Raw genomic sequence first — 72089 nt, forward strand, 5'->3', positions numbered from 1 at the left:
TTCTATGCATAGAATAAAAGTAACACTTTTAGAATACATAAGCGGTGGGGATTACTCTTTTTGAATAATAAAAGATAAAACTTATTTCACAAAATTTTAAAAAAAATTACCATAACCTTCTTTGTATGGCTAACCATTTTTTAATTTTTTTCATTCTCAAGTTACTTAGAAATTATCCCAAATGGTTTAAAGCATTCTAAACTAATCAAATTCAACTTTTTAAAGAGAAACAATATGAAAAGTTTAAATCTAACAATTTGACTACACATCTAGGATAAAGAAAGACTGAATTCAAGAATGAAGAGAGGGAGAAATCCTTTCCAACAAGGCATAGCACCATTTTTCATTTTAAAGAAAACAAAAATTAGAAAACCATTAAATGGAATAAAGAAAAAGTAGGATTTCTAGCTTACATGAATTTTTGTGAGCTTTCCTTTGGCTTGATGGTTTGAGGAATCTACTCTTGTTTTTGCAACAAGAGTGGCCACCAATTCTTTTAAAGAGGAAATGGTCAAAAACTAATGAATCATCAATAAATTCACTGTTTTTGGCTCTGAGGAGGAGTAGAGTAACAATGGAATAAAGAAAAAGTAGGATTTCTAGCTTACATGATTTTTTGTGAGCTTTCCTTTGGCTTGATGGTTTGAGGGATCTACTCTTGTTTGCAACAAGAGTGGCCACCAATTCTTTTTAAGAGGAAATGGTCAAAAAGTAATGAACTATCAATAAAATCAGTGTTTTTGGCTCTGGGGAGGAGTAGAGTAATAGTGCATAAAACACTATTAACCATTTACAAAGGGGGAGGCTTCATTTATAGGAAAAAGTGAGTCTCTAACCAAGCAAACTGATTCTAAAATTTTTCAGATCAGTTTGGTCAATTTTTGACCATTTTTAGATCAGTTTAGCTTACTTTTTGGATCTAGTTGAAGCAGGAGAGAGGAGGGATCAAAATATCTCATTATTTGTGAGTTTAAAACTCAACCACACATGTGAAATAAATGCCTCCTTCATGAGGGAAATTCCCCCACATTGAGGTGTCAAAAATGCATCATTTCTTCTAAATATCTCTTCTTTTTTAACTAATAATCTTGTTCTTAGTCAACTCTTCATCTTATGTGAGTATTTACTCATTTTTGGGGGGATTTTCTTTTATTCTTCAATTTATCTCCTCCCTACATTTTGATTAATCTAATTGATCCATAGGAACCTTAATTCAAAAATTTTAAAAAATTTGGACCCTTAGGCTAAGGTCCTTCTTACCTAATTTCAATTTATTCCAATTGTACATTAGAAATTTCTTTTTGAATATCTGTTTCAGGGGAGACCATTTTAGACACTGGAAGGATTTTAATATCCAAAAATATCTCAATTTTAAATTCTCTCTCTAGATATTTTCTCTCTCTAGGCTAAAACAAGATCTTTCTTTTATTTCAGAGAGAAGCATAATTATAAGATCAGAATGGGAGGTTCTTACACTTGCACACCTCAAAAGTCGGAGGGAGGAATCTTACATCCTACCCCACTTAAAAAACGCAAGATGTCCTCATCTCGCATAATTAGAGGAGAACTCTTTTCCTTAAGATCCAAATAATCTCGAGTTTCTTATAGTCTGGTGAACCCAACAGAATCCTGGGATAAAGATCCCTTATATAAAACTCATCATCAGATTATAATTCACTCAGATCATAACATTCAAATCCTTATCATAATAATGGTCCATTATATAAAACTCATCATCATTAGATTATAATTCACTCAGATTATAATTCACTCAGATCATAACATTCACTCAGATTATAATTCACTCAGATCATTACATTCAAATCCTTATCACAATAATGGTCCATTAGACCGAATTTTCTATCTGAATAGTCCTTCATGGAAATTTTCAATTATACAGATTTTTAATTTGATATCCCTTAACTTGATCCACTGGGTCAAGTGTTAACAGCAGCAATTTGCCAGCACAATCTACTAATCTCATAGTGATTTGCTGAAGTCATTAACGTCATTCCAGCTACGAACATCATCACAGGGACTCGTCCCATTCATCCTCCTCATTACATTTCAACCAAAATTCAAGAATCTTCATTTTTCAATCAGAATTGAAATCAACTCATCAATTCTCAACCATAATTTAAAATCATATCAACCATATTCGAATTCATCATTTGGATAGTATTAATGCTTAGTTTATTACATTTCAACCAAAATTCAAGAATCTTCAGCCAAAAATGTCAAAAATTTATGAAAAAGCAGTAAAAGGTTGTAATTGTGTGAAAAAATTCATAGAAACTGATATTCAAATTGAAATTTGTAAATTGGTAATTGGGTCTTCAGATGGAAGTACCGCAATTGTATGGAATCCCTGACTTGCTTGAGGCCTAGACATGATGGTATTTACCTTATAGTTCCAAGGACCGTGACTACCCATATATACCGAGGGTATAACTTATAGCTCTTACTGACAGTATATACGAGTAAATCTAAGACTTGAAATTATAAGCATTAATACTATCGAGATGATGAATTCGAATATGGTTGATATGATTTTAAATTATGGTTGAGAATTGATGAGTTGATTTCAATTCTGATTGAAAAATGAAGATTCTTGAATTTTGGTTGAAATGTAATAAACCTTTTACTGCTTTTTCATAAATTTTTGACATTTTTGGCTTCTCGGTTGATCCTCATTAGCCAATTCGCTCTGATACCAGTTGTGAGGTCCCTCTCCCCACTGCGCAACAAATTCAGGGGTGCTAGCAGCAGAAGTAGCACTTCTTGCATGCGGGGCAGGGTCCCACACTCGGGGCCTCGCCCCCAACGGAGATCCAGACAAGAGACTAATCCATCAGTTCTTCCAAAATCGAACCCAAAAAAACTTCCCTTGCCCGGAAAGCATGGGCGACTCCTCTAGGATAACTTTTCTCTAAAGTAGTCAAAAGCCTTAACTAGCTGGAACTGATCTGACTGAACCGATAAGTCCCATAGTCAGATCAGGGAAAATATTGTACTTGGATCATAGAGACCAATGCTTTTTTCCTCATTGAGAGGCACAGCCGTTGATTCTTTTCCATAGAACAATTTTTGTCCAGGATTTACTTCATCTATCGAACCACCAGAACATAATTGAATCTCAATTTAGGGATCCATCAGTCTAGTCTAACCCCATCTAGTCCCGTGGGTTAGCCAACCGCCCAACCACTATAGTGATGGGATCCAATTAAGAATTTGGTTCGGTCAACCACCCAACCACTGTAATGATGGGATCCAATTAAGAATTTGGTTCGATTTTGTCTTGGGTACTAGGGAAAACAGTTCCCAGGCCCCCTAGCCGGATATTCATGCAAACTTAAAACTAGTCACACCACTTACACACCCAATATGAAATTGCCTTTTTCTAAACAGTATTAGCTATCTTTAAAACAATCATTTAATGAAACCATTGTGTTACTTATCACAATCCTCAAAATCTCCGGTTGAATCCTTATTTCCAATCATTCCTTCATCGATGTACCTGTGGCATCATTGGCAACCAGAACGCTCACCAGGTGTTCACTCAGGGACCTTTTCGATAGTTCCTAGCTCATAGTAGTAGTAATCGGCAATATATTCACATATCAAAATGGAATCTTGGTTGAAGATCAGCAAGATCAACCAACATATCCATATAAAAGAGCCATGGACTCATCCGTTGAGGACCAACAAGGTCAACCAACCACATCCATGCCTGAATTCAGAAAACAACTCTTACTCCTTGTTCCAATATCTTCCCCGACGTACGTGTGGGTATCTTCGGCGACCTAGAGTCCGAGCACCGTATGGTCAGCACCCTCTAGGATCCTTTGCAGGTCACTTAGCGCTTCACTCTCATAGGCCGCTTCCTTGGTTCCTCATCCACAGTACCGGAAGCTCACCATTTAAATCAAACCGAGGCTGGTCAAGACCTTTGCCGACCTTGCTACGCGGACGTCCTTTGTTGAGTCTCCATCCAGCAGTTGTAACTTTAACAGATAGGTCTCCACGACCTCATTCACAAGATGGTCAAAATGCTTCCCCAGCATTCTTGACATAAAACAGTCATTTAAAAACTGATTTCACATACAAATACAGTTCTAACAATATTTCCATCTTTTCTCATCACTCCACATCCTTTCACATCAGTCCCCATCTTTTCTCATCTTTTTCTAATTTTTTTTTTTTGCATCGATCCCTATCACATCACATCATTCCCACATCAAATCACATCCAATCACATCATCCACACATCAATCCACATCATCCATACATCCATCCACATCATCCATACATCCATCCACATCAATCCACATTATCCACACATCCATCCACATCTTCCATGTTGAGATTCAAGCTGGATGTCAGTGTGTGCCAGCTATGCTATGTGCTGGCATGTTAGGTAGCAGCATGTGTGAGACATAAATGACCGCGTCCAGTTGGTCATAGTGTGTGGACATTAGCTAGGGTTAGATGTGTGTGGACACAACTCATAGTGTGTCTAGTGTATTATGGATTATGGCTTTATGCATTGTGTGAGAAGAGAGATGGCTTCCCTCTATGGTTAGGGTTTGCAATATACATTAGGGTTTGCTCCTGTGTGTGTGTCTCCTCTCCCTCTACATGTTTTTCAACATGGTATATCAGAGCCTGGTGCTCTCTATTAGGGTTTATGAGTGAGTGAGAGAAGAGGGAGAAGAAGCTGTGAAGAAAAGCTATGAAGCTTGCCATTGATGTTGTGAAGCTTGGAGCACACCAATTTCTATCAGATCTGAGAGCTTGGCCTACCGGGTAAGGTATTCTAAACATCCTTGAGCGGATTATAGGTGATTCAAGCAAAAGCAAAGCAAATTAGGATTGCCCAAAGCAAAGAAAATTTCTAGTTTTTTGGAAGCTTTCCATTGAAGCTTGGGAGTGGTGATGTATGGTGAAAATAGGTACAAATTAGGCAAAGAAACATGTATGTGACAAGGAAGAATGTATTGGCAACTCATGTACAAGCCCTACACTGATTTTGGAGCAATTTTGATGCATTTGAATGGGTGAAATTTACTGGTTTTTGAGCTCTCACAAAACAGAGAAAAGGAAGTCAAATTTTGATGAATTTAGAGCAAGTTTTTGGCAAAAATCAGAGCATTGATGAATTACACACATGCCTAGGTGTGTTGGGTACTTAATTACATTATCAATTAGCACTTTAATCACTCCAATTTCTCCCTACAGCAGGCGGCGCAGTCCATACAGAGAAACAGGGCATAATTTTCATCTTTTTGATCCGAGGAGGTCGAATACCACTTGTGTGCTTGATTAATTCCACAATTGACTTAGCAATTGGTTACTACATACACTTGAGAAGGAGGCTACATGATTTGTTGAAGCAATTATCATCTATGGAGCTGGAAATGAGCTGATTAAACAGGCTGTCTCTACTGGTTGCAGAGAAACAGAGTGTGATTAATCGATCAATTACTCTTTGGTCTTAAACAATTGGACTAATTCCTTTTACATAGAGTTAGTGGACATCATTGCTAAGCTAATTGAACTAATTCCTTTTACATGGAGTTAGTGGACATTATTGCTAAGCTAATGAATGCCTGGTTGCTCAATTTGGACCTTGGAGCATCAAACCATATGACTTGTCATGGTGAATGGTTTGAGCATATGAAGCCTATGGATGTGAAAGGCTATGTGGAAACAGGAGATGATACCAGCATGCCATTACACATGTTGGAAGGGTACCATTGGTTATGCACAATGGTGAAACAAAATCTATGTCAGATGTATTGTATGTGCCATCTATCTCACAAAAAACTTGGCCTCAGTTGGTCAAATGGTGGAACAGGGATTATAGGTTCGTTTCAACGAGCATGGTTGCTTCGTTGAGGATTTCAAGAATGGATGTAGAGTCATTGCTAAAGGCAAGAAAGAAGGCAGGTTGTTTAAGCTGGATGCTGAAATTCCTGAGTTAAAATCAATCATGTTTTCTAAAAGCAGAAATGTGGTACAGGACATTGATATGTGGCATAAGAGGATTGGACATGTTAATATACAAAGGTTAACGAACATGCAGGCAAGAGGCATTGTTAGTGAGCTGCCTAGATTCAAGTATGATGGGAATATGCATGTTTGTGAAGCCTGTCAGTTTGGAAAGCAGGCGAGGTTGTGGTTTCCTAGAGAAGGCAACATGAGTAGTAGACCACTTGAGATAGTACATAGCGATGTATGGGTTCCTGCACAAAACCCATCCATCAAAGGCAGTTTATATTATGTGACATTCATTGATGACTTTAGCAGAATGACGTGGATATACTTTCTTAGAGAGAAAAGTGAAGTGTTGGGAAAGTTTATGGATTTCAAAGCCTTTGCAAAGAAGCAATATGGCTGTTGGATTAAATGTTTGAGGACAGATGGAGGTGGTGAATACACCTCAAATGCTTTTGAGCATTTCTTGAGAAAGCATGGCATAAGAAGGCAATTGACTTGCAGGTATACACCTCAACAAAATGGTGTGGCTGAGAGAAAGAATAGAGTCATATGTGAAATGGCCAGGGCGATGCTTAATGAAAAGAGCATGCTAGATTATTATTGGGCAGAAGCTTGTGCTACCGCGGTGTATATACTTAATAAGACACCCACAACAGCCATACATGGAAGGACGCCAGAGATGCGGCTTACAGGTTATAGGCCAAACATTGGACACCTCAAAGTTTTTGGTTGCATAGCTTATGTACATGTGCCTAACAAGAGGAGGAGGAAGATGGATCCTAAGGCAGAAAAGTGTGTATTTGTTGGATATGCACAGGATCGCAAGGCATACAAATGTTACAATAATCCACAAACTAGGCAAGTGGTTATCTCATGAGATGTGGTGTTTGATGAGCTTGCTAGTTGGTACAAAGCAAAGGATGAGGGTGTCATTGAGTCACTTGATGCTGATGTGCATGTGAACTTGCCACAAGCAAGTTCTAGTTCTACTTCTATGTCTGGGCCAGCAGCAGAGCAGAGGCTGAGAGTAGCACTGTACGTCCATGGTCAAGACGTTTGAGGCATGAGAGTGTGAGCACTGGGAGTAATGCTATGGATAAAGGAAAGAAGAAGGTTGAAGAAATTGGAATTACAGGTTATGAGTCGTCAAGTTCAGAGAGTTTGGATGAGGAGCTTGGCATACCAGTTTTACGCACACCTGGTGCAAGGCAGGATAGATATGTGCCACCACAGGCTAGAGTGACAGGTGTTCAGAGTGATCCGCATGCATTGCGGAGATCCCAAAGGGTCAGATATCCAATTGACAGGTTGACATACTGTGATTTTGCTATGAATTATGCATATATGATATCTTTGGTGAAGCATGTGGAACTTACATGCTATACAGAAGCTATTGGAAAGCATGTATGGGAGAAAGCAATGGATGTTGAGATGGACGCATTGGTTCATAATGACACATGGGATCTGGTTGCATTACCACATAGGACAAAAATGTTATTGGTTGTAAATGGGTTTATAAAGTGAAATGCAAGTCCGATGGTTCCATTGAGCGACATAAAGCAAGATTTGTAGCTAAGGGTTATGCACAAACCCAAGGCTTGGACTATGATGAAACGTTTAGTCCAATGGCAAAGATGGGAACAGTGAGAGCAGTCATTGCTATGGCTGCAGCAAATGGTTAGGAAATGCATTAAATGGATGTGAAAAATGCATTTCTAAATGGTGATCTACAAGAAGAAGTGTATATGGCACAGCCAGAAGGGAATGTACACCCAAAATATCCCACTCATGTATACAGATTGAAGAAGGCTTTATATGGTTTGAAGCACGCACCTCGTGCTTGGAGTGATAAGATGAGTAGATATCTTATCTCCCTTGGATTTCAGGTTTCTATTCTTCACTCTATGTGAAGAAAACAGATCATGGGATTGTTTTACTTGTCATCTATATGGATGATTTGATCGTCACAGGAGATCATGGTACAGACGTGATGCATGTCAAGAAAGCATTGAGTGGGCACTTTGACATGAAAGACTTGGGTGAGTTGAGATACTTTCTTGGAATTGAAGTGATCAAAGACCATGCGGGTACATGGTCAGTGCAACGCCAATATGCATTGGATATGTTGGCAAAATATGGCATGATAGGGTGTAAGCCTATGAGTACACCTTTGGAGCAGAATGTGAAGTTGCAGGCTGATTTTGGTGAGGAGTTGGATGATCCATCTATGCACAGAAAGATGGTTGGTAGTCTCATTTACATGACTATCACACGCCCGGATTTGAGTTATGCAGTGGGGCTAGTAAGCCAATTTATGCAGAGTCCCAGAAAACCTCATTTGGATGCAGTGAGAGGCATTATGCGATATGTAAAGGTCACTGCACATTATAGTCTTCTTTTATGAGAGTGGTAAAGGCTTGGATATACATGGCTACACAGATGCTGATTGGGCAGGTAGCTCATATGACAGGAGGTCTACTAGTGGTTATGCCTTTACATTTGGAAGTGCCGTGGTGAGTTGGAGTAGCAAGAAGCAACCTACTGTTGCTTTATCTAGTACATAGGCTGAATACAGAGGTGCAGCCATTGCTACTTGTGAAGGAATATGGTTGAAGAGTCTATTGGCAGATTTGGGTGAGCCTATTGATGGTGACAAGGTTGTCATTCATTGTGACAACATGAGCTGTTGTATATATAGGCAGTGATGTGTGTGAACACACTTAGGACCGCCGGGGCACTTTTTCCCTCTTTAGGAGGTTTTTTCCCCCGGCTTGTATATACGCCCATGCTTCTAGGGCTAACTTATCTTTTGTACATTGACACAATCTAATACACTTTGTGTTGTGTGCATTCTTGCTTCTTCTTCTCCAAGCTTTGTGTGCTTTCCTGCAACCCTAATTCCAACAATTGGTATCAGAGCAGGCATCGGCTCCCAGGGCTACGCCGCCAGCACCCTCTGACTCACGTTCTCCGATTGAGGTGAGCTTTCACGAGCGCTTCCAGGTCCCTATACTCTGCAAAAAAGCCCATAGGGCTTATGCGTTCTCAGAAATCGCATCTGAGGTCGTTTCGGGCTCCGTTTTTGCATTTCAAGTTCTGCACAAGTGTTTTCATCATTTTCTGCAGAAATTTCGACAGTGCAGTTTTCTGCAAAACAGGCATACGTACTGTATAGTGGACCGTGCTACATAGCACGAGTTGTTTTCTATTCAGTCTTTGCTTCATTACAGGTAGCTTTTGCATCAGTTTCAGTCAGTGGCCATGGCTGATAACAGCAATGATGTATTTCGCATGTTGTTTGCTGAAGACAAACTGGATGGAGACAGCAACTACCCACTTTGGGCATACATGATGCAGCATGTTTTGGTTGCAAAAGGAGTGTGGAACATTGTGCAGGGTACGGATGTACGTCCAGGTTTTGTGGATGTAGGATCTGTTGAGGATGTTGCAGGTTCTAGCAGCTCTACTGTTGCTGCTGTTTTACCCACTGCTGAACAAGCTCGTTGGGATGGTAAAGATGCGCAGGCTCATGCCTTGATTGCACTTTCTGTCAAACGTAACATCACCCCACATATTCGTTCAGCTAAAACAGCAAAACAGGCTTGGGATATTCTAGCTGGTTTGTATACAGGTCGTAACGAGGCAAAAATCGCCTACCTGCGTAAAGAGCTAGAATTGAAGATTATGCAGGAAGATGATGACATGAATGTTTTTCTTGCTGAGATTAAAGATCTCAAAGAACAGTTGATTTCTGCAGGTGAGATTATTCCTGATCATTCTCTTGTGCAGACTGTTCTTGATGCTTTACCTGAGACATATCAGACTTTTGCTTCCACGTGGAGACTTCTTAATGAGGACAGACCTGATGCTGTCAAGTATGATATTTTAGTCAACAAGCTCTTGCAAGAAGCGCAGTCCAGGTAAAACAGGGCCAGGCCGTGTGCAGTTGATCAAGCATTTGCTGCCCAGCAGCAGCAGAGAAGAAGTGGTAAGGCAGCCCCTTCCACTGTTTCTTCTCCTATTAGTAGGTCTGTAACTTCTTCTCCTTCCACAGGTAGCAACAATAAGTCTAAGAAGGCTCTTGATAAAGGCAAGAAAAAGACCAGGTGCAACTATTGTAAGGCAAATGATCATGTCATTAAGAATTGCCCTTAGCTAAAGGCTAAAGAGGCAAAGAAGAAAGAGTCAAATGCAGCCACAATAGCGGATGCTTCTACAAATGCAGATTCTGCAAATGTTGTGCAGGATACAGAATGGGCGTTTAGCGTGTATTGCCAATATGACCCATCTGTACATGATGCATGTTTGGCAGTTTCTGTTGACTCTCATGTATGGTATTTTGACAGTGGTGCTACAAAGCACATTACCTCGTATCGTGAGATGTTCACTTCTCTTGAGGCTGTCCCTAATGGGAATACTGTCACATGTGCCAATAATGCTTCTTACCCAGTGAAGGGCATTGGTAAAATTATGCTTACTGCTGCAAATGGCAGCGCTTTCACACTTTCATATGCTTTGTATGTGCCAGGGATAAAGAAGAATCTATTGTCTGTCTCTGCGCTTGCTAGACTTGGATTTGTAGTCAAATTTGTGGATGACAGATGTACTGTTTATGATTTGACTTCTGGTGATACGATTATTGCATCTGGCACCTTGTTTCGTGGGTTGTATAGGCTAAATTCTTATGACAAGTGTGTGGAAGATTCAGCAAATGTAGTTTCTGATGAAAAGGCAGTTTTAGATCCAAAACTATGGCATGCTCGTTTTGGTCATCTGAACTTTGCTAGTTTGCTGCGTTTGCAGAAATTTGATATGGTTGCTTCATTGCCCCCTCTTGAGGCACCATTGAAACATGTTTGTGAAGGCTGTATTTTGGGCAAAATGCAGCGTTCTGCGTTTCCAAAGGATGGTTCTGTGCGGGCCACTCGCAAATTGTAACTTGTACATAGTGATGTATGTGGGCCTATGCAAACTCCGTCATTTGGTAAACACTTGTACTTCGTGACTTTCATTGATGATTACTCAAGGCATGCATGGGTATATCCACTGAAGGCAAAGTCCGAAGTGTTTTTGTGCTTCAAACAGTTTTTTCTTATGGTTGAAAATGTATCCAATTGTACTGTGGGCACCCTCCGTTCTGATCGAGGGGGGGAGTACTTGTCTAAAGAGTTTGATGCATTTCTGGCTAGTCGTGGGATAAAACACCAATGTACAGTGCCGTATACCCCTCAGCAAAATGGTGTTGCTGAGAGAAAAAACAGGTCACTCATGGAGATGGCACGATGTATGGTTAAGAGCCAAGCTTTGCCACATGCGTTTTGGCTTGAGGCTGTCATGTGTGCTGCATATGTACTCAACAGGTGTCCCACTAAGGCCTTGCAGTCTATTACTCCATACGAAGCTTGGCATGGCAGGAAGCCTTCTATTGGTCACTTGCGTGTCTTTGGTTGCTTGGCCTATGCTTTAGTGCCTGTGCAACAACGCAGAAAATTGGATGATAAGGCTGTCAAATGCATTTTTGTTGGTTACAGTGCTGAGAGCAAGGGTTACAGATTGTATCATCCGCAGTCAAAGCGTATCTTGATTAGTCGAGATGTTGTTTTTGTGGAAGATGCTGTGCAGCCTTTGTTATCATGTACCAAAGAGACAGGTGTGAGCTCACGGGATGTATTTGATACGCTGTTGCCTCTATTTACAGGTGGGAATTCAAATGTAAGTCCTACTGAGGAAAATATTCAGCCTATGCAGATTTCAAACGACATCATAGATCAGCCTATTTCTGATGCAGATTTACAGGATGTAATTCATGAGGATAGGGCTGAAAATGAGCAGGCTAGAGGTATGCCTAAATGGCTGGTGCAAACCTTGCGTGATAGTAAGATTGATGCACCTATGACTAGTCGTACTCGTTCAGGTTTTCAGCATGCCTCTTATACATCAGATTGTTATGCTTTGGCTGTGTCTAGTATGTGTGAAGAGGAAGAACCTCTTTCATTTGATGAGGCACAAAATTCAAAAAATTGGTTGGCTGCAATGCAAAGTGAATATGATGCTATAATAAAGAATGGTACATGGTCTTTGTGTGATTTGCCTATTGGTAAAAAGGCCATTGGATGTAAGTGGGTTTTTAAGTTGAAACAAAAGCCAGATGGCAGTGTTGATCGCTATAAAGCTAGACTTGTTGCAAAGGGTTATGCTCAAGAAAAGGGCATTGATTTTGATGAGACCTTTGCTCCCACTTGTCGTATGACTACCATTTGTAGCATTTGTGCATTGGCAGCTCATAATGGTTGGAATGTACATCAGTTGTGGACATAAAGACTGCATTCTTGAATGGAGATTTGCATGAGGAGGTGTATGTATCGCAGCCTCGTGGTTTTCTTCAAAAAGGGTAGGAAAACAAAGTGTGCAGGTTGAAAAAGGCTTTATATGGTTTAAAGCAAGCTCCACGAGCTTGGTATGAAAAGATACATGCATATTTGATTGCACAAGGTTTTCAGAATAGTCCAACAGTTTGCACTTTGTATGCTAAACGTGTGGATGGTGTACATCTAATCATTGCTCTCTATGTCGATAACATGCTGCTCACAGGACCAAATGAGAGTCATATTGCTGATTTTAAGGCTGATTTGAATGCCTCTTTTGAGATGTTAGATTTGGGACATTTGCATCATTATTTGGGGATACAATTTAAGCAGTGTGATGGAGGTATTGCTTTGTGTCAGACAAAGTACATTGAGACATTGTTGCGGAGATTTGGCCTTGAAGACTGTAAGCCTATTGCTACTCCAATGGAGACAGGTTTGAAGTTGAGTCTTCATGATGCTGGAGATCACTTTGATGTCACACTCTATCAGACAGCTGTTGGTTGCCTCATTTATGTATGCATTACGAGGCCGAACATTCAGTTTGCAGTCTCACAGGTGAGCAGGTTTATGCATAGCCCAAGGTCTCAGCATTGGAAGGCAATTAAACGCATCTTTCGCTACTTGAGTGGCACCATACATCTTGGGTTGTTTTATCCCAAGGGGGGATCGTTGCCGCCAGATTTACATGCTTTTTCGGACTCAGATTGGGCTGGTTGCTATGACACAAGAGTGTCCACAAGTGGTTTTTGTTTCATGCTCGTCGGTAGCTCATGCATATCTTGGTTAAGCAAGAAGCAACCTACTGTGGCCACTTCTAGTTGTGAAGCTGAGTGCAGGGCAGCTTTCACAGCTACGGTTGAGTGTGTGTGGCTCAGATGGCTTATGGCTGACTTGGGTGTTGGACAGGAGTCTGCCACCTCTATCTTCACTGACAGCCAGAGTGCATTGGCAGTTGCGAGAAACCCAGTTTTTCATGCTCGCACAAAGCACATTGAGGTGCATTATCACTATGTCAGGGAGAGACTCTCAGCAGGAGAGATCAGCTTGGCCTATGTGCCAACACAGGACAATCTCGCCGATCTTTTCACAAAGGCGCTTCCTCGTGAAGTTCGAAGCTTTCCGCAAAGCTTTGGGCTTGCTCCCCTTTGTGGACTGATCTACTTCGGGCATGGCACTCCCCTATACATGAGTGCCAGCTCTCGTTCACACCATCACTCCCAGGGGGGATTTATTGTATATATAGGCAGTGATGTGTGTGAACACACTTAGGACCGCCGGGGCACTTTTTCCCTCTTTAGGAGGTTTTTTCCCCGGCTTGTATATACGCCCATCCTTCTAGGGCTAACTTATCTTTTGTACATTGACACAATCTAATACACTTTGTGTTGTGTGCATTCTTGCTTCTTCTTCTCCAAGCTTTGTGTGCTTTCCTGCAACCCTAATTCCAACATGAGCAGCATACAATTGGTCAAGAATCCAGTATTTCATGCGAGGACCAAACACATAGAGGTCCATTATCACTTTGTCAGAGAGAAAGTGCTGGATGGTACAGTTGATCTACAGTATGTGAAGAGTGATGAGCAGGTGGCTGACATCTTTACAAAGCCACTTAGTAGAAAAAAGTTTGAGTACTTTCGTACTATGTTGGGAGTACGTGGGATGAGCTTGAGGGGGAGTGTTGAGAGCTTTGATAGCCCAAGCTCATCTATATCTTCATCTATGGCAGTACATCATGATCTTGAGAGGGGCTGTTGAGATTCAAGCTCGATGATGTCAGTGTGTGCCAGCTATGCTATGTGCTGGCATGTTAGGTAACAGCATGTGTGAGACATAATTGACCGCGTCTAGCTGGTCATAGTGTGTGGACATTAGCTAGGGGTAGATGCGTGTGGACACAACTCATAGTGTGTCTAGTGTATTATGGATTATGGCTTTATGCATTGTGTGAGAAGGGAGATGGCTTCCCTCTATGGTTAGGGTTTGCAATATACATTAGGGTTTGCTCCTGTGTGTGTGTCTCCTCTCCCTCTACCTGTTTTTTAACATTCCATACATCCATCCACATCAATCCACACCTCAATCCACATCGTCCATACATCCATCCACATCAATCCACATTATCCACACATCAATCCACATCATCCATTCACATCAAATCACATTACCTACACGTCAATGCACATCATCTATACATCCATCCACATCATCCACATCAATCCACATTATCCACTCATCCATCAACATCAATCCACATTACCCATGCATCAATCCACATTATCCACTCATCCATCCACATCAATCCACATTATCCACACATCAATCCACGTCATCCATACATCCATTCACGTCAATCCACATTACTCACACATCAATCACTACAAGACAATGCTGCCATACACGCGTTTCATACACGCGATAAATTACGAACGCGTGTATGGTCGCGCTTGTATTTGAATAGAATCGGGCGCGTGTATTTTAGCATTTAAGTTCGCGTGTATATTTGCATTTATCAACGCGTGTATAAACGCGTTTATATACACGCAATAATACACGCATAAATACACGATAATATTCACGGGGTAATACTCGCTATTATACACGGATAAATACACGCTACTATACACGGATTAATACACGCATGGCAGAGAAAAACTGAAAAAAAACTGAATTCCTTTACAAAATCAAAAACTATTTTCCTTAAACCATCTCATAGTACATTACAGTATACATCATTACACAATCCCACTACATGCATTTACAACAATGAAATATATTCAAAAATAAATCATGCATATGAGATGATAGAAATGTCATCAATTTAGAACATACAGTGACGGATTGGTTAGGGTTCGATCTCATCTTCAATAAGATCCATCCTTGCCAAACGATCAACATCAATATCCATTTGATCAATTGGTAAGGCTACGATTAAATTTATTCCACTATCGATATTCTGTACTTCATTGATAATGGTATCGATGTCCTGATCATCCTCATCAACATCACCATCATCCTCAATGGTAGGGTCATTCTCATGATCATGAGAAATGGCATGCTCATCCTCATTATCATGATCATCTCTTATTTCTTGATCATCGATCACAACATCTTCAATGGCATGTTCGACGTCATCTTCATTGCGGCTTGTTACATCCTCCATATGCTCCATATCAGCGAATGTATTATACATCACTTTGGAACGTGGTGCAATAGGAATGACGTACCACCATTTGATGTCATGCACCATTGGTAGATAGATAACCTACTCAAATACACACTGTACAGTAATTAATTAGCATATCAAAAGTCAAGGGGTACGCGAGCTTAGATATATATGTACATGAAACACATTAGTAAAAAAATGCATACCTGCTCACATTGTTGTGGCAATACGAGCCTATCTTTCTTTGTTTGCTAGAACTTTGTAGAGTCAATAGTTACATATCCACTTGCATGGCGTTTTATCGTTGCATCAGGCCCTTTTTCCACCACGTTCATTTGCCATTTGACATCCAAAACATACACAAAGAAGCGACGAAAGTCAAGCCTAAATATGTCTTGGATTATGCCACAATAATCATCCATTTTTCCATTAGCTCCCTCAAAGCTACTAATGACACCGCAATCTTGTGTATTTCTCTTTTCATCAATTCTTTGTGTTCGAAAATGCTTGCCTTCACACCATATAGCATTGAACATAGTGCACTGGACCAAAATAGAAGCAATATTTGTGTAAGCAATGTGAATAAATATTAAAAGCAAATCACTTACAACTAATGCAAAACATTAGTTCTATGTACCTTTGACATGCATCCTCGTGCATACTCTCATTCTTCCGCCGTGATATGCAGCCCCTCGTCGCTCTCTGCTCTCTCCATTTCCTCATGCAACCAATCAACATGGATATCATTCAGAAGTGTTGCTAGATGCTTAGGGTACGCCTTCCGAGAGCCATGTTGCCTCCGAAAGAGAGCTCTTTCTGCTTGCCTTTTTGTCTTTGCATCCTCATATCTTGTAACCCATCTGCTCATCACATCACTATTAAGGATACAAGTGAAATTGAGATCATCAATCAATGTTCTGTCAATTACTTTACTCTGTCCTTTTCCTTGAGGCACAATAGAGGTCATCCTCAAGTCCTCTTCATTGCTCCATAGTCGTGGCAAAGAGCTGTCCACCTGACCAAGAAATTCTGAAATATATACAAGAGACTCTTGTATCAACCAACCCTCGGCCATGCTTCCTTCAGGCCTTGCACTTTGCCTCACAAAGTCTTTTAAGGTCTTCATGAAGCGCTCTAGGAAGAACATCCAACGTGCATGCACAGTACCACATAAAGCAATTTCGTCCACTAAATGCACAATGAGATGTAGTTGACTTGTGAGAATGGTTCGCGGAAAAGTCTCCTCTACCAAACAAACCACCTCCACTGCCATAACACGCGCATCATCCAACGTGGCTGGATCAATTGCTTTGGAACTAACATATCTGAAAAATAAATAAATAGTACGTTATACCTCATGCACGTTCATTTTGCAAGGTATAATGAAGGGTGATCTGAGCATGGGTTTTACATACCTCACAAGCTCGCCCATCTTATAAATACATTTTTTCAAACTCTTATTCGCACAATGGTCGATGCTAGTAGGTAGTATGAACTGCGCACATAAGAGCACATTTATGGTTTATGGCATTACAAAATTTAATTTCAACGTACGTACAAGACTTGGAAAACACTTACTTGAAGCATCTTGTGCCAATCGTGGGACTTCAACCCATATAGTTGCTCAACGCCTCTTTTCTTAGTGGTTGTAAAGGCTCCCTTCAATGATCTCATGCATCCAGTGGGAGTACGCAAAGTGGTGATGGCCTACTTTACCTGCTTCTCCTCTTTCTTTGATATAATCCATGGTGCAGGCGGAAGACGAACGTGCCCACCCACCTCTCGTGGCCAAGCTTGACGCATACGTCCTGCGACCCGCAAGTCCTCACGTACGCTAACATTGTCTCGTTTACCAGTAATATGTTCCCAAATACCAGATCCCACATTCTTGAAGATGTGCATGGGATCAAGAAGATGGTTGATCTTAAGATGGGTCCAATATGGCAGCCGGAAAAAAATGGAGTACCTGCACAAGGGATTGCTCTATGTGACCTTTAATCCAATTAGAGACTACACAAAACAAGATTGAAAAAACATCACTATACCTGTTCATGCCATCTGGAGGAAGAATAGTTGTAGACTCCCAAATACGCTTCCAATCTTTTGCACGAAGTGTTTGTGGAGGAATGTTACTCTTACTAGCAACATATTTAGGATGATCTGAGGGGAGAAATCGATGATGATTATCGAATATAGTCTTACACAAACCATCAGCATACTCATGTACTAACGAAGGGCCACAAACAGGACATGCATGTTTACCCGATGTTTTCAAACCTGTTAAAATATAAATAAAAGTTAGAATAATAAAGTCAAACCGTCTAATTAATATATATAGCCAATAGTAATAGAGTAGGGAGGTAATTAGAATTCTTACCAGAACAATCGCTGTATCCTGGAAAGTCATGCATTGTCCACATCAACACTGCTTTTAAGTCGAAGTGTCGAGAGGAGGGAGGCCTACTAATGTCCACCACCGCAACACCTCTCCATAATTCCTCCAACTCATCAATCAGTGGTTCAAGATAAACATCCATATGCTTGACTTTATGTTTCCCTGGAATTAGAAGGGATAACATAAGATGTCCCTTCTTGATCGCCATTGATGGTGGAAGGTTGTAATTCACCAACACAACTGGCCACACGCTGTATGCGGTGCTTTTGAAACCAAATGGATTCACTCCATCCATACCCAGGCCAAGTCTCAAGTTTCTGGGCTCTGTTTTAAAGCTGGGCCACTCATCTTCAATATGCTTCCAAGCAGGAGTGTCTGCGGGAATTCTCCACATGCCATCATCCGATCGATGTGAGGAATGCCATGACATGAGCTTTGCTATGGATTTGCACTTGAACATGTGTTTGATGCGAGGAATTATAGGAAAGTGTCGCAAGACTTTACGAGGTACATCAAAACTCTTCATATCTGTTCTGTACCTTGCTTCACCACAAGTGGGACAATGTAGAGCCTCCTTATGCGTCCCACGAAAGAGAATGCAATCATTGACGCATGCATGTATTTTATCATAATCCAGTCCTCCAAGAGATGTCACATAGCACCTCGCTATGTCTCTTGAGATGGGTAGTCTATTTTCCTTTGGAAGCATGTTTGATAATAGCCTGCATCCAATATCATCAATTATAATTAGTCTTAAATCCTAAACCTTAAACCACTAATTCAAATTTGTAAGTTAGAATGCTTACTTCAACAATGCGTCAAGACTTGCATTGCTCCATCCATAAACTGTTTGTATATTAAGTAGTTCAAGTGAAGCACGTAAAACTGAGAATGTGCACCCTTCAAACACCGGTGTCGATGAAGCCTTATAAAGATGCTCTTGTTCCATATCATCGTCGTCCATACCTTTGGGATCATCCTTAAAAAGATTCCGCACCATATCATCAAGCACCTCCTCTTCCACAACTTCGTGGGGTGCAGGGCTATTGTCGTCCCTTTCCCACTCATCTCTGACAATAGATCCCGAAGCTGCAGCATCATCTCGTCGACGCTTTACGTGCTCTCGTCGCGCGTAGGGTACCATGTTAGGGTGTGGTACTGCATCCTGCTTCAATTTATCAAATTATATGTTACAACTCTATTAATTTAATTTGGATACCATGAGTCATTTGAATACCATCAATTTACATCTACTCACCTCTAAACCTGTTTGATTCCATTCTCCATACATGGAGATGTGATTCAAGGTAATTCGACGTGCTCGTACAATGCATCCTTGACATCGATTACACATACATTTGATCCGTTGTCCCAACCACACATCGCGATTACGATGACGCATTGTCTCATCTTCCCCAGAACTGCTTGAAGAGGTTGATGACATCCTGTGTACAAATCAGAAAACACAAAATCATTATATGTTTTTAATGAAAGCACAAAATCGCGTGTATTGACGCGGCTATCTCCTAAAAATTGCGTGTATTAACGCGGCTACTTCCTAAAAATCGCGTGTATTCACGCGGCTAATTTCTGCAAAACGCGTGTATAAACGCAGCTAAAATCACATACACGCGAATATACCCGCGTTTATAAATGCGAATATAAATGCGGCGGTATGTTTAAACTTAAAATAGCCCGCCTTCCCCAAATATAGATTTTGAACTAAGAAATCAACTGTGCATGCGTTTTCGCCTGTTTTCGCCTCTTCCAACAGCAAGGAGGGAGCACAGAAAGGAGCACACACACGGGAGAAGGAGGGAGCAGAGAAGGAGCAGAGAAGACTCACTTTTTCAGAGGTGAGTCACTTTGTCCTGTGCCTTGTCTCTTTTGTCAGATTTGTTTACTTTGCTCTTTGCTCTTTGGGTTTGTCTTTTTGCACACGATTGGGTTACTGCATCCTGACAGGGGCGACAATGGCTGGTCCTTTTATAAGGACATTCTGTCTTTGTCGGGGGGTCGGTCTTTTCGAGAAATTTTTTTCGCAGGTCGCGTGTACGAACGCGTGTAGAAGCGCGTGTAACTTGTCTGCAGAGTATTTTCACGCATATATACACGCATTTCTGGACGGGTGTATACACGCGTTTTTTGACGGGTGTATACACGCGTTTCTGCAGACAAAAAACTGCGGCGTTTCAGATTTCATGATTTGCAGGCAACTGACTTGAATGATGATATTTGTGTGAGTCAAGAGACAGCCCATGATGTACATGAAGATGTTTGTTGCAGGTTCTTTATGGATATTCCAGGTTCTTCATCCGATCCATTTGCGTACAACAATTGGTTGATGGAGATGATGAATCACTTTGGGTCCCAACCTGGTCCGGTTGAGCTTACAGAGTATATGTATGCCCATCCTCCTCCTTCCCTGCCTGGTGTCTATACCCCTACCGCGAGTATCCAGGGCACTCCAGTTCCGTCTATTCCTCCGAGTCCGACGAGACGGCATGCAGCTTCTCCTCTTCCACGTCCACCGAGGAGACATACCTCGTCCCAGACACACTCACGTACACCCTCACAGCCACCATCATGTGCTCCCTCAGAGCCACCGTCACGTCAGGGCTCACAGCCACCGTCACGTAGACAATCCCCCAGTCGTGACTCCACCCGCAGCAGTAGGAAGAGTGGGAGTGGAGGATGCGGCGGGTGCTTTGGTGGGGGAGGTGGGGGAAGTGGGGGAGGTAGTAGGGCACGCGGTGAGAGAGGAGATAGAGAGAGAAGAGTTAGAGGAGACAGTTCGGAAGAGGAGGAGATGAGAGAGATAGAGAGAGTAGTCTGCTATGATGTGACGGATAGGGGCGGGATAGTGATGGATGCGAGGGGGAGGGAGGTAATGGAGTACATGCGTGGGGTAGTATCAAACTCATATAGAAATTGTTTTATTAAATTTAAAGATCAAAATAGCCGATTAGTTGGGGAGGTGATAGAGGCTGTACATAGTCGGTACCCCAATCCTCCACATGCTACATTCTCGGATGTATGGGGAAGGACGCGAATAAGGGAGATCTTAAGTAATAAAAGATCTCACCTTAAAAAACTCGCGTACGATGACCGGCTAAATGTAGCTGCGGGTGGCTATCCTGCCGAGAAACCTGCCACTGCGCACAAACGCGAGTGGAAGGAGGCAAAGAAACGAGCAGAGGGTGGCGTGAAGAGCAGGCAGCATGTGGAGGCACGACGGATCTAGATGGAGACCATTGGATCTTCGCATTTCGGATCTGGCGGCGTCGAGTCATGGGAGGCAGAGTTCGTAAGTATCCTGCCACTTTATTTGATCGTTTACTTAATTCATTGATTCTATGATTGTTTTAATCTTACAAATTGTGTTGATTATAATACAGCGACGGGTTACGGGGAGGAAGCCCACAACCCACGATACTGCGTATGCTCGCCGGCATAGCAGACGTGACACGTGGGCCATCTTCAGAGCCGAGGGACGTATTACGGACGCGCAGTTTGAGATGGCCATGAGACCATACGGTTGACAGGTACTTGAAAATTCGTAACGAATGGTTTTGGTTTATTGAATTGCATATATATATACTTATATACTATATATTACTTGAACAGGCACAAGCTGCTGATGATCCACCGGCCGCCGCTGCAGAGGGTGGACGTGAGCACTACTCCTCGGACATTCCGACCGATGTGAGCTCATCTGAGCATGGGGGGAGCACCGAGTCATCATCTGGGTCTGAGTAGTACTCAGACTTGTAGTATCACATTCCATATTGAGGATGTGATTGTATATATTTTTTTGTAAACTCAAGCCATGGGCTACTTCGAGATATGGACTCCCTTGTATACATGTATGAAATTTTGATAGTAATATTGAATTGATTGATCGATAGTACTACATTCATGTCTGTCTTGAATCGTGTAATGACAATGTATGCATTCATGTCGTTCTTGTCTTAATCTCCCTCGTGCATATGTTCTTCGTGGATGGTCTAATGGGATGGTCTAATGTACCAAAAACCCTAAACCAGAGAGTGCTATTGGGTGCTGGAATGCTGGAACAGTATTCAGGCACCAAATAGCACTCTCTGGATTTTTTTTTTTGCTCTCTGTTCGCGTGTATAAACGCGTCAGAACTGCTAAAATATGCGTGTATCTTCGCGGATACCCTGGAAATTACGCGTGTATTAATGCGTATAAACTGGCAAGCACGCGTGTATAAGCGCATCTAAATTTAAAAAACGCGTGTATAGACGCAGGTATAAACGCGTCTGGGACATTGGAACTGAACAGGATGCGGCTATACACCCGTGTATAAGTGCGTCTAATATAAGAAAAAGCGTGTATAGCCGCGTGTATCAACGCGTCTGTGTAAAAAACGCGGCTACACACCCGTGTTTACGCGCGTCTGAGTGGTACTATACACGCGGTTTTACACGCATGTCTCTGGCCGCGATGATACACGCGCTGATACACGGGCCCGCTACTTTTTTTCACAAGTCATTTTTAGCGGCTAAGAGCGCGGGTATGAGCCCGATCCCTTGTAGTGAATCCACATCATCCATGCATCCATCCACATTATCCACTCATCTATCCACATCAATCCACATTACCCACATATGAGACTCAACTACATTTTTTCCCAATCGTATACGGTTATAAAAGAAGGACTTAGTACCCTTTTTAATGAAGATGCCTATTATTAGCAGTGCCTCGACCTACAAAAAGACAAGGCAAACAATAATTTAAATAACCATAGACTTCGAAATCATTGAACATTGATTATGGTATCTTTCTTCTTACCTACTCCTCTGTAATCTTTCTTGAGTAGCACTATGGGATAATGTAGTGTAAAAATTACTTTAATTTGAAGCCTTGTTTATTTGCATGTAGCTAAACAATTCCAAAATGGTGCAAATGTACCACCCTCTATCCAATGACATAACTCTTTGCAAGGAGTGCCACATTATTTGATACCTTGATACAAAATTTATTCCATGGTGGCACTTCAAAAATCTTTAGAGCTACTTAAAAACATTAGAATCAAATACATGTAATAGTAGGCGGTTTCACTTTGTCTAGGAGAATGTAAGAATACTAACCATGTTCAAATCTAAGCTCTGAATAGCATAATAGTAGGCGGTTTCACTTTGTCTAGGAGAATGTAAGAATACTAACCATGTAATAGTAGGTGGTTTCACTTTGTCTAGGAGAATGTAAGAATACTAACCATGTTCAAATCTAAGCTCTGAATAGAATAATTTGTTGGAAAGCCTCTATACAATAAGTGTACCACCTCATCTGAAGCCTTGTTTGTAAATTCTAAGATCTCGTGTAGGTATTCTTCTCAAAAACAAAGGAATCCTACACACCTCATACCATATTACTTAACATTAAAGCATGACATCATTGACTCATGATGATGACCTTGTATGACATCTCGACCACGTTATGTAGAGGTGCTTACTCGAGCTCATTCTCATATGAGAGCTCAGCCACATCCATTTGCATAGCATGCACATGCAGATGTGCACACACCTTTACACCCCCCATGCATGTGCACACATACCCCACCCACATGCACCCACCTTCGTGCATACACCTTTGCACTTTGTGCATACACCACACAAATGCACCCACCTTTGTGCATGCACCTTTGCACTTTGTGCACACACCACACTCACCTACACATGCACTTACACTCGTATGTGCACATTCACCCTTGCATGCACACAATGCCCCCCTCTTTCTCTAAAAAAAATAAATCCCCTCTCTCCTTTTCCTTACCCCAAAGCACACACACACACACACAGATATGACTTTGTATGCAAGCCCTTCGTCACATCTTTCTATGAGACTGATGGTATCATTGGTATCAATGAAGGTTAGTACGTGTCATCCCAAGTCGGGCTCAACCTACTACATGTCCTCCACTTTTAGTACAAAACCCTTGTTTAGAGGTGCCACAAACAAGCTACTACATGTCGAATTCTCCACTTTTAGTAAAAAAAACTTTGTCTAGGGGTACCGCACAACCTACTACATATCCAATCCTCCACTTTCAGTACAAAACCCTTGTCCAAAAATGCCGCACAAGTTACAAAAAAAAAGGAGTTGAAAAAAGCAGCATGTTGGAGTTTTCACCTGAAAGAAGTTTCTACACAAGTCCACCTTTTTTCCAACCCCAATACATGCCATCTGTAATATATCCATGGCCTTTGCATGTAATAGACACAAAGGCAATGTTCTTTCACCAACCTACATTGAGCCTCATCTCACTAACAACCGTTGAGGTACATCTTCGAATGGGGGGGATGATGGCGTGGACGCAAGGCTAGCCCATGGTACAACCCATCACCTAGCCTTTCTCAAATCAACAATATGAACCTTACGTAGCCACATCTTTGGACACACCACCCATTTTTCCAAACTACCTCTATCCCTAGTGCTCTCAATAATGCCAAATCCATGGAGCCAAGGCCACCCACAGCTCCATTTTAACCATAAGAAAAGCCCACTACCATGCCCCCAATATTGTAATAATCCCACTACCATGTTCCCCCAATATTGTAATAATCCCACTACCATGTTCCCTAATAATATAATAATCTTTGTCAAGTAAATGTTAAAGAAACCAAAAAAGAGAGTTGGAGAAAGCAATTGAGTTAGAGAAGTGTACACACACAGGCGCACCTTTTGCCCATTATTGCCCATGCATGTCACCTATGTATTTCACTATAGGCATCATAATTTTTCTGCTTCTAGTATCTCACAGCACATAAACACATGTACCTCCAACTAGCCTCGTTAAAACGATAACCCTCGAGTTACATCCCTATATGCGGGAAGCTTGGCAGGTGCCCTAGCCCATGTGGTATAACCTAATGCTTGGATAACCCTCAACCTTGTGGGTATCTCCAAAAATCTTCAATGCATGTAACCACTGCTTTGACTCCACCAACACAAATGTTAGCCATAAAGAAGCCTCATCGTTCAGCATGACACTATGAGATTGGGACACTCTTGTGTCGTGCCATGAAGTTCCAGACCATCACCGACTCCCTATGCCAAGCATTCCATGGTGGTTCTAGCACTCATTCCACAAATCATAAGGTGCAAACCACTTCTACTAACTACCTCATGTTGATGGATCCACACCACTTCCACAACTAATGGACGCCTAGCATAAAGAACTTCTACACAGCCTATCACTTTCCATGTTGTCTCCACATACTTCCTACCATCAGAGCTACCCAAAACTTCCCAGCACTTTTCCTTGCATCCAATTACGGATCGGTCCAAAAGCATTCTACTTAACCTTATCTGCCAACTTTATTGCGTATCGTAGACCATTCACACCTTTCCACCACATCAATAGAGCGGTAGCGGCTTCACCACATTAGGACCTCAATGGAGTCTTCTTGGACTCTTTTATTTGGCAGTTTAAGGGAGTCAAACCTTTTCTCTTAAGAAGAAACGTTTTCTAATTAGAAGCTTCAAAACGGCTACTTTATGCGAATTTGAATTTTGGAGGGAAAATGAAATTTAAAGTCTAGCGGATAAAACCATATCATATAACATATCTATGGAAAGCTCTTGATGCGTAGATCACGAATTTGTAATCTCCGCTCAAATCAGAGCTTGTATGTAGAAGTTATGGAGGTCCGAAAATTGTAAAATTGCCCCCCCCCCCCCCCCCCCCCCTTTGGGGAGAAAAGTACACCCTTTGACCACTCTTACACCTCCCTTACAAACCCAACATTTCAGTCCACATGGCAACCCCCCATTTGGCTATTCCTTAATCACCTTGATTAGGCTGGGGCAAATTAAAGGGCCCAAGAAGACCCCATTCACTTCCTAATGCCAACTTGGGTGATGTGAGAACCCAATCACCATTAGGAAGGGGGATATGTTAACCACTCCATAGGTTAACATGATTTTACTCCCCTGGCCTACCAAGGCGCTTTGCCATCTTACTCAATCGAATGACACTTATCTTTTCTAAGATAGTGCTAGAACATAACAAACCCGAATTGGAAGTAATGTGCTTTCTAGCACCATTATCAAAATACCAGACATATTGATCTATCACTTACATGCATACATCATGGACATAAGGGTCATAATTATAGTGTATAATTATGCCTAATCATCCTATGCGTAGTTCCTTGACTCCTCCTTTTAAAAACTTGGTGCTAATGCATCAGCCACCACCACCAGAAGATATATATGTGTGTGTATATATGTATATATATGTGCATGTATGTGTGTGCGTGCGCGTGTGTCTTCTTTCTTCTATGTGATCTTTATGTGTGTGTGTGTGTGTGTGTGTGTGTGTGTGTATCAAGTTTGACGACCGTGAGTATGTACACAAAGATGAGAGAGATTAGGTCAAAGAAGGAGGAGGAAGTATAACCCCTCCGGTGGGTCTAGGTGTCTCTAATTAGATCTCTTATAAAAAGGAAGAGTTTCCGGAAGCTACCACACGGCAATAATTTGGAGGTTTGAGGAAGCAATTTGGAGGTTAGAGAAGGAGTAGGTTCCTTTTACTCTAGGAATTTGAGAGATATCAAGCTGAAAATTTTAGAGATGCGAGTCACAGCTCACGCATCAGTTTTCCATAAAAGCTATGGAAAAAGGAAGTTGTTATCAACAAGCAATTCCTCTAAGAAAAAGTAGAGCAGAGTCAAAGAGATCATGTTTCACCACCCACCATTATTAAAACAACCGCTTGTTGGGTCCTCTCTAGACATAGTGCCGTGCCATGCCATGCCATGCTTTCTCCTCATGAGTCATGCCTCTTGAGGCTGAGAGTCTGTAGCTGTACCACATGCACTGCCAAAACCCTTGAAAAATCCAAGGACATGATCATTCACTACCGCTGGTTTTTCTTCATGCAAGAAGTGCTGGACACCTTCCAGCACAACAATATCCTTGAGATTGGGCACATCGGCTCCCATCCCACCTCCATGTATGTATTCTTTAGCACCAGGAAAACCATACACAATATCTTTGTCTCCTACAATGAACAGTGTTGGTACTGTCACCTTGCTACCTGTCCATGGAGCCGTGAGTTCCCAGGACCTGCAACACCACACACATCACACTCCTCAATATCAGCGTACGTTAACACCTAGCTAACCTTGGTGTGAAACAGTACTCTATATTTAAATACAGTATGAGAGGTGGCGTCGTCTCCTATATGCACACAAACACTTGAAAGTCACTTATTATGATTCACAACAAGTGTGTGTGTGCGGCTCTTACAGGTCCAACGCCCTGTAGTAATTGAGGGGAGGAGTGAATCCATTTTTCTTGAAGGCAGTGACATAGAATGCAACATCATCCTCTGATATCCAGTCTGGAAGAGGCAGCTCCTCAGTACTTCCCTCCCAAAGCTCCAAGTTTTGAGACAGTGGAGAGCAAAACAATTTCTTGAAAAACAGCTCTAAGGACATTCTTGCGATCATTGCCTCTACTTTTCCTGGCTCCTGGGACAGTAGCGATCAAATTTATGACCAAGGAACTAATATACATCAATGGGATTAAACCCTAGTTTAAAAAATAATTACTTACAGATGCGTCCAGTGGTACAAAAAGCAACACTAGATGTTAAACACACCAAGATGGAACATTGCTTCTTTTAAAAAAAAAAAAATTAAAGGTTTTACTTAGGCTGCCAATGAACCTATCTTCGCATACTTATCTGTCTTGTTACAACTCACACCTTGTGTGATGATGAGAAAGGCATTCTATTCTAGTAGGTATCAGCAGCTTGGGCGGCAAAAGGCCCCATGATGAGCTTCAATTATTGTTAACTCTTACTTTCAAGCTAATAAACAGCTGTTAGTACCTGAAATTTGCACATATAATGTTCTTCTCCATACGTGGACCTTAAATTTTGCACAAGGCTGCCAGCAGGGTGCCGTGGAAGGAAATGGACACCAAGACTGGCAAGTGCAATAACTCTATCAGGGCGGAATAGGCATAGGTACCAGCCAATTATAGCACCCCAATCATGGGCAACTTGTCTAAGTCCCACGCTTTTTAAAAAAGCGCGGAGCATGGGATCTACGGCTGGGAAGTGGGGTGGGCTTTTCACGGGAATCTGGGCCGTCGAAAGTACGAAACTAGGCCAAAAATATTGAACTCGGGCATCGGGCTGATGTGGAAGATTTTTGCGTGCGTGGCTCTTCTTGTCCTTCTCACTCTGGCATCTGGCGGACCTGACGCGGCAGACCCTAATCCTAAAACCAGCACGGTTGCATCTCTCTCTCTCTCTCTCTCTCCCCCTTCCCTCTGTTAGCTCTCTCTCTCTCTCTCTCTCTGTTAGCCGTCTCTCTCTCCCCCCCTGCCCCCCCAAAACCATCTCTCCTGCTTCATTTGGTTCTTGTTCTTTCCCGGCCCGGCTCCATCCTCTTTACGCAGAGGAGCTGCCACCAAAGATACAAAACTTCTGCCATAGCTGGCTCTACTGGATCTTCTTAAGAAGCACAGCTTGCATTGGAAGGTGTTTTCATGTACAGGCAGAAAGCGTGGGACTAGTATGGAGATACACGAATGCAAGCAAGCTCCGCATTATGTAATTAAGGAGTGATTGGAAGATGGAGGGTACAGCAAGGTCCCTGTGTATGTCAATGTGCTTTGTCTCTCTTACATCATCTTGATATTGCGAACATGCAAGCCATGGAAGGTGAGTCTATTTTCCCATTTTCTTTCCAGTTTGCTTGGATTTGGGTTTTCATCTTGAATGCTTAGTTTCCAAGAAAAATACAATTCATCGATGTTTGAGGGTCGGCTGCATAGATTGATGAAGGTGCATATGCTTAGCTGCTCAGATGGCATATCTTCGCTTGTGTCTTTTTCATGTGCATGCATGCAGATGGTGACTCTAATGCTTTAGTTATGTTGCTGCCCTTCCTCTTGACTAAGTCCCACGCTTTTTAAAAAAGCGTGGAGCATGGGATCCACGGTTGTGAACTGGGCCAGGATCATATTTATACAGGCTAGATTCAAAGCTGATTTTTTGCACTAAGGTTGGCTTGCAATTGGAGAGTGGCTCTTCATAGAGATTTGTAAGGTGCAGCAGAGCAGGGTTTTTTGGGAATGGCACCTAGAAACCAACAGGGCAAGGGCAAGAAGGCTCTTGCACAACAAGATTGCAAGCTGGGAAAGAAGGTCGTTGCAGGGCAAGGAAGCAGCAAGGGTAGAGACGACGATGGGTTGGATCCAAAATTGGAGAAGCAAGCCTCGACTCTGCCCAAATCACCAAATTTAGGTGGAACATTTGAAGAAGGGGCTGCCCCTGATAGCCTTAACAAAAGGCCACGAAAAAAGTTGGAGGTTAGAATGGGTATGGCTGCATCAAATGTGCATGAAAATTTGGAGCCGCCGGTAGATGTAGTCCAAGCTCCGCATGGAAAAGAGGCAATATCAAGCATCCCCCTACCATATGTGGAAGTTAAACTCCCAGATGGGAGGCTCGTTCGTCAATGTCGTGCAAGCAATGTATGTCCGACGAGCGAAGCCTTCATTGAAAAGAGGGTTCGGATGGAGGAGCACCTCCGAAAAAAGCATGGCTTACAAGTTAAAATCCCTAAGCGTGTTATTGGTCGTCCAACCAACAAGCAAATGGCATCTCGCCCAAGCCGCATATTCCCTCATCCTAATGCAAGCAGTTGGAAAAGACAAGCAGAAAAAAGATTTCATGACAAGGATAGAAAATTTGAGAGGAATCGGCTGACATATGAGCATGCGCAGACTTTGAAAGCGGAGCAAGCATGGAACGATCTTGAAGAGGTGTTTAGGACAGGCACAAAGGAGGACTACATTGCTTCGTGGGTGAAAGATGCGATGACATCCTACATGTCGACGGCTGCAAATCGCTTGGCCAAAATTGAGAGTCGAATCGCAGCTCATGGACATACAAAAGTAAGTCTACATGCTCCGAAAAGAAGTTTATAGTCTCTTGTTTTCATAAATATCATGATTGTTTAGTCTTTTGTTTTGGATCATGTGTGTGCTACACATATGTAAAGCATATAGTCACATGCAGTTGAATCTTGATGCATCTTGTTGAGTTAGGATGACTTAACATTAAACTAAGGTAAAAACAAATTTTGTAGACAAGCATCATTGACCTATATTTAAGGCATGTCTATAGCATGACCATAGTTTACCAAAACTGCCTTAGTTCATTGTCCCGGTCTTGATTACTAGACATCACCCTAGTTGCAAAATCATGGTTGTCCTTTTGAGGCATGTGTGTATATGCCATCTATGTGTGCTATATGTATATGTTGTGTGTGTCAAGTGTGTGCATGCATGTATATGTGTGTGTGTTATACGTACATGCCATATGTGTTTGTTGTACATATTATGACTTTGGAGTATGTGTGTAATTTCCCATCCGTGCATGCCATGTACTTCTTGCATTTCTTACATTTAGTAAGGCTTGCAAAAAATGAGAATTTTCACCTTCCAGTTCTGATGCATGTTGCAACGCATTGGAGCATAGTTCATTGTCCCGGTCTTGATGTCTAGACATGGTCATAGTTTACTAAATCTGCCCTAGTTTAGTGTCTTGGTCTTGATTACTATAGTTTGCAAAATCATGGGTGTTGTTTTAAGGTGTGTGTATGAATGTGTTATACGTACATGTCATATGTGTGTGTTTTGTATGTCGTATGTGTGTGTGTGTTATATATAATAAGTACACTGGCTTAGCTACTAGATATGTGTGTAGGTCAAACCTTTACCTGCATGGTTACACATTGTTATGGATGACCTTGACCAGCAAGAAGAGATGCAAAATCTTGAGAGTGACGAGGAGCATCATGGTCAGAATGATGGGGAGCAAAATCTTGAGAGTGACGATGAGCACCGGGAGCAAAAGTTTGAGAGTGACGATGAGCACCATGGTCAAAATGATGGGGAGAAAAAGATTGAGAGTGACGATGAGCAAAAGCTTACAAAAGGAGGGATGGGTTCAAAGGCCAGCACCAAGACGGTAAGTGTTGCTCTTTATCACTATCTTTGTTTGTACTATTTCTTTGCTCTCTTTTTGGTATATTGTCATGCATGCTTAGTGGTGATGGTTTACATTGATATGGCCTAAGTTCACTATCACGGTTTACATTCCATATCATGCATTGCGTAATTATACAATCTTGTTTGTAGGATTTGAAAATTGGTGAGAATGTTGCGCAACATGTAGACATGGAAAAAATTATGGGTGTCAAGAAGCTAGTAAGTGCTCCTTTTTCTCTCTTTTGTTTAGAGCTATTTCTTTAGTCTATTTATGATATTATTTATGTTGCCTTGTCATTCGTTGTAGATGGATGATCTAAAAGGAAGCATAGTGGACGAGGCACTTGACTGGTCATTTCAATTTATGAAGATTAGCAAACCAATGCAAGAAGGTTTGGAGGTAGACAAGGTAGATAGACATAAATATAATGAACTCTACTCTACTATGTGTTATATGCTTTCTTGAGATTGCATGGGTGCAACATTAAAGTCTTCGTAAGGTCTCTTTTCTTTTCTTTTTGTAGGCATGTGGAGCTACAAGGAAGAAGTTGCCTGTTAGATCTTCTCGATCTTCTCGTGCAATGCAAAATCACAATACCACGGTGCCAATTAATATATCTTCTCCAACTTTGTCTGAGGCGAGCAACAATATCAAGCTCACATTTGAGATCTCTAACTCGCATGTTGCCGTGGTAAAGAAAGGGGAAGGATGGCTACGAATAGCAAAACGTAATGTTGCAAGATCTAGGTTAGTGGGTCACAACTAATTGGCAGTTTTGTGTGCCCTTGTTGTATTGTAAGATCAGCATTTGTTTTTTATTTTCTCTTTTGATATTGGGATTTCCATTGCAGGTTGAATTCAGGGGTTGAGATTGAGTTCAATTCCACGAGGTATAAGCTGTATGCAGCAATAGATGAGCCACTTTTGAAGGCAATCTTTGTTGATGAGGCATCAACTAGAACTATGAATCTATTTGGAATGTAAGTTTGATAGACTTGTCATGTGTTCTATGTCATGTTGTATGGATGAGCGTTTATTTGCCCCCTTTCATGCACAGATGGATGGAGAATATGTTGCCATGCACCGTTCTTGAGAAGGTGTTGTTCGTTGACTCCATGTGGTATTCCATGACGTTGGAGCTCCGTGTCACACACCTTTCGGGTTTCTTTGCTGGCATCGACATGTCCAAACTTGAGTTGTGTTTCTTTCCTATTATTTGCAGGTGTGCACATGGCAACGGAATAGTAATCAGCTGATTTTTATTTATTTATTGCATTTAGCAGTCTGCTTTTCACTTTTGCTGGTGTGCATATGGCAATGGAATAGTACTCAATTATTTATTGCAAATAGGAGTCTGCTTTTCACTTTTGCTGGTTGTCTTGTGTGCAATAGGAGCCATTGGTCTCTCTTCGTGCTTTATGTCAACAAGGACAAAAGGGTGCTTCGTTTACGGGGGAAGAAAAACTATCTGTTGTACTTGGACTCTTTGGGACTTACAGACCCAAAGGAGTGTTTGGAAAGCTTATACAGGTATACGTACAAAACTAGTGTCTTTGTGAATATGTAGGTCACATATTCTCTCACAAAGCATAACACAATCTAAGCTTTGTATTTTATGCAGCGCTCTTAAGTGCTTGGCGCCGCATGTGGCTGATTCAGTTGTCCAATGTGCTCTTTATGATCCTGCAAAAGAGCTAGACCTAAAGATTGTTGAGGTGGAGGCTAGTTTTCTTAGTTGTTTCGTTGGTATATCAATGTTGAATTATGTGTCCATATGCTATTTGTGCATGATTTTTTGTTGTCTACATCCTATATGTAATTTTGGAACAGGTACCAAAGCAGCCCAACGGCACAGATTGTGGCTTCTATGTGATGACATTTGTGAGGTATCTCATTGCCGGCATACTGCAAGATGGCATAGGCAAGACATGGGTAAGTCCAATGAGCTTAGCATGGCTTGATTGGGTAAGGTATTGGAAGCTCAATGTTATATCCTTGGCTTGTTGGCATTTGTTTGCAGCTTACAAAGGATTGGTTCCAGCACGAAGAGGTGTGCAAGCTAAGGACGGAGCTACACCAATGGTGCATGAAATGCTTAGGTGAACCCTGAAGAAGCATGTTTGGTGCAATGCATCGGCACTTTTTGGATCGGCGAAACATACTTTTGAGGCGGCACACTACATTTGACGCTTGGCAGCCATACTCAGTTTTTTGGGCAGCCATCAGTTCAGTTTTTTGGGCAGCCATCAGTTCAGTTTTGGAGCAGTTCAGTTTTGAAGCAATTTCAGTTTTTTGGGCCATCAATACAGTTTTAGTGCAGCATTTTGCGAGTATTTTGGGATTAAATTCTCCATTTTTCAATATCTGCTGTAATTACATTCTAAAACAATTATATCTTGCCCACTTTTGTAATGACATTCTACTTTTGTAATGACATTCTACGATCAAATGATTAATTATACCTTGCTGCCTCTTTTAAATATTGTTTTGGACAATGGGTTCATCCTCTTATGGATGCATTGAATGTCTACCTCTATCCTTAGTAAAGTGTGTACAATCTAGGTTTTTATTATGCTTGTCAATGTTTTGGCAGTAGGATTATTGCCCTCTGGTGCAAAGGCCACTCTCTTTGCATATTTAATGTATTTAGTCATTTCCAAATTTGCCCAATTATTTAGTCTTGAAGCGTTGATTTGCTCGTGCCATGTGACTATCTCACACACACACACATACACACACACATGTATACATACATACACGTCTATAAATAAATAAATACAAGTTGTAATATGTATGCTCATAAATGGGTGCCTATTCAAGTATCCATGTGTGTGTGTGTGTGTGCGTAGCACCTAAGCTTCACACATACTCTAGCTTCACACATACCCTGAGATTAGAAGCTTCCCAACACGAGTGAGCAGTAAGGTTGTTTTTCCCAATTCCATTCTGCAAAATTTTAATAGAAAATGTAAAACCACAAGCTTCAACTACGAGCCTTTAGCATTATACCTAAGAGACCAACAAAAAACCTTGAATGCTTGATGATGCCGCTCATATCATGAAGAATGTTTAGAGCGTGCTTTTTTTATTGTACTAGATAGCTGGAAATCCCTTATTGTACCAAATCAGTGTGCAACACATGCATTTACTAATCCAACATAGCTTTGATGTATAGCTATAGCCAAATATCATAATATTTCCAACACGGACATAACACTAATGCTCATGCATTTCCAAGTCGATTTCAACTCTTGTGTTTTGACCAATACAAGGCATATATTTCCCACACCAACACACGTGTCAAACCGGCTTACATGCCGTTTATGCATCCACTTAAACAAGGCATAAATGTTTCCAAATCAGCATTTTTTATGCATGCTACTAAACCACAACTTTCTTTCATGATCTAGCATCCCCAATGCTTGCTTGTACCTCTTGCTTTGCATAAACTCTATACTTTGGCAAAAACTGCCTATTTGGGAAACCTGAAATTTCCAGTTTTGGGCATGCTGCCAAAATAGGACATGTTCAAACCTCTATGAAAACTGATGGGAGTTGTTTGTGACCTCTTATTACCATCAATCCTACATTAAAGCTACCCTCGGACGTGAAAAATGACCAGAGTTGAGCTTGTAGTGAACAAAATATGCTTACCTTATTTGAGCTTCTCTACACTTCAAGAGCCTTCCAATCAAACATTCCATAACACATGACATTCCAAGCAACACTAAAACTCTATTATATACTACAAAAAAAGGTTACAAGTTTGATTGCATTCTTGAAACGCGACAAAAAATTATAGACATAAAAGAGACAATTTCAAGTTTTACTCATGGATTCCAATGCATGAGAAATGAAACCATCTCATTATAAAGAGTACTTCCATGACAAGAGAAGCATTTAAATCTTCAAAAAATATCTTAGTTGATTGGTTGTGACATGTCTTCTCAACAACAATGATAGTACTACCGATCAACCACTGTACACAAGCATGATCCTATGTTGAGATGCATGGATCTTTTCAAGCACAATCCCGTTGTTGAGGCATAAGTTGAAGTGTCTCTCATCATCTTCATGCAAACCATATGCACAAGATATAATCACTCCATTCTGAACAGATGAATCATCACATAAGTTGAAAACTTTGTTGAGAAGATCAACTTCAGAACCGACTGGGGCATGTCTCCTTGACAAGGGGAGTAATGCATGACATGTATGGCAAGAGTGTGTTTGCAAAGGATCAATCATCAAGGTCTTGCTGTAGCAATGGGGGCAAAATATACGATTCCTCTTTTCAAACCTCACTCGACTCCTTCCATGCTGATGCTTACGTCTTAGCGTACCCGTGAAATTACGCTTTGTTGGCTGTAATGGGGTTGTCCCCTCCTCAAGAGCAACAGTACTTCCTTCATGTTTCTTACCATGACCAAGCCGAGTAAGAGTCACATGAGCTTGGATTTGGCGAATGGAGCCTCGCAAAGGTAAGTCTACCTCCTTTGGAACCACCAATGCAAGAAGACTCTCTTTTGAAACCCTCAACCGTTGAAAGATCAACTCCTTTCGTGTGGAGTCGCATGTAGAGAGACTCTCCTCGAGACCCTGCAAAATATTTTTGAAGTCCTGAATGCAAAGATCTAGTTGTTCATCAATATTAGTTGCTACTTTATGCTGCCCATGCTCAATGTTGAGCCCTATTCCTTGGTCATTCTCACCAATGTCAAGATCTTGCCCTTCTAAATTCAGCCATGGGGTACCCTCATCATTTTGTCCAACATCAACATTATGTTGCAGCTGCCCCAAAGAACGTGCATTGTCAACAATAGGCAAAATAGCATACAGACTTGGAAAATGATGCTGTAATATCAATCGAATCCCATATAGATGTTTGCAGTTGGATGTCCAATCCGGACAATCACAGTAGCTACATTGCATGCTTACATGGTACCATCGTGTGGGCTTAGACATGCTTTGGATCTTGAAAAGCATTGTTGATTCATCAATCACTTCCAACGTTGTTGAATCATCTTTGTACCTTGTAAGGATGCTCTCGCCTCCTGCGAGTCTTGCAGTGTGACTCTTGCTTGAACCTTGGATACTAAAGCGTCCAGAATCGGCTGAGAAGAAAACAAGAATCCATTCAGAGCAGCAAATCCTACCACTGAAATACTATGGCATAAAGAAAAATGGCAATTTACCTAACTCTTGTTTTTGTTTGAAAAACTCTAGTAAAGTACCCCCCATGTGTGTGCCTGTCTGAGAGTCGCCTACGAGAGCATGCAAGAGGACCAATATCGATCTATTGATTTTTGCATCCAAGAGGGTGTACTTGATGTACTGCCATAACCTCTCCACTAGGTTTGTTGTGTCGACGTTTCCATGTGGAAAAAGACGACCAAACTTGGGCCAACGTGTCCGCCACACACATGTCTGCCCACACCAACCATTAGAAACATAGCGGCATACATTCACATGTGATGAGTACTGCTGCAAGAACACTTGGAATCTTCCTTCAAATGCCTGTTCAGAATCTGCTTGCATGAGGTTTGATAGCTGATTATAAACATCATTTTGCTTGTCTTTTGAAACCTGCAAAGTAGCAAAACAACTCAGAACCATGTCCAGCACTCTAGTTGTCACTCATAATAGACAAGGGTATGAGAAGACCTGTGGCAAAAGGTTTTCCACCCATGCTTTCTTGGCATGAAACCAACATAGTAAGACATGCGCGGCGATTTGTTGACGTTGTCCTTGGTTATCTTCAAACCAGCAACAAGAATCTGCATTAACCACCTTCTGAATGGCTTGTAGCTCTATTGGGCATTTGTCGATTACAATGGCAGTAGGGCGGGTTTGAGACATTCTTGAGAAGATCAACTTGAAGGTAAGCTCTAAAGCTATGCTCTCTTGATTAGTGGCAACGTCACTTGTGCACATCATTAGCCAAATTGGAATACCGACACCGTTTTGGTTGGGCAACACAGCTGCATAGAGAGGTAGACCAAAAACATTCGTCTTAAATGTGCTATCCACAGCCCAAGCATTATGGGGAGAGAAACGCATTGCCATCTCCAACATCCACGCATCTTGAATGATAAGGATGAATGGTCTTTTGTATTCATCGATAGCATTTGGATTATAGGGTTGAACATAGATCACCTAAAATAAGAAAATGGTCACATAGGTGCTAAATTCTACCATACGAAAAGGCATAAAAGAATTGCATAACCTCCATTTTGTGGGCTACCTTGTTTTGCTCCTTCAAACGGAGTGCTTCCATGTACATTGCCTCCCAAGCATCATCTGAATTTTTCCCTGCATCAACAAGGACAGCTGACTAAATCATATTGCCCCATGACATGCAAACAAACAATCAATGTATAGCATGTTACCTTGAGTGTGCATTTGGTAGGCGATCATCTGTACCTCCTTGGGAATCATAAAGAAGCGAAAAACCACACAATCAAGGGGAGAGGAGCTCTCCATATGGAATCGCTCTTTTGATTTTGACATCTTAGCTACATGACGACATGTTCCGACGTCAAATAAGTCATCCATGCAGCATGCTATCACACGCGGGTGAATAGGCAAATAATAAAGATCATCCCTAGACCCCGGAACATGCCCTTCATGGACATTGTGTAGGAGAATGTTAACCTTATCAGAGTCATTTGCATACTCCAATACCACCTTAAAGGGGCAGCCACACCGCTTTGATTTTCGCAATCTTCGCTTTTTACCACCACTTCGAGAAGGCTTTCCCCCTCGATGGCAAGCAAACTCTTCCACCCGCTTATGTGGCCCATTGTGCTTGGACCGAAGTGACACTAGTCTTACCTTGTGCTGAATCATGATGTCAACCAAACATTCTTGAACATGAGGCTGATCTGTGACTATAATCAAAGAGGGTTTTTTGTGTTCTTTCTCACTTGCACGCACCTTATGAACATCTTGCTGATGTCTTTCATGCAACTGGCATCCACAAAGAACGATCCAATCTTTGATATAGCTTATTGGAATTCCATGGCTTTGAATATCTGTGCACCATTGTGTCTTGATTGAATTTATAGTGTCTTTCTCGCCTTGGTGTATTGCACGATCTCGAAGGAGATGAGATGCTTGTATGATGCATTCCCAATCTTCAATGGCTGCGATCTTTAGGTTGGGTGCTAATTTCAAGCAGATGTATTGACCGCCATCATGGATAGGAGCAACACACAAACCCTCCTTCATCCTCTTCCACCTTTTCAAATTAAGCAAACCTCGACAATCATGTGTCTTTAAGGTATCGAGTGTCACATTGATTTCCCCTTGAAGATCCGATTTCATTAAACTGTAGCTTTGCTTGTCAAAGGAGAAAAATGTACTTGAGACATATAAATATGGGTCCAAGGTATCCCTTGATTTGGGGCATGGGCTTTGTTGAGCATCATCCATGATGTCACAAGCTATGGGACATAGATGTTCTTCCTCATCTTGAATGAAATCATCTTGATCAATGTCATCACTCGATGTATCGCCACACATTGCATCCTCTGAGAAAGCCTCCATTTCAAATTCATTCGTAGCATTTGCTGTGTCCCAATCAACCTACGAAAAGCAACTCCTCATTACCATTCTTTTGTTGATGTGGAAAACAATGCTTGTACTATCCCAAAAAATCTAGCTTTTGACCATGCATACCTCATTGAGATTGGGGATGGGGACCTTGCATGCATTGGTTTCACCCGTTGGCAAGTTGATATCATGTACAACCTACAAAAAAACCCAATTCATTAAAACACACACACACACACACACACACACACACACAAACACATACACACACACAACTTACCTCATTTAGATCTGGAATCCAATTCATGATCAAGTCCTCTATGATGAGCTCCTATGTTTCATCTGTCCATCAATCCAAAATAGGGCCATTAGATTTAATTCAGCTCTAGTGGTAAATTGATGGCTTATGGACATAGAGAACCTTGCAAATAGAATAGCTCGAAATTGGTACCCACAGCTGCCTTCATAACCAGCCCATACAATAGAAGCAAGGGCTGCCCCTCCTCCCCATACCTTCCAGCCATAAAAAGCCCAACTTGCATGTAACTCCTAATAGAAGATGGCATGTCCATCTAGACAGGCACAAAGTAATAGAGCTTCATATTTGAGTCATTATGGAATAACTAAGCTGAAAAAGGCCTAGAAGCTCCCCATATGTAGTTGGAATTACGCCAACCATAACAACATCATGTGTTGATATGGAAGGGGATGGCTATCTATGAGGGGATGGTTGTGTTGATATGGAAGGGTGGATTCTTGCATCATATGCACAAGATGGTAATTTGTCATATAGTAGCTCAAAGTTCATAGAAGTGAGGTACCCTTGAGGGTTGCTCTCTCCACATGGATTTGGATTTAAATTCAAAGCTTCTAGCACATTGTGTATGCCCTCCTTCTCTCCCTCCTCCATTGGACTACTTCTAGCACAATCATCTCCTCCTCGTGTTGCACCTTTATCACCTCGACGACAAATGTGTAGACATAAGAGAATGAAAGAACGCAATGAGCTTTAGTTTTGGATATTGAAGCTTTGTATACAAGCTTCCATTGGATTGAATAAAGCTTTGACAACATGAAGTATCCACTGAAGACTTCATCATGCAATGGGTTTTTTGTGGATCAAATTATGGCAAAAGGAATGCATTGTCGGGCTTACTCAAAACATAAGAGGCTTGAATTGGGTGTGGAGGACTTCATGAAGCAATGCATCATCAAAAAAGAAGTTATGGCACCATGCAGCAAGGTCATTACGAAGTCAGGGATACAAGACATTATTAAAAAAGCCTCAATGATAAAATGTATTGCATTGTGCTTTATCAAGCACTTAGTGATTGGCTCTTGATTTGCAAGCTAACACAAGCTACGGATAACATTTTTTTCCCTTCAAGCTCCTTCTTAATCAATAGGAAAACAATAAAACAATGTCATGAAAACAAGAAAATAGATTGGAGAGATAGAGCGTTAAAGAACCTTACCAGATTGAATACACGTCCCTCTTCCTAGCTTGGTGGTGGCAGATTGGAGATTCTACTTCTATAGCCGGCTGCACCCCTCCTCTCTCTCTTTTATTGAAGATATGTAGATGCCATGGAGTATTCCTAGATCCTTTTCACCTCTCTCTCTATGGATGCATGAGCTATCAGCTGATTTCAAATACACTAAAATTTTGCAAGAGAGCAAGACCAATCGATAAGGTGTACAGTGTATGTGAATGTGTGTGTGTGTGTGTGTGTGTGTGAGAGAGAGAGAGAGAGAGAGAGAGAGATGCACATGTAATTCAAATTTAGCGCAATCATTTGCCTTGTGCCCCCCTCGTGTCCCTGCAGCCACGCATACATCCATGTCACACACCTCACTTGCCACGCGTGCAAAAATCTTCCACATCAGCCCGATGCCCGAGTTCAATATTTTTGGCCTAGTTTCGTACTTTGGACGGCCCAGATTCCCGTGAAAAGCCCACCCCACTTCCCAGCCGTAGATCCCATGCTCCACGCTTTTTTAAAAAGCGTGGGACTTAGACAAGAGGATGGGCAACCACAAATGCCTGCAATTATAAAATAATGAAGCATGTTGTTGGAAGATTTCCCAAATTAGCCTACGACGTAAACCCATGCTACTTCATGTATTCAGCTTCTCGATCCCAAGTACTCACATTTTTGGTGCATAGTACATAATAATATGTCAACAGGTTGCTTCTTCCATACCTTTTGGACTTGCAAGAAGTCGAGCAGGCCAATCAAATCACCCACGATCTGCAAAAAGGTGTATTTTTCCACACCTTCTGGGGCATGAGTATCACCATAACCACGCAAATCTGGAGCTATGGCATGATATCCTGCTCTCACGCATCTGCTTGCGCCATGAGTACCAGCACTCAGGAAAACCATGAAGGAATAGCACCACTGGACCTGCACACGACAAATTCCACTAAAATGAATGCCACTCCAAATTCTTGCCGGAGAGATGGAGCACGTCATCCATTCCCAGACGTCATGAGCAGCCAGGATGTGGAGATCTAGATACAGCTAGATCTAGTCATCAGTACCCATGTTTAGGCTTCTAATTAATTGTTGATGAATGAGAGATTAGATGGAATATACAAACCTGAGCCCATTTCTGCGATGTGCATGTTGATGCCGTTGGTGGTGATGGTTCGATGGCTCACACCCTCCATGGTGGTGATGTATTAGCAGCAGCTGCAGTTGAAACAGCCTACAAATTGTACTGCTGTAGGAGAAGCTTGTGAGTGTGCAGGAAATACCGATGTAGGTTTAGTGTAGTTTAATTAGAGGTACATGTAATTTGAAGGTTTCGAGATTCTGGGGTGACAATTCCCGTGTCTAGGAAAGATATATTATTATTAATTTTGACCCATATATATATGTATTTATCAAAATGTTTTACAACTTATCATCATTACATCACTTGACTCATCATTCAAGCCCTATTTAGTAAACTGCATATCAGATCCCATCTTTCGTTCTCAAATACAAAAGAAGATTTTCCCCAAGATATCTGATATCCAAGCTAGATGCTCGCTTCAACCATGGCCGCTAATTGAATTGAAGCTCATGTAAGCTCACCAATTTAAGGCAAATAAATAAAGAGCCTGGTCGCATGAGAACAACGAACCAGCCTTGAGAGCAGAGAGCGAGGTTGAAAGGTAGGTAGGTAGCAGGTCGCATGCTGCACCGTCATCCCCCAAACCCCGCTTTAAGGAAATAGCCAATCAAAACGTTACAAATTTAATGGGTTGCGGGCTTTCTCAAGAAGAAGCAGGTTGTAGGCTGCTTGTGGCTCCCAAGAAGCAGGTAAGGCTGTCGATGCCTTGATCACAATGTGAGTGTGAGTCTTCCGCTTCTTGTGCAACTGATATATATCTTTTCTAAGTTCTTAATATAAAAGCCATTTCCTTGGAAAGAAAGAAAGAAAAAAAGGTGAGGGTGTACGTTGCTGCAATAATTTTAAACATATGAGACGATGGAAGGAAAAATAATCTTTAAAGATTAAAGCTCAAGAAATGACAAACAGACTTTGTAAAGAGATGAGAGACATGTTATAGGTCTCCGATTCCCCAAGTCCTATTGCCAATGAATAAGCACTTGTTTTGCAGACCGCCTTTTCTTGTTTTAAAGCAGGGGTTAAGGTGTGGGCAGACCTTTGTGACTCTTCTCGCATGTTAAACAGAGACCAATTAAGAAATAAGTTTAACTTACAGCGTGGCTGTGTTGATCTAATTGTTCTAAGATGCAATGAATTGAATGTTATCATTCCTCATGTGGGCAAATGTGATTATAAGGAGTTTGCAAAAGCTCTTAGATGGGGATCTTCCAAGATCTTTCACAAACTCCCAAATCCATATACTGCAATCAATTTGGAAATTAAACTTAACAAAAGGTGGTCTCTGAACTAGAACAAGCATCAATGGTCATTTCGTTTCGAAATTATTTGGGCCTTTGCCCAAGAAAGGAAGCACGTAATTTTGGTTTGGCTCGCTGTTCACAAAGCAATTTGGACGCAGAGAGAGCTCTGAAGTTGGGCTATGGGAATGGTCTATGCCCTCGATGTAAAGGAAATATGGAGACCGTTTCTCATCTCTTTTACATAAGCCCTGACACTGAACAGTTCCTGAAAGTGCTTAATGATGCCTTCAGGAAGACTAGAAACTTCCCACTCAGTTGGAAAGAAGTTCTGTTAGGGGAATGTCGACAGTTAGACCCCCTAATCTGGTAGTCTATCAGATGTCTCCTGTTGTGGCATGTCTGGAAACAAAGGAATGAAGCCCTCTTTGGCATTAAAACTAATCACAACTTCTTTCTATTTCTTGACAGCATTCTTAAGCTGACAAAGCAAGTCCAACCTAGAGGTGAAAGTTCGGAAGCTGGTCGCTGGCAGGATCAACCGTGGAGAAAGTGGAAGAAAGTGCTGAATTCTTCTAACTCCAACACTAGGGCAAGCATGTGTTAAGGCCTGGAAAAGGAATGCTTCAGCAGGCTTCATTATGGTTGTCATCTGGCTTAGTTCACTGAATAAACCAGAGGGGGGACACACGGTGAAGCACACCTTTTCATACATGTCCTTTGCTTTATATATAGGTGGTTCATCCCCAGTCCACTGGTTCTATGCTATTCTTAGCAATCCCTTTCCTGTGCAGATATGTATATTAAACTTTGAGAGCTTTTGGATTGTAGCTAAAGCCACCTATTGGCTTAGCTATTTTATGGGTCCCCCCATGGACTATCCTCATGGGACGTTGTAAATTCCTCCTCTCTTAATATATTCCTGTTTCTCCAGAGAAAAAAATGACAAACAGTAAATAAGGTTCAATGCAGTACAGGAAGAAAGAGTATGTTGAAACTTGAGAAGGCCCCGTCGTCGACGATAAGCCCCCGTCTCTGGTAAAAGCGCCATGCAGGGTTTATTTGTTTTTGACTGCTCAGTTACAGGTCAATAAGTGACGTTTCCAAGCTACAAACAGCCTTCGAAAATTAGTTACTCTGTTATGAACTTTTACAGCCTGTACAGATTACACATCTTTTATTGTTGGCATCAACATACATAGTTAATGTAACTAAAAATGGTAAAAAGACTTCTACTATAAAAGAAATTTGCATTGCAAACTTTTGTGTATAGGTAGAATGCGCGAACAAAACATAAATCCTTGACTTCTTTCGGGCCATGAAATAGTCGCATGGACTTTTAACTCCATTTACTCAAAACTCATCATCAGGAAGGCATAAACAAGAAAGACTCAAAGCATGATTTTCTCAAGGCATTCCACACAAAATCAAACATCATAGATCCTGTGTTCATTTGTATCCTTCCAAATCTCAAAGAATTGATCCCATTCAACACTGTCTTTGGCCCTATCAATGACACTTTCATTAGATCACCGAGAGTCTTAATTGTCCAACATTAGCCCTATCATCAAACAATGACACTCTCATCAAATCATCTAGAGTCTTAACTGGCCCTGTTCACAATGACACTCTCATTAGATCATTGAGAGTCTTATAAATTGTTAGCCTCGTTCGTATTACATCCTTTATCATATTCTCCCTCTCACATACCATCGTGCTAGCTAGGATAACAAGAAACATTTGCCAGAATTTCAACATGTCGGGAAAGCTATCATGCCAATCCCTCATCTGGCAAAAGGATCCCCACGTATCTTGCATAGTAAATCCCTCATCTTGCAAAAGATTGATCCCCATGCATCTTTCATAGTTAATCCCTCACAATTTAAATACAAAGTGTTGGCAAACACTACAACAAACAAAGAGTAGAGCCACGTGAAGAGTCGTGAAAATTTCAAAGGATCTAAAAATGGGAAAAAAAACATTCATGTGGCTATATGCGCAGCTTCCATGTATGTGGCTATAGCCATGCAAATAACCACGCTTCTAGTCGCGCTTACAGTAGCACTTATAGCTACGCACATAGCCAGGCTTATAGCAGCACGTATCATGCATATAGCTGTAGCTATATCCGCTTACTGTCTGAAAACAAACAGGGATAGAATGGGTGGGATATGTGGGGACATGTCAGAATGGGTGAGATATGTGGGGACACATGTCCCCACATATGTCACCCATTCTATCCCCGTTTTTTTAATCACATAATTTAAACTTTTATTAAGACAACACTTTAAAACATTAAAAAAACACATGAAACACATAAAAATTTTACAAAACAACAATGTCATGGTTTTTATTACTTACAAATTATATACGAAGTTACAAAATACATAAAGTGTTGACATCCCAAAAACAAATAAAGATGAAGGAACTAATTAAATTAATTCATTGTGGTGCATCTTCATCTTCATCTTCATCTTTGCTCGCATCTTCATCACATACACCACCACCTTCATCATCAATGTCACTTTTAGCATCCTTTTCTTCTTGTGTTAAATAGTGATACAATGTAAATATGTTATCCACAACAAGCAAAACAAGTTGGGTGATAATTAAAAATCAAGTTTAGAGTCTCATCAAGTTGCCATGCCGAGCTTGTTGGATATCTGTTTTAGTGTGACGACTCCACGGCTTTTGAGTCACTCCCAAGTGTCCGCTTTGTTGTGGTGCTTGTGGTACCTATTCTCCCCAACGTTGGGGGCCAATCTGTTAACCTTTCATACATCAAATTTCAACATGCAAGAGATATGAAAATCATGACGACACATGAAGTAAACTTATTGAAAAATGACAAAGAAAAAACTTACAAATCGTGCAAGCCAGCCTACCTTTCCTCCAAATCCATACTTCAGAGGTGTATTTGTATGTTTGGTTGACTAAATGACTGAAGGTATAATAAACCCTCCGTCCCCATGTCATCCATATAAGGCCCGCCCTCCTCATCTAGGGTATAGTAAATCATCCCACCCTCCCTAGGGCACATCGCTTGTCATCCATAGGCGAAGGTAACCGTGCACCTCTCCCAAAGCATTCGCACGCACCCACCTCCCCCACTACTTGTTCATCGATAGCTCTGAGAAGCACTCGAGCTATCACCACCTGAGTGGCATACCTGAGTGGCATTGTGAGGATGCCACATGGTGGGGAGATGGCACCTTGCATGGGATAGGAATGCGCTTAGCACTAGGAGGAGCTGAAGGGCGAGAAGTAGGGAAAGTGAACGTATGAGGGGTAGGCAAAGTAGAAGTGATAGGGTAGGGAAGGTGGTGGAAAGCATGGATATTAGTGAGACTATGGGATAGTTGACATGTCATGTGCATAATAGGCAGGAGATAGGCAGGAGATAATCCTGAGAGTGACTCAATTGCTCGTCCCCATACCTAGAGTTCAGGTGGTTCCAAGCCGCATGTGCCTCTAAAACACATTGCAAATATGGGTCATCTATGGGTATGGGTGTGGCACTAGAGGATTCCCCTCCGTATCCAATCTTGGTCTATTGGTAATGAAACCCATGATGGCCACATGTGTATGCATAAAAACATTACATAAACACATAAAAGCATAGCTCACAGAGAGCATTCATTACACAAAAATCTTATGCATAAAGCCTCATGCATAAAGATTAATGCATATAGCTTAATTCATACATAGAGATTAATGCATATAGATTAATTCATAACGCTTATGCATCGATCTTTATGCATAGACTCTAATGCATAGAGCTCACGCACAAAGGCTTGTGCGCATGAAGCCTCATGTAGAGAGCCTCATGCATAGAGTCTCATACATGAAGCCTCATGTATATAACTCATACATAAGCCTCATGCATGAAGCTCATGCATAGAGCTCATTCATAAGGTTTATGCATTGAGCTTTATGCATAGAGCTCATTCATTAAACCTCATGCATAAAGCTCATACATAAGCCTCATGTGCATATAGCCTTTATGCATAAGGCTTATACATTGAACTTTATGCATAGAGCTCATGCATAAAGGTGCAAAAATAACAAAGAACAAAAATCCCTAGCACACCCAAAGGTGTAAAAATAACAAAGAGCAAGGTGAAGGGGCTTACCTCTTATGCTTGTAAGAAGGGCTTCTACGCGCTTGATCTTCTTTGGAGAAGAGACCCTAAACGTAGCCAAAATAAACATTAAGATAAGCAAAGTTTTTATTTATGCATAAAGCTTATGCATAAGGTCATGCATAGAGCTTGATAAAGCTTTATGCATAATGCTTTATTTATAAAGCCTTATGCATGAAGATTTATGTATAAAACTCATGCATGAAGCTCATGCATTAAGCTTTATGGATAGAGCTCATGCATACAGTCTCATGTATAAAGCCTCATGCATAGAGGAGCTTAATACATAAGTCTCATGCATAAATGATGTTTCTTCTTCAAATAAATCTTCCTCAGCGATGCCTTCTTTCTCTTTACCTTCTTCTAAAATCTCTTTAAATAATCTTAAGCAACCAGTTAATGCTTTGTCTTTGCAACAACTGTTACAAGAATTTAAAGATATTTTTCCTAATGATTTACCAAAGGGTTTACCACCCGAACGAGCTTTGCCTCATCGCATTGATGTCGTTCCGGGCACCAAACCAATTAGTAAGCCGTCGTACAGGCTTAGTGCGACTGAAGCAGCTGAGGTGGAACGTCAGCTTGCTGACTATCTTAGTAAGGGCTTCATTCGCCACAGTGCTTCACCATGGGCATCGCCCATTCTTTTCGTGAAGAAAAAGGATGGATCCATGCGCATGTGTGTGGATTATCACTCCTTGAATTCGGTAACCATTAAGAACAAATACCCGCTACCTAAGATAGATGAGTTGTTTGATCAACTCAAAGGTGCGAAGTATTTTTCTAAAATTGATTTACGTTCAGGATATCATCAAGTGCGTATTAACGCTGATGATATAACCAAGACTACATTCTGGACTTGCTTTGGACACTATGAGTTTTTGGTTATGCCGTTTGGGCTTACTAATGCCCCAACAACGTTTATGACGCTTATGGATAGCGTACTAAGGCCGTACTTAGGCAAATTTGTCATTGTCTTTCTTGATGACATTTTGGTCTATAGTTCGACTTTAGAAGAGCATTTGGAACACTTACGAAAAGTTTTTCAGTTACTACGCGAGAATGCACTTTACGCGAAAGAAAGTAAGTGCGAATTTCTCAAGGATAGCATACAATACCTAGGTCATGTAATTTCTGCAGACGGAATTGCTATGGATGCTAGTAAAGTTGATGCTGTTATGCGATGGCCAACACCTCGAAGTAAGAAAGAACTTCAAATCTTCTTGGGAATGGCAGGATTTTATCGCAAATATGTGAACGGTTATGCAAAGATTGCCGCTCCCATGACTGATCAATTGAAAGGTGCGGCAATTACCTTTCAATGGTGTGAGGAGCAACAACGTAGCTTTGATAAGCTTAAAGTTGCTTTGGCTACGGCTCCCATCTTGGCAATTGTGGATCCTCAAAAACCATTTGTGATTGAAACGGATGCCAATGCTAAGGCAGTGGGTGCGGTTCTCATTCAAGATGGTCATCCTGTTGCCTATGAGAGCAAGAAGCTCAATCGTGCTCAACAAAACTACTCAGCTTATGAGCGTGAGCTCTTTGCCATCATATATGCCTTACGAAAATGGCAACATTACTTATATGGTACGCAATTCGAGATTGTTTTTTATCACGAAAGCATAAAGTGGTTTATGAACCAAACAGATTTGTAGGGTCGAAAGGCCAGATGGGCTGAGATCCTTCAGGAGTATGATTGCAAGCTACGCTATCGCAACACGGACGTTACAATATTGTAGCTGATGCTTTGAGTCGTATGCCAGAGATTAATTTGCTGTTATTCACAGAGTTGAAAAGTGAATTGTTAGAATCTTTACGAGGCAAATGCAAGCAGGATTCAACATACTCAAAGGTGTGGAATCATGTTCAAATGAGGGGTCCCTCTCACTCAAACGGTAGTGTTCCCAGTTCTTCCACACATGGTTCTTCTTTATCACAAGATGAACTGCAGCGATGGAAAAACTTTTCCATCGATGATGGATACTTACTCCACAAGGGGAGAGTTTGTGTTCCATTGGACTTAGACACTAGGCGCCAAATTCTTTTTGAGTGTCATGATAGTCCAAGTGCAGGTCATGCGGGCATTCGCAAAACGTATGCTCTCGTAAGAAAGCATTTCTATTGGCCTGGACTTCACAAGGATGTTACTGACTATGTTCTGCAGTGTCAGAAGTGTCAAGTGAACAAAGCAGAACGTCTTAAAGCTGGCGGGTTACTGCATCCATTAGAGATTCCCGACGGAAAGTGGAAAGTATCTCTATGGATTTTATAACGGGCTTGCCCACAACAACGAATCGTGGACATGATGCCATTTGGGTAATCGTGGATCGATTAACCAAGCTTTGTAGGTTTGTGCCTACTAAGAAAACAGTTACAACTCCAGAATTGGGACGCCTTTTCGTGGAGAATGTTTACCGACTTTATGGCTTACCGTCCAATATTGTCAGTGATCGCGATCGCAAGTTTAACAGCCATTTTTGGCGGAGCAGTATTCAGTAAGTTGGGTACTATGTTGAACCTTAGTATAGCTGATCATCCGCAAACAGATGGTCAGACTGAACGGGTTAATCAAGTGCTGGAAGATATGCTTAGGGCATATGTCAGCAAAAAACAATCTGATTGGGAGTCTTATTTGCCTATTCTTGAGTTTGCTTACAATAGTGCAAAGCATGTATCGACAGGCTTTAGCCCTTTCATGTTGATGTATGGTTTTCAGCCACGTTCACCAGTGTCGGTGGGACTGGCGAATGAGAAAATCAGTCAGGTTAAGGATTTTATCCAAGACCATATGGATATGTTGCGCCTTGCACGATTAAATGTTCATCAAGCGCAAGATCGTTACAAGAAGTTTGCGGACCAGAAACGTAGGCCACTTCACTTTCAAGAAGGTGATTGGGTGTTTCTGAAGGTACCAGAAAACTCCACCAGTTTAAAAACGGGTCCCGTACCAAAATTGTCGCCCCGATTTTGTGGACCGTTTAAGATACTCAAGAAAGTGGGCCCAGTAGCCTATAAACTTGAGTTACCAGCACATTCCAAGGTTCATCCCATCTTTCACGTAAGCCGTTTGAGGAAACGCCGTATGGGTCATGAAAGGCCGGTATGATTCTTTCTTGGTAGAATATGTGGAACCTCCAATACTGCCTCATGAACCAGAAAGAGTATTGGATTACCACATGTTACGTACTCGCCACCAAGTTTGGAAACAAGCTCTTATCAAGTGGAAGGACCGTCCAGAGGAAGGCTCCACTTGGGAAAACATTAGTGTGATGAGGAAACGTTTCCCCACTTTTGTTTTCGAGGACGAAAACTCTTTTCGAAGGGGGGAGTAATGTCAGGACTATGGTCCTACGGAAGTCGAACCCTAGCATAAGTTAATAGCTTTCGGAGTCTCGAGAGTATTATTAGTGCTAGCGGGGTTCAGGGGTTAATGGGCGTTAGGGTTTGGTCGATGTGTGTACACATCTAAGTTAGCACGGCTCTTAAGTAAGATGGGCGGCCGGGCTAGGAGGTGTGGACACAGGCCAGGGTTTTGGTATAAAACCCAACGAGAAACCCTAACTCGTCATTATATGGTTGGGAGGTGAACCGACTTCCACCCTCTCTTCTTCTCCACGCCTAGGCTATGGCGGCTTGAGGAAGACGCAGCCGTAGCGAAGGCGTTACAAAAACAGATACAAGCACCAAACTACATCTTCCGCTTCAGTACCGCAACTGATAATCATACAATCAAGTGCAAACAATTCTTCACCAACCAGCGCTTTAACAGAAATAGGTGAACTCATGCCAATCTTTAATGTTTTCTGTATTTTTCTTGTTGCTTGATTGTTTATAAAATTCACTTTACGAAGCATGGCAATATGCATCTCCTTTGGTCTAGAGTAGGGATAGCATTTTAGTGGCTTTAGACTTGATAGTGTAAGTTTGACCGTAATTGTTTTTACCCGTTTAGCAATACAAAGTAATTAGTGTTTTGTGCTAAAGGTAGAGTTCCAGACCTAGGACATAGGACCGTCAGTGGATATCTTGCCCTTACTAGGACATTGCTTAGGGAAAATCTAATAAACATTCCATAACAAAAATTGGCATGACAAAAATAAGAGAAAAGTGTATATGTTTGTGGCCTATTGCCTTGTTATTCATGGTAGGCAAGGGAGGTCTATACCTTTCCTAGACCAATGCCTTGTGTAGCAAGGAATAGCCATACCGTGGGTGTGCAAACATACTCTTGAAGAGAGCCCTGTCTAAAATATAAAAAAAAAAGGGACAGAAAGGCACCAAGAGAAATGCTTGTCTAATCCAGGATGGTCGCCGTTGTGCTTAAAATATTAAACCTTAACACTAAGCAATATCAAAAGTCTGCCACTACATAATTATGTTAGATTTATTAGTGTTGAACCGACATCTTTGACTTAGCATAGGCTCAGTATACCACTTAATAGTCCCTCGATTAACTGCTGTCTTTTGCCTTCTAGGAAAAGAACAATACATTTGGCGTAAAACATTCTTTACTTTAGTTAGCTGCAGGTAGAAATTATTAAGGCTTGAACTAACCTATTCAATCTCTACACTGCTTCAATGTTTCCTTCCTCTAGCTAATTGGACGTTTATTGCCATGTCTTATTCAGTAAAATTGCTTGTTTTGTTATTGTCTGTCAGTACTTTTGCTTTCAAAAAAAAAGAACACACAAACCACCTATCCTTTTGCTTGCAGGTACACACTGGAGATGCTACTCTTCCTTGGCATCTACGCGCTCGAGGACGTGCGCAAAATAGGAAGGGGGGAATGTTGCATGATCAATGCAAGGATGCAACACAAAGATGGAAGCAGGAAAACAAGAGACTTGACATTCTTATTTAGGGATCTTGTAAAGAGTTCCAAGTTGTAGGTGAGTGTGGGAGTGGGCTTGAGAATAATCCCACATGGGAAGTTTTGGGAGTTTTAGGAGTTTTAGTATAAATAGTGGCTCATTTGAGAGCTCATGGACACATTGGGCTAAACTCATGCTTGAGCTCTCTTGAGACTAGCTCTCCCTCTTGAGACTAGCTCTCCCTCTTGTTCATAGAGGTGCAAGCTCTTCTCTCTCCCCATCTACACTATTGTATGAGCAATGCTCTTCTAATTCAATGCAATGAGATGATGTTTTTCTCTCTTCTCATCTCTATTCTCTAGTGTGCATGCTTCTTTGTTGATGCTTGTGGATTCTCTATTAGGCTTTGTGTGGTAGTGGATTCAAGCTTAAGCTTCTCCATAGCTTGTAGCTTTTCCATAGGCAAGGCATTGCTTGAGTAGTGAATGAGAATGCATGTTTATTTCAAGTTCCATTAAGCTTCAAGGTTTGTGTGCATGCTAGGGAAGTAAGTGCTTGAGAATGAAGTGTGCTTTGAGCTTGTGTGCTATGAGTGAGCTTGTGTGTGCATTAGCTTAGCCATCTTCTTGTATTGGATGCATGAATGAGTGGGATGATGAGTGAATGAGCTATGGCAAGATTGAGCTTGTGTGTGTAAAGTCTATGTCAAGGTAGTGGTATTCATAGCATTCTCTCCCAAAAGGGATAAGCTTCCATGCACCTCTAATACTCTTTTTGGTACCCCTTTCAGAGTACGTGCAAGAGATTGAAGTTTAGTCGGAGGTGAGATTTTAGCGATAGGCATAGGAAATGCATTGGGACAAATAGGAGGAGGTGTGAATGGAGATGTTTGAACACTTCTGAGCTTTGGCAACCATATGGCAGCTGTGTTCTTGCCATCCCATTGGGCTTTCCAAATTTTCTTGGGTCTCCAGAATGCCCAACTCTAACACCTATGCCTGTAGACTTATGGCTGGTAATGTAATTTGATTAGGGAAAGAGTAGAATACCGACGACATTCCAAATAGTTGGAGTTGTAGGAAGAATGCTCTTTCCTTGATAGTCAGGGAGTGTACTTGTGTAGGAGCCTGATTGAAAGTTGTCGGCTTTGTAAGACAAACTTTGACATTGCTTGTGTTTTGAGGAATAGACTCTGAACTTGATTCAGTTGCAATATCCTCCTTCTGATGTGTTGCCTCTGAGATAGAAGTGAGTAAAGGTACCCACTTGCCTTTTTCTTCCCATGTCAGTTTGGAGTATCCCTTCCTGTTCGAGACCTTCTGATGATGTCCGATTGACGCGTCAGCTTGTGTTTCCACCTGGACTCTTTCAGGCTTGGTAAGGCGTGGTTTCCAGTATTGATTTGGTTTCTGTAAGTGAGGTGGTATTGACTGCTTTTGTTCTTGAGTAGATTCAAGAACATAATTATGTTTTGCTGCAGTAGTCCCTGCATTCTTTTTTGCTAGCCACAAGGTAGTAGCACCCTCGTAGTAGCCTTGTGCTTGCAGAACCTTCTTTGGGATCCACCGTTGTTGAGTGGTCTTGTTGGAGGTGAAACTATTGGCTCTGGTGAACCTCCTCTTTAGCTTTGTATTCCTTGGATGTTCCTTGGCAGCATTGGGTCTTGGCTTGCAAGCTGCTTTAGGTAGCCAGATTTGAATTCTAAGTGCTTCCCCCCTTCCGTAGCCTTGTGCATATAAGAGAGATGTTGGCACATGCCATCCTTGAGTATTGTCATTGTCATTATTCACCCAAATCATTGGATCTTTTGAGGTTGTCTCTATCACAGTAGTGATGGTCTCCACCTTTTGAAAAGATGGGAATGCCGAAGCATTTGATCCTGTAAGGTGAGTAGAATTTACCAAGGCGTATTGTCGTGAGTTCCAGTCCATACCGCATCTGGTGGTTCTAATCCATGGTCTACCTAGAACAACATCCACCACTGCTTGGCTCTTGTTAGCAACATAAAAAGTCACGTGCATGGATTGATCCTGAATGGACATATTAATACAGCACTTGCCTAGGGCTGGGGTTTCATCACCAGAGAAACTCTGGAAGTTCAATGATGCATTGGTGAGCAAAGGTTGGCCTAATGATGTCCACGCTTCATAAGACAAAACATTGCAGTCAGCTCCCGAATCTATAAGTGCAGACGCTGCAAAGATTGCTCTTTGAGTAGGGATCCTTACTTCAATATGAAAGGGATCTACAAAGTCTTCATCATCATTCAAGTGGATGGCCATGATAGCTGCCTTGCGGCGCTCTCGTGCTAGTGCTACTCTAGCCTTAGCTTCTTCTTTTGCTTGACTTTGTAACAAAGCTTGAGCTTTTTTACGTGTCTGACTAGCATGTATGCGTATTAGCATATCATCTGTCAGAGGTTCTTCATAGCGCTTCAAGCGGCTACCATTGATGAAGTTAGTCATTGGCTCTCCATCTAAGGTTTCCAACCTTACTGCACCACTCGCACTAAGCTCGTTGATCACAAATGGACCAAGTCCTCGCATTTTCAGCTTGCGTTTTTGTTTCTTCAATGTGTAAAGCAACACTAGATCACCTCTCCTGAAGCGACCTTTCTTCACATACGTATCATGCCAACACTTTTGGCGTCATTTTTCAGCATACATGCCAATGACTGCCAATAGCCTGTCTTCATCTAGCCTCTCCAATTCATCGATCCGTGTAGAGAATTTATGATCTGTCCACTCAAGTTGTTTTGCAACTCGAAGTGTAGGTACAATAAATTCTATCGGAAGGATAGCGTCCAATCCAAAAACTAGATTGAAAGGTGTCGTGCCTATGGACGTTTTGTAAGCAATTCGGTAAGCCCATAGAACTGAGTGAAGTTTCTGTTCCCAATCTGTTCTATGTCCCTCAACAATCTTTGTAAGCGCAGTGCAAAGAGTCTTGTTTGTGCTCTCAGCTTGACCATTTGCTTGTGGGTGATAAGGCGCTGACCTCTTATGGATGACCATAAAGTCTTCCAAAAGAAAGGTAATGACTTCATTGATAAAATGCACACCTTGGTCACTCACAATCTCAATAGGTAAACCGTAGCGTGTAAACACATGTTCGTATAAAAACTTTGCAGTGGTCCTAGCATCGTTTTTTACTGTGGCTTTTGCTTCTACCCACTTCGTAAGATAATCTGTGGCTACAATGATATACTCAGCATGTGTATGGCGTGCTGGTGGTTTAATCTGTCCCACAAAATCAATTCCCCATTTTGCAAAAGCTCTAACCCCCATAATTGGTCTCAATGGCATGTCCTCAGACTTGGTAGGAGGTTTGGCTCTTTGACATTGATCACATCGTTTGACATACTCTGTTGCATCATGAAAAAGCGTAGGCCACCATAGTCCTGACCATAGTATAAGTTTGGCAGTTGTTTCTCCACAGAAATGTCCACCCCCAACTCCTGAATGTGCATGAGTCAATACGCTAAGGTAGTCACTCTCACAAACACAAGTCCGTAGGTTTCCATCTTTGCCCCTTTTGTACAGCTGGCCTTCAATAATCTGAAAACTCACTGCTTCTACCTCTATGGCTCTCTTTCTATGCCTAGGCATCTTATCGTCCGTATGACCCTGCGTCGTTAAATACTTCACAATGTACGAATTCCAATTGGGTGTTGTTGAAATATAAAATAGAGTCACATGAGGAATGGGTTTCCTTTGTTGACAAATTTTACAATTCCGTACGTACTCTTCTGTATCAGCATGAAGTGTTGGCCACCAATATCCTTCCCAAAAAACTCTTTTAACCGTATCCTTTCCAGAGACATGTCTGCCTCCTAAGCTCACGTGGACATATGAGATAATCTCATCATATTGATCAGGGTCAGGGCATAGACGAAGTATTCCATCTTTTCCTAATTTATACAATCGTCCAGAAAGAAGCTGATAAGGAGCACAATGCTCTAAGGTCATTATTTTTTTATTGGTGGGACTAATGGAGTTAACAAATCCTGTCGCTAAAACTTGAATGATGGGTTCTGCCCATCTTACTGCTGTCTCAACCAAGAATAGAGTAGCGTCAGGAATATCATCATCTATACCAATGGGTGCTTCTCCTGAAGTTATCCTGGAAAGATGATCAGCCCGCTGATGCATTTTTCCCTTCTTTACCACTACTTCAAATTCAAATTCAAGTAGAATAACAAACCAGCGTACAATCCTTTCGGTTGCACATGGCTTGTTCACAAGGTAAAGCAAAGCTTGATGATCTACGAAGAATGTAAATTTGTTGGCCAAAAGGTAATGCCGAAACTTCTTTACAGCATAGATCATAGCTAAGCCTTCTCTTTCCGTGGTGGTGTAATTCTTTTCAGCACTATTCAACTGGCTAGCATATGAGACTGGAAAGTCCATTTTGTTCTCGCCTGGTTGAGCTAAAATATAGCAAATTGCAAAAGCCGAAGCATCTATATGTATGTGGAATAAAGTATCCCAATCCGGCGACCTGAGAATAGGTGCCGTCACTAATGCTTTCTTCAGCTTTTCAAAGGCTTCTTCACAATCCTCTGTCCATTCAAATACAACAAGGAGTGCGTACAATGGCCGTGCTATTTCAGCGTACATGTAGATAAATCTACGATAGTAGCCGTAATGACCCATGAAAACTTGTACCCCTTTTGCATTGTAAGGTCTAGGTAGCTCAACAATAACAACTATCTTTTCCGCATCTGTGGATATACCATACGTAGACACAATGTGGCCTAGAATCTTCCCTTGCCTAACCATAAACTTCCATTTATCAGGGTTAAGGCATATGCGATACACTCTGCATTTCTCTTATGCATCTAAGTTATGCATAAAATCCATTTATGATGAAAATCACACTTTTAGTATAAAAAGAATATCTTTTATGCATACCTCTATACATGAAATCCAATATGATAAAAGTAACACTTTTACAGTGAAATAATCAACTTTTATGCATACCTCTATGCATGAAATTCAATTATGATAAAAGTCACACTTTATAATAAAATAATCAACTTTTATGCATGCCTCTATACATGAAATTCAAATATGATAAAAGTCACACTTTTATAATAAAATAATCAACTTTTATGCATACCTCTATGCATGAATTCAAATATGATAAAAGTTACACTTTTCTAATAAAATAATCAACTTTTATGCATACCTCTATGCATGAATTCAAATATGATAAAAGTCACACTTTTATAATAAAATAATCAACTTTTATGCATACCTCTATGCATGAAATTCAAATATGAAAAAAGTCACACTTTTATAATAAAATAATCAACTTTTATGCATACCTTTATGCATGAAATTCAAATATAATAAAAGTCACACTTTTATAATAAAATAATCAACTTTTATGCATATCTCTATGCATGAAATTCAAATATGATAAAAGAAACACTTTTATATTAAAATAATCAACTTTTATGCCAATTAACTTCAATAGCATTCATCAAATTATGTAACTCTTCACTACCATTCATCAATTAACTTCAATAGCATTCAAAGACCATTCCAATTAAGCTTCTCAAGCTTGAGAGGGGTTGAGAAGAGAGAAGCATTGAGAAATTATAGAAAAGACCAAAATTCACCATTTACCTTACAAATTGCTTGATTCTTTGTTCACGGTAGAGGCCCCCAACCAATCAATTGGTTTAGTATGTTGATGGAGTCACCAATGGGGATTGAAGAAAGAGGGAAGCTCCAATTTCATCAATTTGGAGAGAATTTTAGAGAATAGTAAGAATTAGCATTATTTCAGCATAATTCTAATATAGTAAAATTCTCCTATTTCTTTCAAAGGACTCATTTTCTATTTATCGGAGAGGGAGGCTCTAACCAAAGCTAACTGATTTCTAGAATTTTTCAATTTCAGTTTGGTTGAATTTGGACTAGATTTGGACCTAGTTTGGTTCCTTTTTGATTCAGTTTGGTTCCCTTTTGATTTGGTTTGGTTCAAGAGAGAGGAGAGATAAAAATATCACAATATTTTTGAGTTTAAAACTCATTCAAGCATGTGAAATATGCACCTCCTTTAAGGGACTCCCCTTCCTTACATATGTGTCAAAATGGAATCATTATACCCAAAATATCTCATTTTTTTAGTAATACTCATAGTTTCTTACTAATAAACCTTGTACATATTCAACTCTTCATCTTATGTGAGCATTTACTCATTTTTGGATACCCAATTTATCTCATTTTTTTGATATTACTCATAGTTTCTTACTAATAAACCTTGTACATAGTCAACTCTTCATCTTATGTGAGCATTTACTCATTTTTGGGTATCTTCTTTTACAAATTGGATTTATCTCCTCCCTACACATGTATTGATGCTATTGGCCCATAGGAACCTTAATTGGACCATAATCCAAAAATTTTTGAAAATCTAGACCCTTAGGCTAAGGTCCTTTATATCCATTTCCAATTAATTCCAATTGCACATTGGAAAGTTCTTTTTTGAATTTCTGTTTCAGGGGAACTTATTTTAATAAGATGAGATAATTTTCTATCCAAAAATATTAAAAATCTAAATATTCTCTCTCTAGAATATTTTCTCTCTCTAGGTTAAAACAGTTAGAAACAAGGTCTTTTATATTTCTGAAGAGGGAGTGATTACAGGGGAAGATACTAGACATCAAAAAGGGGTTGGGGGAGGAATCTTACATTCTACCCCACTTAAAAAACGTGAGATGTCCTCATCTCGCAGGTGGAGTATGATCTCTTTCATCTTCTTCTTCTTCTTCAATCACTTCCAGCGTTATGCCTTGGAAGTGGACGGTCGATTTTTCCCTGGTATTCTGTTGTAGTATGGATGACTTGAGAACTGTCGGTTAAGCCCTTGGTTTTCAATTGCAGTATAGATCTGCCCTTTTTTCCTCTTCTACTTCATCTGAAATTGTGACTGCTCTGGCTGCTGCAGTCTGAGGTGGAATTCTTTCTCTTTGGTTGCCCCTGTTCTGGAAAGGATTTCTGAGGTTACTCTGGACAGAGGCAGATGGTTGGGTTGGAGTTCTTCTGGGGTTACCCTGGCTTGGGCGAGACGGACCCTGATTAGACTGGTATGAAGGGATTGGTCTCTCAATTCGGGGCCCTAGACTTCCCTGTCCCCTTGACATGGCAGGCGTGGGCAGTCTTTTAACTGATGACCAAAACCTTGGCATCCAAAACACCGGTTCTCACTTCTGAGTTCATCGTTCTGAATCCTTAAAATAGGTGGGCCTCCTGAGAAAGTATTCTGGGGGAAGGGTCTTCCTTCACTTTGGAATCTTCCTACATCCTGATTCTGAATCGGCCCTTGCTGCCTCTTTAGGGGTGGAAAGTTTGAAGTACTTCCCTGGGCTTGGAATCTTTTAAAGTTAGAGGGTGTAGGCTTTGGTGGGACCTTTATTACAAAGGCTTTGGGAAAATCCTTTGCCATTTTTACTGCTTCAGCCATGGACACTGGCTTGGCATTTTTGACCAGTGTGTCCAAGGGTTCGTTCATTCCCCGAATGAACCTGGCCCCATGAGCTGTTCTTCATCTAGAGGTGGTGAGTATTTGAGTAGAAGAGAAAAGGCCTGGTGATATTCTTCAATGGTTTTGTTCTCCTACTTTAGCTCTAAAAATTCATTCATTTTGGTTTCCAAAAATTCAGGGGGACAAAATCTCTTTCTCAAATAGGTTTTTAGGTCGTTCCAGGATTGAGTATTTCTGTTCAGACGGTTGGTGTCACAGTGGTTCCTCCATGCTACCCTGGCTGTTTCCACTATTTTCAACCGGCCAAGAGCCATTTTGCTCAGCTCATTATAACCTGTGACGTCAAAATACTCTTCCATGGCTTCCACCCATTTCTCTACAGTCTCACCCAGGTTCTCCCCTTCTCCTTTGAAGGGTCCTGGCTGAGTCCTATGAAGAGCCTTGCGAACATCAGGGTTAAGTTCGTCATCTTCAGAGACAGGGTCTGGCTGTTGACGGCCACGGTTTCCTCGTCTCATGATTCTGTCAAAAAATTTATATATTAGAGATAGAATAGCTATAAGATCAAAAAGGGAGGTTCTTATCTCTGAATACCTCAAAAGCTGGGGAGAAATCTTACATTCTATCCCACTTAAAAAAAATTTATATATTAGAGATAGAATAGTTATAAGATCAAAAAGGGAGGTTCTTATCTCTGAATACCTCAAAAACTGGGGAGAAATCTTACATTCTATCCCACTTAAAAAAGTGCGAGATGTCCTCATCTCGCAAGGTAGAGGACAACTCTTTTTCTTAAGATCCAATTTATTCTGGGGTTCCTTATATTCTGGTCAACCCAACAGAATACGGGGATAAATATCCCTTATATAGAACTCATCATTAAATAACAATTCATTCAGATCATATCATCCATATTTTTAACACGATAATGGTCCATTAGACCGAAAAATTTCTTTCTGAACATTCCTCCACGGGAATTTCAGTCAAGCAAGTTCTCAATTTGTCATCCCTTAACTTGATCTACCGAGTCAAGTGTTAACAGTAGTAATTTGACAGCACAATCCACTAATCTCATAGTGATTTACTGAAATCATTATCATCATCCTAGTTAAGAACATCATCACAGGGACTCATCCCATTCATCCTCATTGTGGTTTTGCTCAGGTTATTATATTTCAACTAAATTTTAAAAATCATCATTTTTCAATCAGAATCCAAATCAATTCATCAGTTCTCAAACAGAATTAAAAATCATATCAACCACATTCGAAATCATCATCTGGATAACATTAACGCTTATAATTTCAAGTCTTAGATTTACTCGTATATACTGCCGATAAAGAGCTGCAGTTATACCCTCGGTATATACGGGTAGTCATGATACTTGGAACTATAAGGTAAATACCATCATGTCTAGGCCTCAAGCAAGTCAGGGTTTCATAGAATTGTGGTACTTCCATCTGAAGACCCAATTACTAATTTACGAATTTTGAGTTTGAATATCAAATTGTATGAATTATATCACACAATTACAACCTTTTTGTGCTTCTTGATAAATTTTTGACATATTTGGCTTCTCAGTTGATCTTTATTAGCCAATTTGCTCTGATACCAACTGTGAGATCCCTGTCCCCCACCACGCAACGGCGGATTCGGATGCTAGCAGTGGAAGTAGCACATCTTGCGAGGGGCAGGGTCCCACACTCGGGGCCTCGCCCACGGATATCCGGACAAGAGACTAATCCGTCGGTTTATCCAAAACCAAACCCGAAAAAACTTCCTTTACCCGGAAAGCACGGGCGATTCCACCAGGATAACTTTTTACTCTAACGTAGTCAAGGCCATTACTGATCAAGCTGGTCCGACTGCACCTATAAAGATACTCGGTCTGATCAAGGAAGAAACTTGCACTTGGATCATTGGGATCAATGCTTTTTTCCCCATCAAGAGGCACAGTCGTTGATTCCTATCCATAGAACAATTACTATCCGGGATTTACTTTATCTATCGTAATAACAAAAATTGAGTCTAGATTTACGGATCCATCAGTCTAGCCTAACCCCATCCAGTCCCATGGGTTAGCCAACCGCCCCAACCACTGTAGTGATGGGATCCAATTAAGAATTTGGTTAGGTTTTGTCCCGGGTACCATGCAAACATAAAACTAGTCACACCACTTACACACCCAATATGAAATTGCCTTTTTCTTAGCATCAGCTAAGAAAACAATCCTTTAATGAAATTGCCTTTTTCTTAGCATCAGCTAACTTTAAAATAATCCTTTAATGAAACCATTATGTCACTGATGACAATCCTCAAAGTCTCTGGTTGAATCCTTATTTCCAGTCATTCATTCATCGGTATACTTATGGCATCATTGGCAACCAGAACGCTCACCACCTGTTCACTCAGGGGCCTTTTCCATAGTTCCTAGCTCATAGTAACCGGCAATATATTCATATAATAGAATGGAATCTCCGTGGAAGATCAGCAAGATCAACCCACAGATCCATATAAAAGAGCCATGGACTCATCCATTGAGGCCCAGCAAGGTCAATCAACCAGATCCATGCCCGGTTTCAGAAAACAACTCTTACTCCTTGTTCCAATATCTTCCACGACGCACGTGTGGGTATCTTCGGCGACCCAAAGCCCGAGCACCGTATGGTCAGCACCCTTTAGGATCCTTCGCAGGTAACCTAGCGCTTCACTCATAGGCCGCTTCCTTGGTCCCTCATCCACCGTACCGGAAGCTCACCATTTAAATCGAACCGAGGCTGGTCAAGACCTCGATCGACCTTGCTACGCGAGACATCCTCCATTGACTCTCCGTCAGCAATTGCAACTTTATCAGTTCGGTCTTCATGACCTTAATCCTCAAGACAGTCAAAATGCTTCCCCAGCATTCTTGACATAAAACAGTCATTTACAAACAGTCACAAAATACAGTTTCTATAACGAACTCTCATCTTTCCACATTATCCACTCTCGGACCACATTACTTATTCCACATTCCATTCAATGTGTACTCATTCTCATCCATTCACTCATATAGACTACACATTATTTCACATACACCTTCACATTCATTATTCTACATACATATCCATGTTCGTACGTCCACATCATACTTCCAATTTCACATTCATACATACGCATCTACATGCATACATCCACATCCACATTCATACATCCATACTTCCATTTCCACTTCCACACATCCACATTCACATTCATACATCCACATTCACATGCATACATCCATTTTCACATCCTCATTCATACATCCACATTCACATACATACATCCACATCCGTATCTACATCCATACATCCACATCCACATCTTCATTCACATTCACATCCATACATCCACGTCTACATACATACATCCATTTTCACATCCTCATTCATACATCCACATCCACATACATACATACACATCCGTATCTACATCCATATATCCACATCCACATCCACATTCACATTCATACATACACATCTACATGCATACATCCACATCCACATTCATACATCCACACTTCTACATGCATACATCCACATCCACATTCATACATCCACACTTCCATTTCCACATCCACACATCCATATTCACATTCATACATCCATATCTACATTCATACATCCATATTACATCCATTCACGCCCTAACACATCCCATATACATCTTATCCCATCAGATACACTCTCTACCTCATACCATACACATCTTAACACATCCTAACTCATCTTAACACATTCTATCACATCTCATACACCTCTTATCATATCCCATCACATCTCATACACATCTTATCACATCTTTTCACATCTCATACACCTGTTATCACATCCTATCACTTCTCATACGCATCTTATCACATCTTATCACATCTCATACACCTCTTATCACATCTTATCACATTTCATATCTTTTTATAGAATACAAGAGAATTCTTATATTTGATATAAGATTTCTCTACACATTTATTTATGCATAAATTCCATTTAAGGAGACTAACATTTTCAAAATAAAAATCAATCTTTTATGCATCTTCCTATGCATAAATTCATTTTAAATGAAAATGACACTTTTGAATTAAAATTCCATCTCTTATGCATCTTCCTATGCATAAACTCAATTTAGATGAGAATTGACACTTTTGAATTAAAAATCCATCTAAATTGAGTTTATGCATCTTCCTATGCATAAACTCAATTTAGATGAGAATTGACACTTTTGAATTAAAAATCCATCTTTTATGCATCTTCCTATGCATAAATTCAATTTGGATGAGAATAACACTTTTGAATTGAAATTCCATTCTTTTATGCATCTTCCTATGCATAAATTCAATTTAGATGAGAATGACACTTTGAATTTAAAAATCAATCTTTTATGCATCTTCTTATGCATAAATTCAATTTGGTAGGAATTACACTTTTAGAATAAAAGAATTTCTCTTATGCATCTAAGTTATGCATAAAATCCATTTATGATGAAAATCACACTTTTAGTATAAAAAGAATATCTTTTATGCATACCTCTATACATGAAATCCAATATGATAAAAGTAACACTTTTACAATAAAATAATCAACTTTTATGCATACCTCTATGCATGAAATTCAATTATGATAAAAGTCACACTTTTATAATAAAATAATCAACTTTTATGCATACCTCTATGCATGAAATTCAAATATAATAAAAGTCACACTTTTATAATAAAATAATCAACTTTTATGCATACCTCTATGCATGAATTCAAATATGATAAAAGTCACACTTTTATAATAAAATAATCAACTTTTATGCATACCTCTATGCATGAATTCAAATATGATAAAAGTCACACTTTTATAATAAAATAATCAACTTTTATGCATACCTCTATGCATGAAATTCAAATATGAAAAAAGTCACACTTTTATAATAAAATAATCAACTTTTATGCATACCTTTATGTATGAAATTCAAATATAATAAAAGTCACACTTTTATAATAAAATAATCAACTTTTATGCATACCTCTATGCATGAAATTCAAATATGATAAAAGAAATACTTTTATATTAAAATAATAATCTTTTATGCATACCTCTATGCATGAAATCTAAATATGATAAAAGAAACACTTTTATATAAAATAATAATCTTTTATGCATACCTCTATGCATGAAATCTAAATATGATAAAAGAAACACTTTTATATTAAAATAATAATCTTTTATGCATACCTCTATGCATGAAATCCAAATATGATAAAAGTAACACTTTTATAATAAAATAATCATCAATTATGCATAACATAAAAATCAATTTCTCCATGATTAAAATAAAATTCTTTCAAATAATCTAGATGATAATTCCTAGAATATAGTAGGAAGTTCTCTTTTCATGCTTTGAATGAAATTATTTTATGTGTAATTTTTATAAAAATTTTGCCATAGCTCCGCTACTATGACTGATAAATCTCAATTTATTTTGAAGGATAAAGCTTATCATTAAGGGAATGATTAGAATGATCCCTAATTGGATCATTAACCCAATAATGGATTGAATCATCAATATTCATGAAATACATAAACTAAAAGCATAGAAAAAAGCCATTAATTTGGCCTCAAGCATAGATTAATCTTGGATTAAGGAAAAGCTTTATGAAAAGCTTCATTTGGATTGAGAATGGGTCATGAGTATGACCATTTCTTGAGTGAGAGAGAGAAATTACATAAAAACCATTAGAATTAAGCATAAATAGAAATTTATGTAATTCTTTACTATCATTAATCAATTAACTTCAATAGCATTCATCAAATTATGTAACTCTTCACTACCATTCATCAATTAACTTCAATAGCATTCAAAGACCATTCCAATTAAGCTTCTCAAGCTTGAGAGGGGTTGAGAAGAGAGAAGCATTGAGAAATTATAGAAAAGATCAAAATTCACCATTTATCTTACAAATTGCTTGATTCTTTGTTCACCGTAGAGGCCCCCAACTAATCAATTGGTTTAGTATGTTGATGGAGTTACCAATGGGGATTGAAGAAAGAGGGAAGCTCCAATTTCATCAATTTGGAGAGAATTTTAGAGAATAGTAAGAATTAGCATTATTTCAGCATAATTCTAATATAGTAAAATTCTCCTATTTTTTTCAAAGGACTCATGTTCTATTTATCGAAGAGGGAGGCTCTAACCAAAGCTAACTGATTTCTAGAATTTTCCAATTTCAGTTTGGTTGAATTTGGACAAGATTTGGACCTAGTTTGGTTCCTTTTTGATTCGGTTTGGTTTCCTTTTGATTTGGTTTGGTTCAAGAGAGAGGAGAGATAAAAATATCACAATATTTTTGAGTTTAAAACTCATTCAAGCATGTGAAATATGCACCTCCTTTAAGGGACTCCCCTTCCTTACATGTGTGTCAAAATGGAATCATTATACCCAAAATATCTCATTTTTTTAGTAATACTCATAGTTTCTTACTAATAAACCTTGTACATATTCAACTCTTCATCCTATGTGAGCATTTACTCATTTTTGGATACCCAATTTATCTCATTTTTTTGATATTACTCATAGTTTCTTACTAATAAACCTTGTACATAGTCAACTCTTCATCTTATGTGAGTATTTACTCATTTTTGGGTATCTTCTTTTACAAATTGGATTTATCTCCTCCCTACACATGGATTGATGCTATTGGCCCATAGGAACCTTAATTGGACCATAATCCAAAAATTTCTGAAAATCTAGACCCTTAGGCGAAGGTCCTTTATACCCATTTCCAATTAATTCCAATTGCACATTGGAAAGTTCTTTTTTGAATTTCTGTTTCAGGGGAACTTATTTTAATAAGATGAGATAATTTTCTATCCAAAAATATTAAAAATCTGAATATTCTCTCTCTAGAATATTTTCTCTCTCTAGGTTAAAACAGTTAGAAACAAGGTCTTTTATATTTCTGAAGAGGGATTGATTACAGGGGAAGATACTAGACATCAAAAAGGGGTTGGGGGAGGAATCTTACATTCTACCCCACTTAAAAAACGCGAGATGTCCTCATCTCGCAGGTGGAGTATGATCTCTTTCATCTTCTTCTTCTTCTTCAATCACTTCCGGCGTTACGCCTTGGAAGTGGACGGTCGATTTTTCCCTGGTATTCTGCTGTAGTATGGATGACTTGAGAACTGTCGGTTAAGCCCTTGGTTTTCAATTGCAGTATAGATCTGCCCTTTTTTCCTCTTCTACTTCATCTGAAATTGTGACTGCTCTGGCTCCTGCAGTCTGAGGTGGAATTCTTTCTCTTTGGTTGCCCCTATTCTGGAAAGGATTTCTGAGGTTACTCTGGACAGAGGCAGATGGTTGGGTTGGAGTTCTTCTGGGTTACCCTGGCTTGGGCGAGACGGACCCTGATTTGACTCTACATACATATCCATGTTCGTACGTCCACATCATACTTCCAATTTCTCATTCAACACCTCGAATCTACATATCACATTTTCACATCCTCATTCATACATCCACATTCACATACATACATCCACATCCGTATCTACATCCATACATCCACATCCACATCTTCATTCACATTCACATCCATACATCCACGTCTACATACATACATCCATTTTCACATCCTCATTCATACATCCACATCCACATACATACATACACATCCGTATCTACATCCATACATCCACATCCACATCCACATCCACATTCATACATACACATCTATATGCATACATCCACATCCACATTCATACATCCACACTTTCATTTCCACATCCACACATCCATATTCACATTCATACATCCATATCTACATTCATACATCCATATTACATCCATTCACGCCCTAACACATCCCATATACATCTTATCCCATCAGATACACTCTCTACCTCATCCCATACACATCTTAACACATCCTAACTCATCTTAACACATTCTCTCACATCTCATACACCTCTTATCATATCCTATCACATCTCATACACATCTTATCACATCTTTTCACATCTCATACACCTGTTATCACATCCTATCACTTCCCATACGCATCTTATCACATCTTATCACATCTCATACACCTCTTATCACATCTTATCACATTTCATATCTTTTTATAGAATACAAGAGAATTCTTATATTTGATATAAGATTTCTCTACACATTTATTTATGCATAAATTCCATTTAAGGAGACTAACATTTTCGAAATAAAAATCAATCTTTTATGCATCTTCCTATGCATAAATTCATTTTAAATGAAAATGACACTTTTGAACTAAAATTCCATCTCTTTATGCATCTTCCTATGCATAAACTCAATTTAGATGAGAATTGATACTTTTGAATTAAAAATCCATCTTTTATGCATCTTCCTATGCATAAATTCAATTTGGATGAGAATAACACTTTTGAATTGAAATTCCATTCTTTTATGCATCTTCCTATGCATAAATTCAATTTAGATGAGAATGACACTTTGAATTTAAAAATCAATCTTTTATGCATCTTCTTATGCATAAATTCAATTTGGTAGGAATTACACTTTTAGAATAAAAGAATTTCTCTTATGCATCTAAGTTATGCATAAAATCCATTTATGATGAAAATCACACTTTTAGTATAAAAAGAATATCTTTTATGCATACCTCTATACATGAAATCCAATATGATAAAAGTAACACTTTTACAATAAAATAATCAACTTTTATGCATACCTCTATGCATGAAATTCAATTATGATAAAAGTCACACTTTTATAATAAAATAATCAACTTTTATGTATACCTCTATGCATGAAATTCAAATATGATAAAAGTCACACTTTTATAATAAAATAATCAACTTTTATGCATACCTCTATACATGAATTCAAATATGATAAAAGTCACACTTTTATAATAAAATAATCAACTTTTATGCATACCTCTATGCATGAATTCAAATATGATAAAAGTCACACTTTTATAATAAAATAATCAACTATTATGCATACCTCTATGCATGAAATTCAAATATGAAAAAAGTCACACTTTTATAATAAAATAATCAACTTTTATGCATACCTTTATGCATGAAATTCAAATATAATAAAAGTCACACTTTTATAATAAAATAATCAACTTTTATGCATACCTCTATGCATGAAATCTAAATATGATAAAAGAAACACTTTTATATAAAATAATAATCTTTTATGCATACCTCTATGCATGAAATCTAAATATGATAAAAGAAACACTTTTATATTAAAATAATAATCTTTTATGCATACCTCTATGCATGAAATCCAAATATGATAAAAGTAACACTTTTATAATAAAATAATCATCAATTATGCATAACATAAAAATTAATTTCTCCATGATTACAATAAAATTCTTGCAAATAATCTAGATGATAATTCCTAGAATATAGTAGAAAGTTCTCTTTTCATGCTTTGAATGAAATTATTTTATATGTAATTTTTATAAAAATTTTACCATAGCTCCACTACTATGACTGATAAATCTCAATTTATTTTGAAGGATAGAGCTTATCATTAAGGGAATGATTAGAATGATCCCTAATTGGATCATTAACCCAATAATGGATTGAATCATCAATATTCATGAAATACATAAACTAAAAGCATAGAAAAAAGCCATTAATTTGGCCTCAAGCATAGATTAATCTTGGATTAAGGAAAAGCTTTATGAAAAGCTTCATTTGGATTGAGAATGGGTCATGAGTATGACCATTTCTTGAGTGAGAGAGAGAAATTACATAAAAACCATTAGAATTAAGCATAAATGAAAATTTATGTAATTCTTTACTATCATTAATCAATTAACTTCAATAGCATTCATCAAATTATGTAACTCTTCACTACCATTCATCAATTAACTTCAATAGCATTCAAAGATCATTCCAATTAAGCTTCTCAAGCTTGAGAGGGGTTGAGAAGAGAGAAGCATTGAGAAATTATAGAAAAGATCAAAATTCACCATTTACCTTACAAATTGCTTGATTCTTTGTTCACCGTAGAGGCCCCCAACCAATCAATTGGTTTAGTATGTTGATGGAGTCACCAATGGGGATTGAAGAAAGAGCGAAGCTCCAATTTCATCAATTTGGAGAGAATTTTAGAGAATAGTAAGAATTAGTATTATTTCAGCATAATTCTAATATAGTAAAATTCTCCTATTTTTTTCAAAGGACTCATGTTCTATTTATCGGAGAGGGAGGCTCTAACCAAAGCTAACTGATTTCTAGAATTTTCCAATTTTAGTTTGGTTGAATTTGGACTAGATTTGGACCTAGTTTGGTTCCTTTTTGATTCAGTTTGGTTCCCTTTTGATTTGGTTTGGTTCAAGAGAGAGGAGAGATAAAAATATCACAATATTTTTGAGTTTAAAACTCATTCAAGCATGTGAAATATGCACCTCCTTTAAGGGACTCCCCTTCCTTACATATGTGTCAAAATGGAATCATTATACCCAAAATATCTCATTTTTTTAGTAATACTCATAGTTTCTTACTAATAAACCTTGTACATATTCAACTCTTCATCTTATGTGAGCATTTACTCATTTTTGGATACCCAATTTATCTCATTTTTTTGTTATTACTCATAGTTTCTTACTAATAAACCTTGTACATAGTCAACTCTTCATCTTATGTGAGCATTTACTCATTTTTGGGTTTCTTCTTTTACAAATTGGATTTATCTCCTCCCTACACATGGATTGATGCTATTGGCCCATAGGAACCTTAATTAGACCATAATCCAAAAATTTCTGAAAATCTAGACCCTTAGGCTAAGGTCCTTTATACCCATTTCCAATTAATTCCAATTGCACATTGGACAGTTCTTTTCTGAATTTCTGTTTCAGGGGAACTTATTTTAATAAGATGAGATAATTTTCTATCCAAAAATATTAAAAATCTGAATATTCTCTCTCTAGAATATTTTCTCTCTCTAGGTTAAAACAGTTAGAAACAAGGTCTTTTATATTTCTGAAGAGGGATTAATTACACGGGAAGATACTAGACATCAAAAAGGGGTTGGGGGAGGAATCTTACACACTCTGCATTTCTCAAAGATTTTTTTGAGATGCTCTATGTGTTCTTCTCTGTTTATGGAATGCACACACAAGTCATCCATGAATATTTCAATAAATAATCGCAGGTATTCTTTGAACGCATGGCTCATCAACCGCTGAAAGGTGGCTGGAGCGTTAGTCAAACCAAAAGGCATGACTCTATATGCAAACACTCCCCATTCTGTAGAAGCAAATGCGGTTTTGTGTTGATCAATAGATACCTGGTTGTAGCCCGAAAATCCATCAAGAAAACTGTATGCCTTCTTACCAGCTACCCTCTCCAATACATGATCAGTGAGTGGAAGCGGATAGTGGTCCCGGACAGTAGCAGCATTTACTTTCTTTAGATTGACACATACTCGTAGTTTTCCATTCTTCTTAGGTACTACCACAATCAGTGAAACCCATTTTGTATGTTCAATCTCATAAATAAATTCAACCGTCAATCTCTTCTTTGATCTTTTTGGCAAAATTATCGTTATACATGTAAGGACCCTGCTTGGACGGCTTAGCATCCTCTCGCATGGGAATTGTATGTTGGCAGATCTTTGGATCTACCCCCTTAAGGTCTTTGTAACTCCAAGCAAATATATCTCGATACTCTCTCAGAGTAGAGATTAGCAATTCTTCCTCCGCTTGGGTTAAGTCTGTGGCAATCCACACGTTACGTGGCTCTTCGCTTGGTTCTGCCAGGTCTATTTTCTTGGCGTCCTCAGCGCCATCATAGGAAACTCCTGGTTCTTTAGGTTTTTGTCAAATAGGTTGTTGCAAGACTATTTTCCGATCTTGTATGGTGAATTTCTTGAAGTTTGAGGGGATATTTGTGGTATCCTCTTCTTCCTTTGAGTCATCACTCATGGAAGACCATGCTGCTTTTAGCATTCTCTTCCTTTCTTGCACTAGAGCTTTACGCTCCAGTCTTGTCATGGTGCTTTGTTCAGTCTTGACTGAATGCACCGAAGCCTTAGATTTTAGCTTCGGTGTCCTTTTCCTCTTCTTCTTTGGGTTGTCACTCTCCTTCTCGTTTAGCTTTTGCACTAATTGAAAGCCGTATCTCCATTTCATCTCGTCTTTGATGCAATCATCAGCTCCCAAGTAGTACAAGTACTCGTTCTTACCTACAAAGGTTGGAGGTGGAATAAAGTCTTCTTTATCCGCATCTTCTCTTTCTTTTTGTTGTTGTTGTCTCTTTTCCTTGACTTTCTGTTTGCGAAACTTCCGGTGACTCTTGCAAAACTTACGTTTCGGTTTGTCACTAGGAATACTTAGCAGGACCTCTCTGCCCTTTAACAACAATCTTATCTTCTCTAACTCTGATTCAAGGACTATGGCATCGTCATCAGAATCCTTCCCATCAGAGGATTCTAAGCATCTATCCTCATCTCCTTCGTCAGCTGAGCTGTACTCAAGAGGGGATACTTCCTCTCTATAGATACCATATCTCCTAGCAATAATGATTTGTTTGCTTCATACCTAGGGGCTTCTTGAGGTTCCTGTGCATAGATCGGTCTTAGCATTCTTACGAGAATAATGTCATACCCATCTGGATCACAGAACTGTGTTTGCCTTGGCAATGCACAAGTGTGTATGGTGGCTAAAACATGGTTCCATTCTAAGGGATCTATCAAGTTCTCAGGAAAAGGTATAGGGATATACGCCTCATCAGTCACACTTCTGTCTATGGTAACATTTCCAGGTTGCAAGTCTCGACAAGATGCTCCACAGATCCATAGATCAGCTCTTCCTTCAGACGTAGTTGCTCCTGATGCTTCTGAAGAAGCGGAATCAAACTCATCCATAGGAGAGTGCATCACATCTCGATAAGCATGGTTTTTCAGATTCACCGTCGTGGTTACATTCTCATGTCTGAGGTACAAGTAATTGTAACCCCAGTCTTGAATCATTTTGAATTGGCGCATGAATGGCCTTCCTAGGATCACTTCGTAATTTGTGTTCTTGCCAAAGTCTACGATAGCAAAGGTATGTCCGTACTCAATGCCACATGACTTGACTATAACGTTCTCAAGCAATCCTATGGGACTCTCTAGATTTTCGTCTGCCAATTGCAAACTCATCCTTGTACTTCTAATTGGCAGGTTTTCCCCACATTTCCCATACAGTTTTTGTTGCTATACTCACCCCTGCTCCGCTAT

At 40.0% G+C, this 72089-nt stretch overlaps 4 protein-coding genes and 1 pseudogene across 6 annotated transcripts; 2 read left to right on the top strand and 3 right to left on the bottom strand.

Moving 5' to 3' along the window:
* Positions 1–26710: 26710 nt before the first annotated feature.
* Positions 26711–28007, bottom strand: LOC147638542 (epoxide hydrolase 3 pseudogene; annotated as a pseudogene). Its single transcript, XR_015265967.1, has 3 exons — positions 27795–28007; positions 27209–27432; positions 26711–27025 (listed from the first exon to the last, which is right to left on the bottom strand). The product of XR_015265967.1 is annotated as an epoxide hydrolase 3 pseudogene (transcript).
* Positions 28008–28205: 198 nt separating this feature from the next.
* On the top strand, positions 28206–31234 carry LOC147638543 (uncharacterized). Its single transcript, XM_086798787.1, has 3 exons — positions 28206–29872; positions 30738–30950; positions 31121–31234. Exons 1-3 carry the CDS (start codon positions 29048–29050, stop codon positions 31232–31234), a joined length of 1152 nt encoding a protein of 383 aa, XP_086654913.1. The 5' UTR covers positions 28206–29047.
* A 72-nt stretch (positions 31235–31306) lies between these two features.
* On the top strand, positions 31307–33432 carry LOC147638544 (uncharacterized). The gene is made up of 8 exons (XM_086798451.1): positions 31307–31379; positions 31495–31718; positions 31823–31951; positions 32029–32193; positions 32364–32501; positions 32593–32686; positions 32802–32903; positions 32992–33432. Exons 1-8 carry the CDS (start codon positions 31335–31337, stop codon positions 33079–33081), a joined length of 987 nt encoding a protein of 328 aa, XP_086654577.1. The 5' UTR covers positions 31307–31334; the 3' UTR covers positions 33082–33432.
* A 1812-nt stretch (positions 33433–35244) lies between these two features.
* On the bottom strand, positions 35245–41354 carry LOC147638545 (uncharacterized). 2 transcript variants are annotated; one of them, XM_086798449.1, is made up of 12 exons: positions 41130–41354; positions 40730–40933; positions 40296–40569; positions 40001–40146; positions 38806–38867; positions 38652–38723; positions 37361–38558; positions 37216–37283; positions 36636–37127; positions 36167–36557; positions 35684–36085; positions 35245–35570 (listed from the first exon to the last, which is right to left on the bottom strand). In XM_086798449.1, the coding sequence occupies exons 5-12, from the start codon at positions 38830–38832 to the stop codon at positions 35389–35391; spliced, it is 2832 nt and encodes a 943-aa protein (XP_086654575.1). In that variant the 5' UTR covers positions 38833–38867; positions 40001–40146; positions 40296–40569; positions 40730–40933; positions 41130–41354; the 3' UTR covers positions 35245–35388. The 2 variants fall into 2 exon arrangements, with proteins under 2 accessions (XP_086654575.1, XP_086654576.1); XM_086798450.1 differs by lacking the exon at positions 35245–35570 and having other exon boundaries at positions 35931–36085; positions 36172–36557.
* On the bottom strand, positions 40540–41199 carry LOC147638546 (epoxide hydrolase 2-like). The gene is made up of 4 exons (XM_086798788.1): positions 41130–41199; positions 40982–41040; positions 40730–40933; positions 40540–40569 (listed from the first exon to the last, which is right to left on the bottom strand). The coding sequence occupies exons 1-4, from the start codon at positions 41197–41199 to the stop codon at positions 40540–40542; spliced, it is 363 nt and encodes a 120-aa protein (XP_086654914.1).
* Positions 41355–72089: the final 30735 nt, after the last annotated feature.

The sequence above is a fragment of the Cibotium barometz genome, chromosome 5 (genome assembly GCF_041138505.1).
Source record: "Cibotium barometz isolate CiBa-2024 chromosome 5, ASM4113850v1, whole genome shotgun sequence".
NCBI classification, from domain to species: domain Eukaryota; kingdom Viridiplantae; phylum Streptophyta; class Polypodiopsida; order Cyatheales; family Cibotiaceae; genus Cibotium; species Cibotium barometz.

Coding starts and splice junctions, on each gene's coding strand:
- LOC147638543 (XM_086798787.1), top strand. CDS start 29,048: ATGGCACCTAGAAACCAACAGGGCAAGGGCAAGAAGGCTCTTGCACAA. Junction 29,873..30,737: donor CAGCTCATGGACATACAAAA/GTAAGTCTACAT, acceptor GACCTTGACCAG/CAAGAAGAGATGCAAAATCT. Junction 30,951..31,120: donor CAAAGGCCAGCACCAAGACG/GTAAGTGTTGCT, acceptor TCTTGTTTGTAG/GATTTGAAAATTGGTGAGAA.
- LOC147638544 (XM_086798451.1), top strand. CDS start 31,335: ATGAAGATTAGCAAACCAATGCAAGAAGGTTTGGAGGTAGACAAG. Junction 31,719..31,822: donor CGTAATGTTGCAAGATCTAG/GTTAGTGGGTCA, acceptor TTTCCATTGCAG/GTTGAATTCAGGGGTTGAGA. Junction 32,904..32,991: donor ATGGCATAGGCAAGACATGG/GTAAGTCCAATG, acceptor ATTTGTTTGCAG/CTTACAAAGGATTGGTTCCA.
- LOC147638545 (XM_086798449.1), bottom strand. CDS start 38,832: ATGAATTGGATTCCAGATCTAAATGAG. Junction 38,559..38,651: donor CCATCCCCAATCTCAATGAG/GTATGCATGGTC, acceptor TGCTTTTCGTAG/GTTGATTGGGACACAGCAAA. Junction 36,086..36,166: donor CAAACAAAAACAAGAGTTAG/GTAAATTGCCAT, acceptor TTTTCTTCTCAG/CCGATTCTGGACGCTTTAGT.
- LOC147638546 (XM_086798788.1), bottom strand. CDS start 41,199: ATGGAGGGTGTGAGCCATCGAACCATCACCACCAACGGCATCAACATG. Junction 40,934..40,981: donor TGACGTGCTCCATCTCTCCG/GCAAGAATTTGG, acceptor TGTCGTGTGCAG/GTCCAGTGGTGCTATTCCTT. Junction 40,570..40,729: donor ACTTCTTGCAAGTCCAAAAG/GTATGGAAGAAG, acceptor TTATAATTGCAG/GCATTTGTGGTTGCCCATCC.